Source organism: Equus caballus, chromosome 1 (assembly GCF_041296265.1).
Source record: "Equus caballus isolate H_3958 breed thoroughbred chromosome 1, TB-T2T, whole genome shotgun sequence".
Classification (NCBI taxonomy): domain Eukaryota; kingdom Metazoa; phylum Chordata; class Mammalia; order Perissodactyla; family Equidae; genus Equus; species Equus caballus.
The window spans coordinates 169150296-169222384 of record NC_091684.1 but is presented as its reverse complement, the minus strand read 5'-3'; the positions used below and the strand labels follow the sequence as shown (position 1 = coordinate 169222384).

General features: G+C 37.3%; 3 protein-coding genes and 5 pseudogenes across 3 annotated transcripts; 2 read left to right on the top strand and 6 right to left on the bottom strand.

Moving 5' to 3' along the window:
* Window positions 1-2502: 2502 nt before the first annotated feature.
* On the bottom strand, window positions 2503-3510 carry OR11G2 (olfactory receptor family 11 subfamily G member 2). The gene has a single exon (XM_005603373.4). It carries the CDS (start codon window positions 3436-3438, stop codon window positions 2503-2505), a length of 936 nt encoding a protein of 311 aa, XP_005603430.2. The 5' UTR covers window positions 3439-3510.
* OR11H33P (olfactory receptor family 11 subfamily H member 33, pseudogene) lies at window positions 11842-12745 on the bottom strand (annotated as a pseudogene).
* OR11H34P (olfactory receptor family 11 subfamily H member 34, pseudogene) lies at window positions 16975-17865 on the bottom strand (annotated as a pseudogene).
* On the bottom strand, window positions 26367-27319 carry OR11G2I (olfactory receptor family 11 subfamily G member 2I). Its single transcript, NM_001391598.1, is given in 2 exon segments — window positions 26367-26730; window positions 26733-27319. Coding segments are annotated over 2 exon segments (951 nt in total).
* Window positions 45860-46807, bottom strand: OR11G32P (olfactory receptor family 11 subfamily G member 32, pseudogene; annotated as a pseudogene).
* OR11H28P (olfactory receptor family 11 subfamily H member 28, pseudogene) lies at window positions 53577-54516 on the bottom strand (annotated as a pseudogene).
* Window positions 59400-60326, top strand: OR4N2FP (olfactory receptor family 4 subfamily N member 2F, pseudogene; annotated as a pseudogene).
* On the top strand, window positions 70830-71753 carry OR4N2E (olfactory receptor family 4 subfamily N member 2E). The gene has a single exon (NM_001391597.1). It carries the CDS (start codon window positions 70830-70832, stop codon window positions 71751-71753), a length of 924 nt encoding a protein of 307 aa, NP_001378526.1.
* The last annotated feature ends 336 nt before the right edge of the window (window positions 71754-72089 follow it).

Genomic DNA, 72089 nt, shown 5'->3' with positions numbered 1-72089 from the left:
CTCTGTTCATTCTCTTTGACTTCATCTCCAACTCTCTTTCCCTGAATCTCTCTCCTGCAGCCAAACAGAACTTGCTGTTCTTTGAGAACAATCCTGCCTTTGGATCTTATAGAGAACTTGCTTCCTTCTGCCTGGAATGCTCTTCCTTCAGCGATGGCTCATTCCCTCATCTCCATCAAGGTTTTGCTTAAAGAGTGCCTTCTTAGTGTGGCCTTCTCTGATTATCGTGTTTAAATTTTAACAATGAGATATCATTGCTAACAAAACTTTGAGTAACTTAAAAGATCAAATTGGCTTTTGATCACAAAAATTTGATCACAAATCACATCTAGCAAATAGAAAGCAGCTCTGTCATTCTACAGACAAAGAAAAGGTTTTAAAAGCAGAGAGGGTGAAGAAAAAAGGAAATTATTAGCAAATAATGCACTTCTTTATGCAAGGTCGCTCTCCTAAGGGGAACAGAAGAGGTCTGTTACTAAATTTCTTAGTGCTGACCAGAAAATTTCAGGTTGGCTGATTAAAGGTTACATTTCTGAGGGAGGTTGAAACTTTAATTAGGTTAGGTATTTACTCTTGGTTTTCTGCCATAATGCCTAACGCAAGTGATTTCATTTTGGGCCCACTGTCTCCTTTGTAACTCCATTGTAGGCTTATTCTGCCTTTTTCTTTTTATGAATGAATTAATGTTCTTTCTATATGTTTAGGAGTCTTTTCTGTATGTTATTTGCTTATATCTTTTTTTGCTTATTTTCCTGTTGGGATGTTGTTCTATTCTTTTACTGTTTACAGAGCTTTACACAATTAAGAAACAAAAATTGTTGAACTGGCAAATAATGAAGTCTTAAAGATAGAAACAAAGGATTAGTTAGTAACGAAAAAGTAACTTGGGCTAGTGAAAAGGGTGGTAGATAGCGAATTTTTTCTTTTTTACCATTAAAGTTACTATCCTCAGCAAATCACTCCTGATTCTCAATCCTCATTTTCTTCCCTTGCAGAATTGGTAGTTGAAATGGTAAATACAATTCAATAATAGGATTGCCTTTCATTAGGGCCTAGGAGGGAGTTCAAGGAGAACTAGCTCAAGGCCCTAATGCAAATCCCATGTAAATATTTTTAGACTGACAATTGTTGAATATCTCACATTTAAAAAAAGTAGGGCCTAAATCTGTTCTTAGAAGGCCTGGTTTTACCTCTTATTTTCCTGTATCCACCCCCACTCCCCTAATTCTCTTGCAAAGGTGGAATCCTTGGAAAACTAGAGCTCTTTGCAATGAAAAGAAAAGCAGGTCCTCATCCTAGACTTGTGTTTATACTAATCCCTTCCACTTCTCTCTGATATGTGGGTTTTTGCATGGTTATGCTATAAAATCATCTACTGAAAGTGAGAATGTGTGGAATTTAGATATAATAGAAAATAATTTTTGGTATAGTCATGCCTAAGCAGCTTGTATTAAACTAACCGTTCCATCAAAAGTAACTATAAAATCTAGACAAAATGCTTAAAACAACCATTTGAAGACACTGGACAGCATTCAACACAGGCAAGACGTTGAGGGCTACAATTCCAAGACGGTAGGGTCAAGGAGAGGACTTCCACATTCACCTTGGATGTTTTTCTCTGAGGACATTTGACAATTAACTGGGTTGGGGGAGTATGTGGATATGAAGGTGTGTGGGAAAGAAAGGGAAAGGCAGCATAAAGTCTCAGCAGAAAGCGGTAGTTTTACCAAACTGAGGAAATCAAGGATTTGGTGTTTGTTGCTGCCAAAGCAGCTGGGGTTTGAGAATCAAATCTTGAAGAGAAGAGGAAGATAGAAGAGTGAAGCTCAAAATATGATCAATATCCCTTCAAGGCTTTTTTTTTATTTCTAAGCTATTCATGTGTAAGATGAGATTTCAATAAATCTAGTAGAAAACGAAAACTGAGAGTCTGAAGAGCTGAGCAGAGGTTTCAGGATTCACGGGGTTCAAGGAGGACAGAAATAAGCAATTGGGGCCATTATGGTGAAAGGGACCTGAAACAATCCAGCCTAGAAGTTGACATCTCAGAAAGGCCATGTTCCTGGTATAAGGGTCACGTTACAGAAATAAGAACAAAACTGGTATAGACTATTCCTACAACATCTAAAAATAGTCCCTACAGGAGATCAAAATAATCTGCCTCTGCTCTATCTACTGCTAGAAGAAAAGTGAACTTTTGTTGAGTTAGTATACCTATTATCTTTACAATTTTTTAAATATAGTGAGTGTTCAGCTTTCAATTAAAAAGACAAGTCACTGTAAAAGAAAACTGGATAAATGATTACGAACAGAGAGAATAAACAAAACACACATGTTCACAGGTGATTGAGGTTTTAGTGAATACTAGAATGAACAATTATCTGAATAAAGCAAGTTTTTCTTAACCTGAAAATGTTTAATACAATTTTTATAAATTTGTCTAAGTAAGTTAAATACACTTTTGGGCTTTAATTGCCCAAGGGCATTTTTGATGAACATGTTTTATATTCTCAGAAATTTGTGCAGGGCCTTTTTCATGTCTTTGTTCCTAAGACTATAAATCAAAGGGTTAAGGAGTGGGGTCACAACAGAATAAAACAGAGTCACAATCTTCTGTGTTCCAGCTTTGTGCTCAGTTATTGAGCTCCCATACATGACCAGTACGGAGCCATAGAACAGTGAAACCACAGCCAGATGAGACCCACAGGTGGAGAAAGCCTTTCTTCTCCCAGCTGCTGAAGGGACTTTCAATACAGCTCGTAGGACCAGAGCATAGGACCCCATGATGTAGAGAAAGAGAATGACAATGGGCAGAGGACTTAAAGTGGAAAAGAGAAGCTCCATCATAGGGGCTTTTTTGCAAGCGAGTGCTAGAAGAGGGCCTGGGTCACACAGGAAGTGGTCGATAATCCTGGATCCACAGAAAATCATCTGGGAGACGCTGACGATGGGAATCAAGAACCAGAGGAAACCAAGTACCCAGCAGCTGACCACAAGATTAGTGCAGAGACGTCCTGTCATCAGAGTGGGATAATGTAGAGGCCGGCAGATGGCAAGGTATCGATCAAATGCCATAATAGCCAAGAAAAAGCATTCTGTAGAACCCAAGGAGAAGAAAAAGTAGAACTGGAGGAGGCATCCAGAGAAGGAGATGACCTTGGTGTCAGAGAGGAAGTTGGCCAACATGTTGGGGACAGTGGAGGTGACGTAGCAGATCTCCAGGAAGGAGAAGTTGGCGAGCAGGATGTACATGGGGGTGTGGAGTCTCTGATCCCAGCGCACAGCACAGATGATGGAACCATTGCCCATGAGGGTCAGGAGGTAGACAACAGAGAAGAGCAGAAAGAGGAGGATCTGCCCCTCCCTGGGGCAAGGGAAGCCCAGGAGGATGAAGCCAGTGATGGTGCTGGAATTATTGGGAGTGTTGGAGATTTTCATGTGTCTGTGGGATGTGAAAGAACAAGGAAATATCAAATGACTGTGTATAGACAGATGGGGACTCAGATTTATATTCAAACCATCTTTGAAAGAAAATAAAGACATATATCCATAGCTATTTTTTTTTTTAAAAATTTCTTGTCTTTTTTTTTTTTTTTTTTTTGAGGAAGATTAGTGCTGAGTTAACTGCTGTGAGTCCTCTTCTTTTTGCTGAGAAAGACTGGCCCTGAGCTAACATCTGTGCCCATCTTCCTCTACTTTATATGTGGGAAGCCTGCCACAGCATGGCTTGCCAAGCAGTGTCATGTCTGCACTTGGGATCTGACCCAGCAAATCCTGGGCCGCCGAATGTGCACACTTAACCACTGTGGCACCAGGATGGCCCCTATAGCTACTTTTGTTCTTAAAAATTGAAATATTGACCTGGGTTGCTTCTTTATTCTCGTTCATATTTTCACTATGTACTCAAGAAAACTTTTGGTCCGAATTGATAAGCTCTTGAAGAAGCATGTTGTAGAGATGTTTGAAGATTAATAGACTTTAAACTTAAGAATCTATCTATTTATCATCTATCTATGTACCTGACTATCCATTCTCACCAAAATGGAATTTTTTCCATTTTCAGATATGATGACATCATTGCAGTTGTGGCAGAAACTGTGTCAAACTATGTAACTATATAACAAGAGCTCATAGAACTTTTTAAATTCCTTCTTTTACATGACTTTTGAAACTGGCCTTATTTTAAACTAAATGATTAACGTGTCAGTTTAATTATATATACCAATTTCACGTGTAAAACAGATTGAATAGAGGAAATTAGCCTTAGTTTCTGTTGTGTTAAAGCAGCAATCCTAGCCATCCACAGTAGAACAAGGTGAAAGACTCATTAACAGACCATATTGAAACAGGTCTGTGCTTACCTGGAAAAGAGATATGAATCTGCCCAGTCTACAGTTATAGATATAATTCTATTCCAATAACGCACACTATGGGCACTATTGGTAACACAGAATTCTACATAGCCGTGGATTCTTAGGGGATGGAAAGCTAAAACTTTGTTCCATCACCCAGTAACTACTTGGAAGCATCTGAAGTCAGAGTAGCTTTTAAAGACAGAATATCTGCATGATGCCTTTGTTTTGTTCTAAATCAGAGTACCTTTGTTTAACAAATATGCACTCAAGCCTTGTAATCAATTAGAACCCTCTGTAAATAAATGTAAAATTAGCAACATAAAAAAAGTCTATGTTCTCCACCACTTCTTCTATGTTAAATCCATATTTTGAGTTTTTAAATTTGGCACAGGGACACAGGGAGTCTAATAATTTCTTACTAGGAATATTCGAGTTCTGAGAAACCTGTAGGACCAAGAGTAAAAGATGGCAACAGCAAGCTCACACCTCTTCTCAAGAATAGGTCATCTGTGTTGGAGGAGGAATACAATTTTGGTGGTTGGGGGAGGAGAAAGGAAGAGTAATTATAACACAGTAGATATTCTTTTAAAACCCTTTATGGGTCCTTGGGAACTCAGGATTCCCTGATGAGAGGGATGCCTGGGGCCAATAAATCTCCACATATCTGTCAGGCCCTATTTTAATGCATATGATCGGAATCTATTTAGTGGACTCTGCTGTTGGTGCGGGGAAAGTAGACTAAGTTCTGGTGCCTGCTTTATGAACTTCCATTTCCCATGAGTCTTTTCTGTTTAGTGCTTTTAAAGTCATTTGACTAGGGGCTCAATTAATTTCTGAGGCCACATCTTTATCTTTCATAAAAGGGAGTTGAAAACAGACAGCAGAAGAGTCTAATATTTTTTTAAAGTCCCTCTGCAGCAGCTTCACTCATGATCAAGGACATTAGGCATTGAGCCTTTTTTTTCAGCATATCCTGAGCTTTGTAGTATGTTTTCAAAATTATGTTGGAGTCACATGTGCCTATTGATTGCTAACATATAAAGAGGGACGCAAAAGAAGAATTCTGCTATGTGTAAAGGACCTAGGTGAATTCTAAAAATGGTTAAGTCTGTAAATCTAGTACCAATTCAAAAGAAGGAAATTTTATTATGATTAATTAAAAACAATTGACACTAGGGGGTTAGCCCAGTGGCATAGTGGTTAAGTCCACTCACTCTGCTTCCATGGCAGGGGGTTGGACGGTTCAGGCTCTGGCCACCAACCTACGCACAGCTCATGAAGGCATGCTGTGGCAGGCATCCTGCATTTAAAGTAGAGGAAGATGGGCATGGATATTAGCTCAGGTCCAATCTTCCTCAGCAAAAAGAGGAGGATTGGCAGCAGATGTTAGCTTAGGGCTAATCTTCCTCAAAAAAAATTTTTTTACTAATGATGATTAGGTATTTTTGACCAGGGCTGTTTTGCTGGTGATCTTGAAATTTCATTTTAGGAGTAAGCATCCACTTGACAGTCTAACAATGCACCCCTTTGATTAAATGTTAAGAATTTTTTTTTCATGGCAGAACTTATTTCAGTGTAGTGTTTCTTCCTTTCCTTAACCCTCACATCTAATTCATCAGCAATTTATGTTAGTCTCCAAAATAAGTCCATATCCACTCACTTCTGTCTAGTTCGTTCCATCATCTTTTCTCCCCTAGACTACTGTGATGCTGTCCTACCAACACCTGTTTCCTCCCGGGCCTCTCTACAACCTGTTGTCCATGCTACAGCCACACAGACTCTTTGAAAAAGAAAAATCAGATAAGTCCCTTTCCTTCAATTCAATTAGCTTCCCAATACACTCGGAATAGAATAAGATCTCCAAACTGATGTCTTTGATTTGACTCCTCTCAACATCCCCGAACTCATCTCATGATTCTATTAATCAAAGCCCCACACACCTTTATGTCTCACACATACACATGCACATACACACACAAATGTAAACTCTGTTGTGCAAAGGAGGCACATACACTCCACTAACATAAACACTGCAAAATATAAAACAGGATTTGACAAGTAATGTGTAGCAGGGAGTGCACTATCCACTGTTGTCTCCTGAGTCCACTGGGAGGTGTGTGTATTTGGACTATACTCACACTAGCCAGCATTTCAGTAGAGAGGGACATGCTTCTTTAATGCTCTACATCAGGGATCAGCATTCTTTTTCTTAAATATTTTAGGCTTGCAGGACATATAGTCTCTGTCATAGTTCCTCACCTTTTGTTGTTGTGTGAAAATAGACAAAGACAATCCTAAAAGAATGCACATAGCTATATTCCAATGAAATTTTATGTCCTCTGAAATTTGAATTTCATATAACTTTCAAGTGCCACAGAATGTGATTCTTATATTAACTTTTAAACTTAAATTAAATATGTAAAAATTCTTAGGTCACTCGCCATACGAAAACAGGCAGCAGGCCAGATTTTGCCCATTGGCTATAATTTGCTGAACTCTGCTCTACGCATTTATAGTGACGGGAAAGCAAGGACCATCTATTTGACTGTGGAACAATGGATACTTCTTGGTCAAGAAAGGGAGAGGACCTTGACAAGTCAGCAGTCAGAAATCAGTCTGTTCTGCTAAGCTAACTGATATGTTGGGCCAGTTTTGAACTATATTACAACAATGAGTTTCCAAAGCCAACAGGATTTGCCTCTGTCTCAACACATGCACACCCCCCCACACACACACACGCATGCACGCACATACTCACTCATACATGCACACCTTCCCTTTTCCACACAACAGTTCAGAAATATAACACTGGCCATCTTTTAGTTCTACAAACAGCCAAGTACTTTCCTGGTTCAGGGTCTGTGCTCTTGTTGTCCTTCATTTTCACTCTTTATCCCTAGTGCCCAGCAGAGTTTGAGGCAGATAGTAGGTATCTTGTAAATATTTGTCAAAGAAATGATTGTCTACACTGTTACAAGCAGAAGATATAATTGATACTAGATAGATGTTTACCAGTTACTTCACTTGAACTTCAAAAAACCTGTGAGATGAAACTTTAGGAAAGGAATTTATACAAGAGAGGCTCTAAATGACCTTAGGCTACCAGAGTGCTGGCCCAGACTTGAGAAGAATTCCATTCAAAGGAAGTAATGGGAGGTTGAATGTTCTGGGTGGTAAAACAAGTCCCACCCCAGATGGGTTCCTCTCTGACTACTCAAGATAACTATGGTCCCACAGCTCTGGATGTTGAAGTAGAAGAGAGAGAGGAATGGAAATTCTAGATTGAGCCTTGCAACAAACTTGCTTAGTGGCTCTAGTGGAGTCTTTTAACCTCTATAATCTTTGTTTTCTTTATATGAAAAGGGAGTAGGATTATATGATTTTTAACCACTTTTCATTGTAAAATGCTTATTCCTATTCCAATTATACCACAAGTACAAAAGATATCAATACTTTATATACCTAGAGGTGATATTTTAGCTACATTTATCTCTCAGATGAAAACACTAGTTGCGTAGTTTGTCACTTACACATGAAGGCAAAGGATCCAGGCCAACTCCCTCTCAGCACAATTCTCCAACTTTGAGATCTGACAAAGCTGCCCTAGAAAACGAGAAGGGTGTGAAAAAATGATTCTCTGTGTGCCATCACCGTTTCACGCTTGACCAAAGAAATTGACTGTGGGTGAGAAAAAAGATGATTCTAACAAGACTGTATTGTTTCGCACCTTTTATTACTTGGCTCCACTGTTCAGAGAGCTGCAGTAATGTTCACCTGGCGTAAGGCTAAGCTGGAGCTGCCCAAAATTGCTGGGAGATTCTCCTGAATCAGTTGCAGAAAGCACTGTGGCAGAGAGAGTGTGAATATGGATACAATAGTGTCAAGGCTGTGTTATGTTTACAGGATGCTCAGATTGAGTTAATTAACAAAGCCAAACAAAATAAACTACACCCTCATCTCCACGATGTCTTGGAAAGGTTGGGAGAGGCCCAATCTAGGTTAGCCAGGTCCTGAGCTATAATATATAAGATGAGAGAAAGACATTTCTTTGATATTTACTTTTCTCCCCAAGGTTAGTCCAAGGAGGCACAATGGTGTGGAATTATCATTGGCCTGCTCTCACAGTAAGACATCATCTGCTTCATTTAATCTGGACAGGAGGTTGCCACACCTGTCTCATTTCTGCAAAACCCTTCAAAATCAGAACAACTTTCCCATTTATGAGAAATGGTAGACAGCTAAGCCATAGTAGAAAAGCAAAGGATTTGGAGTAAGGAGCCTGAGATTTGAATTACAACTCATACCTTACCAATTGTGGAAACTTTGTCAAATCAATTGTATAAACTGTCTCACTTCAGTTCCTTCACCTGTAAAATGGGCACAGTGAAACTTTCACCAAGGGGTTGAGGACTCTGAATGAGATAACAAATGTGGAAGTGCTTGTCTAGGGCCTGACGTACAGTAATGCTTCGGAATTGTTAGCCTTATAATATACAGCTGAAGCAAAGACAAGGGAGGCTTATTCAGAGGAGAGAAGTTTTTCTAGCTCTTTAATGTTTATTTTCTGCTCTAAGCATTACATCATCTCCTTTCATGGACAAGAGGGGAATGCAAACCTGAAGTTTCTGTGACAGGATTTGTTCTTCCTGGAGAAGAGGTGTGGTCCCCTCTACAATAACCATCAAAGACTAGATATAGGGTGAATATTTCTGTGTGTTTCCTGGAGGATGGAGGGATTAAAGGCAGAGCCTCCAGGGAGTGAGTCCTGCTCCATGAGGAACAATTTACCACTTCTAGAAAGAGAACATTGTCAGGAGACTGTTGTGTGTTAGTTCTTCCCTTTCTCTTGGGCCTGCCTTCTCTGGAGACCCTGATGCCTACTGCGTTGATTTTCAGTAGAGTAGAAGAATACTACCTTTCCCAAGTTTCTCAAGGACAATATGAGATCTAATAAATCTTCAAGCCTACTCAGAGTGCCTACAAGGTGTCCAACGGAAAGCCTATTAAAGTAAAATCGGGTGTGGTGGTTGTGATGCAGAAAGCTATTCACTGGACCTCTTGTGAGTGGTGCCAATTATAAGTCTTGGGACAGAACCTTCTCTCATTTTCCAGAAGTATAGATGGGCCAGAGGTGCCATGAGACCTCAGGCATAGAGTGCTGTACAGTTACAACAGGACTCAATCTCCTTCCAGGACCATCTTGACTTTATTACAAACCTTATCCTTTCTTGTTTTTGGTGGCTCTGTGAGTCTCAAGCAGCTGCCTCTCAGGCCACACTTCCAGGTCCAAGAGGCCAGAGCAGAGCATTTCATCACTCCACTCCAGCAGCTGCATCTGGGAGTTGGGCTCTAAGCCTTCCTTATCCCCGATGGAGGTGACCGTCTTTAGCACAACTCATTCTCTCTCTGTCTATCCCCAAGTTTGGAGGGAGTTTCCTCTCAAAGATGTATCAGTTCATTTAACTTCCTTGTTTGAACACCTTTGATGTTTCCCTCTGTCCACAACATAAAATTCAAAACTGGCAAACAAGGACCCCTGCAATTCAACCTAATCCTATTATTATCTTTACTATTTTTGTTGTTATTTTACTTCTCCCCACCATTTCTTGCAGATGTCCCTGTGTCCCAGTTACATCATGGTACTTAGACACACAATAGAAGATCATATTTTTTTTTGCTTTGAATATTAGACAAGAACACTCTGCAATGATGACTGACAGTGGGAGAGTTAAGCTCTATTGAGTGAGGGACCTGGGAGATTAATTACTCATGAGGATGTAGAGAGCTCATTTAGGAATTGTCCTCTTTGTCTTCTGTTTCTTTCTTAGCCTCTCCTCTCATTGCTCCCCACAACACAGTTATTTTCACAGAAAATTCTTGGAGGTGGTGTTAGAATAACATAAAAGAGGTCATTGGTTTCCTGTCCATATCCCCTGTATGTCCTCCTTCTTTCCACTTCAGCACAACTGCCAACATCTGCATTTATTTCCCTGAGATGTTTTTCTGACTGAGAATCTGCTTTGCCTGCCTTTCCTTCATTCTTTCAGTCCAGAAGTGCTGGTAAATTAATGACTTTCACACTCCTCAGAAGCCCTCAACTTTCAATATCAATATTGCAGCCCCCTTGTCTCTATAGCAGGATAATTCTGGAATGTCTTCTTGATGACCTGGAGATTCTCCAGAGGAATTAGCTCCAGTTCCCACAGTGGTAGCTATCTTGACAAGGCACCCTTCGTTGGAAGACATCCTTTCCTTCTTTCCTTTTTCTCTGTCAATGTTCCCTTCATAACCCAAATGAGCTACTTGTACTGGAATCCTAGTCTCAGGATTTACTTCTAGGGAGACCAACAAAGATATAGCAGCAGGTACATTATGGCCTAAGCGCCATTTGTAACTGTTTAGATGGGCAAATTTGTTTCAAGTTTCAAACAAATCAGTTAATCCTTTTTTTTTTTTTTTTTAATAATTAAACCTCTTGACAACTTAAATATTAATTTTGTTTGGGGGCGCTATTTGTTATAATGGTTTCCTTAAGAATACTGTTCACTTTGTTTGGAAAGGTGAATTATTAAATTTTGTGAAACAAATTCACTTTTGGGTTTGTCTTACCTCTCTAAGTAATACTTTTGAGTGGGATCCCTTTCAAGATGTTCCAAGTTGGTTACCTTCCATGAGCTCTAACTAGGCCAAATGTGGGTATTCTAAATTTGCTCTCTTACTGGTGGGACTTCACTTGGCTCCTGTTATAGCCTGTTTCTTTGTTCTCTGCTCTCAGAGTCAGCTGTTCTATAATACTTAGATCTTTTTCCAGGTATGAATCAGGGACAGTGTAGGTGTCACTCAAACTCCAGGGAACAAAGTAAAGTTTTCTGAGTGGTTCTCTTGATATCATGATCATTTTTCTTATGAGGGTTGCATACTTACAATTGACCAAAGATATTCTTACTCATGGCTTCCATCTAACTTTCAGCCTCCTCTTGTACACTGTTGATGAGGATAATGAGCTAAGAATTTTTAAACTGGATTTATAATCTCTGAGTGTATCCAACATTGATGTGTGGGGTTTCTGCCAAAAATTCATGACAACAGGCATTTTATGTGTTATATGTCTTTAAACAAAGTTTTAGCCTGCTATGTGAGAAAATAACCAATTTTATTCACATCTCTTAGAGTTGTGTGGACAGAGGTTGCGCATTGAAAAAGTCAAAACCTTCCTGGAAGTAAATATTAAGATTTTTATGCATGATTTTTACCATGTGTTGGGTGGCAATCTCTTCCCAAGGAAACAGATTTATCAAACCAAAAGTACATCAAAATATGATCAAATTCATGATGAATTTTGCTTTGCACAAAAGGTCCATGAGGTTCTGAATAAAGCCAAGTCAGTCTAGGTTAGAAGAAGATTATTCTTCCACTTACAGGAAGAGTCAATGGGTTTCACAAAACCTGTTCATGAGGTTTGGATAATTCTCATTCTACAAGAGACCTAATGGAGGACAAATTTGAAGTCCCTTTGTGTAGGCTGTAGAAGAGTGGGTTTAGGACTGGTGTCACTATAGAGTATATCAGTGTAATGATCTTATGCATAGGAGCTGAGTTGCCGGAGGTAAGACCCCATACATCACCATTATGGTTCCATAGAATAGAGACACCACAACTAAGTGAGATCCGCAGGTAGAGAAAGCCTTTTGCCACCCAGCTGAGGAAGAAACCTGAAACACAGCTCTGAGCACCAGAGTGCAGGATCCAAGGATGTACATAATGGTGAGAATGATGATAAGAGAACTCACAGCATGGAATACATGTTCTATGATAGATTTCGAGGTACAGGACAATGCCATCAGTGAGTGCACATCACACAGAAAGTGTTCAGTGATGTTGGGCCCACAAAATCATAGCTGAGAAATGAAGAAAATAGGAATTAAATATCCAAGGAAACTAGTGAGCAGCAAAGAGACATCAGATCAGCACAAAGCAGCCTAGCCATGATGGATGGATAGTGCAGTAGACGGCAGATGGTCAGGTACCTATCATAAGCCATGACACAGAGGAAGAAGCATTACATTGTTCCTAGAGAAAAGAAGATGTAGCATTGAGTGAAGCAACCAGAGAAGGATATAGCCTTAGTTTTGGAAATAAAATTGACCAGCATGTCGTGGACTGTGCAGGTCACATGCCAGATCTCTAGGAAGGAGATGTTGGCCAGGAGCATGTACATAGGCGTACGGATTCAGTTGTTCCACCTCACTGCACAAATGATGGCCATACTCCCAGTCAATCAAGATATAGACAAACAAAATCATTGAGAAAACAAAGATCTGTATATACCAGGGACCACGAAAGCCCAAGAAGACTATCTCTTTCATAGTGGATAACCCTGACTTATTCATGGGCCCAAAACAGTGGAGAGAAATCAGATAACGACAAGCCGCTCTGCTGCTGAGGCATTGAAACTTAACTTAGAATAGGGAGTTTGATTCATGCAGGCAAATGTATTGAATATTCTAAAACAAGACTGAATAAATCCTGTCCTATTCTGAGTGAGCCCTTTGGCCCTGATTCATTGTAATTCTAGGAAGCTTGAACATTGTCAGTGGAAAATCAGTTAAATTTCATCTTCTTTTGATATAAAGAAATCTTGAAATAGAGACAAAAATTGTTTGTCTTATGTCTGTTTTTCAGTGAAAGCATTTCAGATATAGCAATTAGTGCTGTTTACTTCAAAATGTGAGGACACACATGCTATAATTTTATAATAGATTTGAATCTGACGGTTTGAATGGTTTGGTCTTTGACTTTATATCAGCTTTTCCCCCTTTATTTCTCTCTCTCTTGAGTTATTTCCACTAGGAGAATTTATTTTCTATCACTTATTTCTAGGATACCAGAAGAAAATCAACAAAGATATTCAGACAATAAATTCTTTATGTATCTTACTATTAAAGACATTTATATTGCACTCCAGCTCATTTACAATTTGATATTTAATCATTTGTTTTTAGCAATGAAAAGTCACTATTATTCACTCTCTGATGATTAATTTCACATGGAAATACATCATACTGCATATATATTTAAAACGAATGTCATTAAAGAGGAATATAACGTATGAGATACATGGAGAAGGAAATTAAAATCACCAAGAGGTTCTTTTCTAAAGTTTTCTTACTGATGCCACAAATTTCCCTTAAACTTCACTATGGGAGATTTTACTTTAATCTGTTTAAGAAATAGCTCCCAATTTTCAAATTAACAGAAAACAATGGAAAGATATTTCAAAATTAATTATTTACCCATATTTCAAAATTTGCCCTTATTCTCTTTAGAACACCATCACCAAAGTAGGTGTCTTTTGTGTATGTGTGTGTGAAATACGGGGAAGATTGGCCCTAAGCTAACATCTGTTGCCAATCCTCCTCTTTTTGCTTGAGGAGGATTGTTCCTGAGTTAACATCCACACCAATCTTCCTCTACTTTGTATATGGGATGCCGCCACAGAATGACCTGACAAGTGGTGTGTAGATCCACGTCTGGGATCCAAACCTGAAAACCCCCGGGCTGCTGAAGTGGAGGGCGCAAATGTAACCACTATACCACCGGGGTGGCCCCTAAAGTAGGTGCCTTTTTAAGAATCAAATACAACTCATAGAAAAGAGCACAATGATAGCTTTAAAATATTGTAATCCACATAAATTTTTTAACAAAATATTTTTAACTTTTTTTACTGATAAGAGGAGAATTTTCCTTAAAAATAATTTTGATAGAAATGGTGTATATAGAATATTTATAACAATCACTGAACATAATCAAGTAGAAAAAAACCCCTTATATTCAGTGAGGTCATATTAAATAAGATAAATATATTTCTAATGATGCAGCTGTTGCAGGTTCACTAAATTAATAATGCCTAAAGTGAAATATAAACCTATTCATCTAGAAGGAAACATAACCTTTCTATTGGGCTGGTTGTGTTAACGCAGGTTGACATCTTGTGGACACAAAAATAAGAAGATAAGGAAACTTAAAGATGAGGATAGATCCTTCATAATTTTTTAAACTAGGATGATTATGAAGAGCTAAACTAACCTGCACTGATGATCATTTTGGTTCCCCACTATGGAAACTCTGTGCTTTCCAAGCACCAGACTACTCTTCTCAATAAGACAAGAAAGCAGTGTTGCAGAGGGCAGCACTTACCTCTGGAACAGCAGCAACCGTGACTTGAACTCAGATTCACAGACTTTGACTCAAAATCAAAATGTGCAAGATTTAGCTCCATGTATTTGAGGCATAGACTACTGTTTCTGACATTAAAAGAGAAAAAAAGGTGTTGGCCCCATAGCGTAGTGGTTAAGTTCCATGCACTCTGTTTTGGCAGCCCAGGTTCACAAGTTTGGATCCTCAGCACAGAACTACACCACTCATCAGCCATGCTATGGTGGCAACCCACATACAAAATAGAGGAAGATTGGCACAGAGGTTAGCTCAGCGTGAATCTTTCTCAGGGAAAAAAAAAAAAAAGGAAAGAGAGAGAGAAAAGTCCTCACAGAAAAACTATTAGTCAGCTGTAGGGAAAGCATGGTAAATGAATTTCACAGATAATTTCCAACATAATTGTAAGAAGCAGTTCCCAGTATAGTCACCATTAAACTCTATGTGAATCTGTCCTTATACACACTGATTTTATTTTACACTTAAAAAGTTTTTAATGCTACTTCTCCTGAAGGAGTTAATTGAGCATGGTTTGGAGACAAGGTCAAAAATGACATTTGTAGGAAAAATTGTCACTTGAGGCTGAGTTATAGGTGATGTAGGATCTGTAAAAGCAGGATTGGAAATAAGCACCTGAAAGGCTTTTTGAAAGAGGTCTGGTATAGGCAGGGAAATGGTGGAGATGATTATTCAGACATCATATGAAAGGAAGTGATCTGGGATAAGAAGAGCACACTGGGTGAGAGCAGAGTGGAACTGAAGAGAAGGAGTTGGAGTAATAGATAGAAAAGCAGGCCAAAGAAAATCTAGGTCCTAGCCTGAGTGTTTCCACTTATTAGCCATAAAATCTTGGGGAGCTCATTTCTTTAAATAGAAGCTACATACTTCCCTTTCTAGTATACCCTATAGGGCCAATATGAGAATGAAATGAGATAATAGATATGAAAATATTCTGTAAATGTCTATATAATCATAATAAGATGAAATGTGGTTCAAGAGCCTCAGGAGTGGATTCCTAACTTTCCATTATCTCTTAAGATTGCCATGAAAATATCATTCCAGAATGAGAATTTATTTTCTTAGAGTCTAAGAGTCTAAATGAGCTCCCTGGCTTGTCTCCCTCCGCAAATATATATACACAATGACAGGTTAAGATAAAAATTCGTTTTAAAAGCAGCAATTTTTTTTATTTGACAACTAGAAATAAGACTTTTAAAATGCCCATGTCTCTTTCTAGTCTATTAACAACACAACAATGATGGGGATGACCCTTTTATATTGTAAATAGGACCATGTTATTCCTCTGCTCCAAACTTTCCAAAGTCTTTCCATCTCATGCAGAATTAAATGTCCTTACTATGGCTTAAAAGGCCCGGCAGAATTTGCCCTCTGTCCATTCTCTTTGAATTCATCTTCTATATTCTTCCCCTTAATCTCTCTATTCCAGCCAGACCAAAATTTCTCTTCCTTCAACACAGTCCTGCCTTAGGATCTTACAGAGAACTTGCTTCCCCCATCTGGAATGCTCTTCCTTCAGCTATCTACATGGCTCATTCTTTCATCCTCTTTAAGGTTTTGCTTAAACATTCCCTTCTCTGATCATGCTATTTAAAATTTCTGCCCTTTCTCCCACCCTTCCTGCCCTTATTCCCTTTTCTCCACAGTGCTTATCACTCTCTGGTATACTATGTGTTTTATCTATTTATTTTTTTACTGTCTATTCTCCACTAAAAAGTAAACTCCACATGGATAGTGGGTTTTGACCATTTTGGTCATAGTATATCTCTATTACATAGAAGAGTGCCCGGAACATAGTAAATGCTCAGTAAATCTTTGTTGAAAGAATTACTACTGTTTTATCTGATGTTAAGACATGTATCACTTATATAAGCATGAAACTGTCAGTCTATCCCTAATCTGGAAGATTCTCAAACATGAAGAGCCAAGGGGATAAGAAAGTTGCTGCTAAATCCGCATCCATTAGGCACTTTAATTAGATTCCTTATTCACTTTTAAAAATATTGAACTGTCTAAAGACATGCCAATGCCTTGAGTATACCAACAATGATTCACCTGGGATAATTCGTCTTGTTCTACATTCCACACCCATCCCCAATAATGAAAACTGAAACAGTATGAAATAGCACAGATATAATGCCCTCATATCACTATCTACTGGAGTTGTCCATTTTGAAAATATTGTTGTTACACTTGGAATGTAATATGTATCAGCTACATAGTAACTCTGCCCAGGTTAGTTGAAGAATAAAACATTGAGGGATCCCACTGAAAAGTATCTTCTTTAAAGCGTGCATTGGAGAATTAGCAGGAGTGAATCAAGTTTTTCTTGCTTATTCTTTTACGTCTGGACAATGATTTACTTGGTGTCTTGTAGATTTGTCTATGTTCATTTTATCCTCAGGACTTTCTTCAGTGCAGCCTTCATTTCTTTGTTTCCTAAACTGTAAATCAGAGGGTTTAAGAGAGTAGTTGCCATGTAATAGAACCAAGTCATGATCTTCTGCATTGCAGCTGAGTTATCAGCTGTGGGGCTCACAAACATTGCCAAAAGGGCCCCAAAGAATAAGCACACCACTGTCAGATGTGATCTACAGGTGGAAAAAGCTTTCTGCCAGCCAGCTGCTGAAGGGACTTTTAACATAGCTATTGGTAAAAGGGAATAGGAGCTAAGGATGTACAGAAGAGTGAGGATTATAATGAGGGAGCTTAGGACACAGAAAATGATCTCAGTGACAGGAGATGGGGCACAGGACAGAGCCATCAGTGTGTGCACATCACACACAAAGTGATCAATGGTACTGGGCCCAAAGAAAGGCAATTGAGAGAGCTGCACAGTTGAGACAGAGTAACTAAGGAATCCAAACACCCAGGAAAGCTACATCAAGATAGAGCAGTCTTGGGTCATGACTGTCAGGTAGTGCAATGGGCAGCAGATACCCAGGTACCTATCATATGCATGATGCAGAGGATATATTCTTCATTTGTACCAAGGAAAGCCAAAAAATATAACTGGAGGAAACAGTGAACGGAAGAGAGAGATTTTTGTCTCTGAGAGGAAGTTGACTAGCATACTGTGCACAGTGGAGGTAATGTACCAGATTTCAAGGAAAGCAAAGTTCCCTAAAAGAATATACATTGGAGTATGGAACTATGGACGTCACAGCATAGGCAATGGCCCCATTTCCCATCGTGGTAAATATATAGACGCCAAAGAACAGAGAAAAGAGGAATCTTCACACTCCTAACAACCAGGGCAGCCTAGGAGGACAAACTCAGTCCCAGTGCCTGTTGCTGAGTTGTTAATGAATCCTAGGACTGCAGAGAAGACAGAAAATATCATTATACAAGCTGTTTTGTTTCCTGAAAATCTTGTAGGAAACGTATGCGAGGTAAATATGGTGACAATTTGACAATTACTTTCGAATAACCCATCTATTCACTCTTAGCTCTTGTTTAAAAGCCACCAATCAAGAATCCTGGTGATTCTAAATTTCGATAAATTTGGGTTCATAACAATGGAATATTTACCTTATTTGGACTTTCTTTATCCATGGGTTAGGTTAAAAAACATCTTCTCCGGGCCGGCCTGGTGGTGTAGTGGTTAAGTTTGGGTGTTCCACTTCAGCGGCCTGGGGTTCTCTGGTTTGGATCAGACCCATGCACCGCTTATCCAGCCATGCTGTGGCAGGTGTCCCACATATAAAGTAGAGGAAAATGGGCATGGTGTTAGCTCAGGGCTAATTGTCCTCAAAAAAAAAGAAAAACGTCTTCTTTTTCCTTTGAAATTTTGGAAACTCAGGAGTACTACCATAGATGAAAGGCAGCAAAGTGGTTATCAGTTTGTATTTCTTTTTCCCACCCCTGGTGGAATTATTTCTAATAACATAGATTTTAGTCTGAGTTTACTTTTTAGCCAAGAACTAGGAGTAGAATAACTATTTTTTTGACATCTCTCCCGAAGGAGAAAGTACTTGACGTACTTCTCCGATACTCTAGAGCTGTGTGTGTCCATTATACACTCTGAGGTGTTCACATCAGAATATTTTCTCTCATCACATGTTAATGAATTATAGATCTCAACACTGAAAGCAAGAGGAGTGGTCATATTAATATTTTTCTGGAGAGTAGAGAGTTAATGTTTACCTCAGAATATTACTTGAATTGACTTTATGCTTTTATCTTAAGTCCCCTAATTTTTCAATTGAATATCCACTATCCTAAACAAATTAAGTGTTTTAAATCATTATGCCATAAGTCTCTCATCAAAATAAACAATTTGTTTCAAAATATATGGTCCAGCTACTTAAAAGATTTCACTCTTACTTTGTCTATGTTTAATGGGTGATGGATTTCAACATTCATGCCTGCAATCTCACCTACCCACCTGCAGGAAACTCAGAATATTAATAAGCTGGGAAAGATCAATTATCAAAAGTCAGATATAGGGGCCGGCCCCGTGGCCAAGTGGTTAAGTTTGCGTGCTCCGCTTCGGCGGCCCAGGGTTTCACTGGTTCAGGTTCTGGGCGGGACATGGCACCGCTCATCAGGCCATGTTGAGGCGGCATCCCACATGCCACAGCTAGAAGGGTGCACAATCAAAATATACAGCTAGGTACTGGGAGAATTTGGGGAGAAAAAGCAATAAAAAGAAAAAAGATTGGCAACAGTTGTTAGCTCAGGTACCAATCTTTAAAAAGTCAGATATAAAAACAAAAAAACAGATATTACATAGGTTTAAATGTTACAAAAGGTCAATTCTTGCTGGAAATAAATTATATATTTTTTTCTCTCACTTTGGGTATACATAAACCCCATGTAAAATGCATTTAATAAGCCTTCTCCAAATGCAAGGATATGTTTTAGCATTAGATTATTCAGTACAACATTTCAAATAATCTAAAATGCTTATATCTTATTACTTCAGTTTTCAATGCTGCAAATTCTGTATATGCTACATTTACCTTATCAAAATAAAGTGAACTTCCAAAATAAAAATGCCTTTTTTAAAAAAAATTAAGAACGTGAAAAATATAGGAACGGACAAAAAATACCACTTCTCATATTAAAGAAATTGTTACTCTTTGGTGAATTGCATTTCTCTCTTCTTTAATACTTGAAATAAGATTTTTCAAAATATGTTGTTTTATAACCTGTTTTTTAACAATGTATTTGAGTCTTTTTTCTGTGTCGAAAATGTAACTCTATGCTATCAATCCAGCGACTACATTGTCTTCCATAGATTTAATCAACTCCCTAGTGACAGATTTAGACTGCTACCAATGTTTTGTAATATAATAAGCACTGTATCAATATTCTTAAACAAACATCTTTATATACCTGACCCTTAAAGTGAGCTTATAATGATTTGAAAAGTTTGCAATTAGATGAATCAATGTACTATGTCTTAGTTTTTGATGAAGATTTTAGGTATCCTTTTGATACCTACCATTTACTAAAGTGATAATGTCAAACCCTATTGCATATAAAACAAATTCATGCTTAATATTTCCATAGCATGTTTTATATCTATCTACTAGAGCGTGTGCCATATTGACCTAATCATGTGCTTCCCTCCAGACTGAAAGCTTCTATACTTCATGAATTATGTTAAATTTAACTTTACATTCTCAGTTGACTGAGTTTCTGGTGCATAGTAGGCCCTGACTGAATGATTTAATGATTGAATGAATGTTCACACTTGCCAGTGCTGTAACTGAAAAGCTAATCTGCTGAGTTTATGAACATCATGATAACCATGCACCCAATCTGAACATCACTGGGCAGTTTTATGTGGCTCTTATGTAACCAAACTTGTAGCAAGGTCACATTTAAACCTGTGCCCCAATAATCTCTCCTTGCCTCATATCCCTGTCATGTTTGACTGTCCACTCTGTCAGCCTCCCTAGTCATTTACCCTCTTTTTTATTTTCACACCTATAATCAGCATTGTGCTCAATACTTCCTATTCCATCCTTTCCTTCATAAGAGTTGTCTCCTGCTTTTGTACTTCCTTCTTAGTGAATGGCTCCACTCTCCATTTTCCAATCCATTTAGCATCTGCTAAAGCCATAAACCTGAGAGTCATTCAAGACAATTCCTGATTCTGTTACCTCCTATATGCAACCAATCACCAAATCCTGCTGCTTTTCCCACTCCAAAATGTTTTTCAAATCTGTCCTGGACACATAGGAGATCAATGTAAATGCTTTCTTTGTTTGGATGGTCCAGTAGTGGAGGGGAGGAGAGGTACGCATATAACCTAGAAGGAAAAATGGGACTCTATAGGAAGGACTGAGAACCCAGTTTTAGGAGGAAAGCCTATGGCTTGGTGAGGGAGGAAGAAATCACCCACCCTGACAATCCATGTGGTGACATACCACAGCTGGATCAGGTTCACAAATGATTGACTCAATCCAGTAATACTTAACAACTCAGTAGTGCTGTTATATCACTGTATTTAAAAGAAAATAAATGATAATATCACATTGATTTGGTTTCAAATACCATATAATATACTAGTGCTCTTGGTTAAGGTAGCACCTATATTTCAGCTCTTGCAAAAATACTGTTGAATATATATGCCTAATTCAGTTCCTGGAATATACCAGTAGCTGAAAAATTTATAGCTGTTGTTGTTAATAACACTACTACATGAACAAATATGATTACCAAGTGACTAGGATATATTCTTTTTAGCCTTTTGTGTTTAAAAACCTAAATTAAAAACAATAAATTTAAGTGAACCTGAAAGATTAGATTAAAAAGTTACTCCGTTCCCATGTATCACACATAAAAACTATGGGCAGCTCTCTTTGGTTGCTGAGATTTATTTTACTGACTTTCTTATATATTCTGGCATCAAAAATATACCAGTTGGTCTGATAGTAAGGGAGAAGACATTCAATCATAGTACTGTTAATAATTCAAGATACAGAAAATAAATGAATAAAAGAAAGGCATTACATTACCTGTGATGTACCTAAGAGTTAACTGGGAGTAAGTTATATTTAACTGGGGGCATTGTAGAAGAAAAGTTATTGAGCACAACTCTAAACAATCTTCTAATACCAAATTATGTAATTTATCAAATTTCCGAATAATGGCGCATTCCTTTGTGAATCATTAGGCAAGGAAGTTTCAGGGGTTGTTAATCTCAGGAAGATCTGAGGAGCTGGACAGTGGAGTCAACAGTTAATATAACATAACTTATTATTAACTTTCTGGGGATACTGTGGATGAAGTCACATATCCAGAAATATAAAACCCACAAACGTTTGCAAAAACATATTAATTAAAATGGGATTCGACTGGAGCTAACAGCCATTTGTAGATGTCTTAGAAAAATTGCAGCGAGCCTAGACAAGGAGAAAATTTACTTACCTTTCATGATGGGGCTAAGTGTGGGCAAAGCTTGGGATAAACACTGAATCTGTATCTTCTCATCGATGTCTCTCTTTCCTTCACATGGAATCAAAACCCAGGGGTCTGCCTCAGAGAATTCTGGGATAGATACAGTTAACTGCTGAAACTCCATTATCTGCCTTCCTGAAATGCTCAACAAAACAAAACAATTACAGCAATATGGTACTTCTGTTGGCCAATAGGATAGGCAGTGAAAAGAAGCACAACCCTATCAGTCCTTGAGGTGTGAGCCTCAACTGACATTGATATTCTCATCAAGGGCAATATAAGAAACCTCAATCACCCCCTGGCACCCAGATCTTTCACTTGCTTTGCTAAGCAGAGGAAATTCAACAGGTGAAATTTATATATTGGTTACTTTTGCTGTAGAGTAGCTGAAAGAAGTGAGGTAAGAAAATCATGAGGCGATTTCCAAAAGGCAGTACAGATGAATGAAGGGGAAGGGAGTATTGTTGAGACTCCCGAGGGTGCAATTAAAGTTTCATCTTAGAGATTATTGTGATGTGTTCAGTCTCCCCTTGGGCTGGTTTATAACTCCCCCACGACTCCCTGGTTTTATGTCCTTTCGTTATCTATAGTTTTTTTTTTATAGTTTAGGTTAAATTGGCTCCCAGAGAGAAGGCAGGAATGATGTCTTAAAGGCAAAGGTGAGATGTCTGTGTTGATTTCCAGAGAATTTCTTTTTGTTTGCTGGAAAATCTTTTTCACTGTGAAATGTAGAGAATGTTCACAATGTACATTGTTTATCCTCTCTGGGACTGTGTTTTCTTCACACACTTGACATCTGTAAATTTTTGCTTTCAGTTCTTAATTACTGATAGATTATTTGTTTTCTATTTGTCCTATCTGTTCTTTGTTCATTTATTTTTTCTCTCATGTTTTCTCTTGGGTTATTCAAGTATTTTGATTGTTTCACTTTTCTCTATCATCTTTTTTTGATGATTTTAAAATATTTTATTGTGGTAAAATATACATAACATAAAAGTGACTGTTTTAACCATTTTTAAATGCATAGTTCTGTGGCATTAAGTGCATCTACATTGTTGTGCAACCATCGCCACAATCCATCTCCAGAAACTTCTCATTGTCCAAAGCGAAACTCTGTACCCATTAAACAATAACTTCCCATTTCACTCTTCCCCAGCCCCTGGAAAATACCATTCTACTTTCTACTTCTATGAATTCCCACCTTGTGTAGATGGAATCACACAAAATTTGGCCTTTAGTGACTAGCTTATTTCCCGTAGAATAATGTCTCCAAGGTTCATCCATGTTGTAGCATGTGCCAGAATTTCCTTTTTTGTAGGGCTGAATAATATTCCATTGTTTGTGTATACAGCATTCTGTTTATCTGTTCATCTGCTGAAGGACACTTGGGTTGCTATGAACATGGGTATACAAATGTCTGTTTGATTTCCTGCGTTCAGTCCTTTTACATATAAACCCAGAAATAGAATTGCTGGATCATATGGTAATTCTATGTTTAATTTTTTTGAGCAACTGCAATGCTATTTTTCACAGAAGCTGCACCATTTACCATTTGCACCAGCAATGCACAAGTACTCCAATCTCTCTACATCCTTCTTACCTTCTTTTTTATTTTTGATAATAACGATTCTAATGGGTGTGAAATGGTATGTCATTTTAGTTTTTATTTACATTTCCCTTATAATTAAGGATGTTGAGCATTTTTTTCATGTGCTTATTGCCCATTTGTATATGTTCTTTGGAGAAGTATTTTGCTTTATTCAAGACCTTTGGCCATCTTTAAATTCTTTTTCTTGTTGTTGCTGAATTACAGGATTTCTTTATACATTAAGGATATTAATCCCTTTTCAGATATGTGATTTGCAAATATTTTATAGCATTCCATGGGTTGCTTTCTCATTTCATTGATAGTGTCCTTTGATATACAGAAGTTTTTAATTCTGATGTGGTCCAATGTATCTAATTTTTTTTCTTGCCTGTGCTTTTTGTGTCATATCTAAGAAATCATTGCCAAATGCAACGTCATGAAGCTTTTCCCTTATGTTTCTTCTAAGAGTTTTATAGATTTTGGTCTTATGTTTAGGTCTTTGACTCATTTTGAATTAATTTTTCAATACAATAGCATAAGGATCAAATTTCATTACTTTGCATGTGCATATACAGCCTTCCCAGCATCATTTTTTGAAAAGACTGTCCATTCCCCATTGAATGGTGCTGGCACCCGTGTCCAAAGAATCTGACTGTAAATGTGAAGACTTATTTTTGGGCTCTCTCTTCTATACCATTGTTCTACATGTCTGTTTCTATGCCAGTAACATATTGTTTTGGTTACTGTTGCTTTGAAGTAAGTTTTGAAATCAAAACATGTGAGACCACCAACATTGTTCTTTTTCAAAATTGGTTTGAATTTTTGTGGTCCCTTGAGACTCCATATGAATTTTAGGATGTATTTTTCTATTTCTGCAAAAAATATCATTGGGATTAGAGATTGCCTCAAATCTGTAAATCACATTGCACCATTATGTGCATATTCTGCCTTTTTACTTTTTTGAATGTATTAGTGCTCTTTCCATGTGTTTGAGTATTTTCTGTATGTTATTTGTTTATATATTTTTGCTCTTTTTCCTTTTGGGATGTTGTTCTGTTGTCTTACTGTTTACAAAGCTTTATATATATTAAGGAAACAAACATTGTTTAACTGGCAGTTAATTGAGAAGTACTAAAGATGGAAGTATAGGATTAGTCTGTAATAAAAAGTAACTTGGGCTAGTGAAAAGGGTGGTAGATAGGGAATTTTTGTTTTTTATCATTAAAGTTAATATCTTCAGCAAATCACTCCTGATTCCCAATCCTCATTTTCTTTCCCTGTGGAATCCAGTAGTTGAAATGGTAAAGACACTTCAATAATAGGACGACCTTTCACTCAGGGAAAGTAGGGAGTTCAAGAACTAGACCATTACTAATACAAATCCTAAGGAAATATTTTTACAGATCTAAAATTGCTGAATGCCTCCAATTAAAAAATAAAATGGCCTAAATCTGATCTCTGTGGTCCTGGTTATAGCTCTTATTTTGCTGTGAGCCCCCTCAACCCCACCTCACTTGCAGTGGTGGAATCCTCGCGTATCTGGAGCTGTTTGCAATGAAAAGAAAAGCAGGTCTACATCCCAGACTTGTGTTTATAACAGTCCCTATATCCACTTGTCTCTGATTTATGGTTTTTCTGCATGGTTATGCTACAAGATCATCTTCTGAATGTGAGGGAAGAAGTGAGAACTTACGAATTTAGATATAATAGAAAAAATTCCAGTTATGGTCAGCTTGTATTAAACTAACCCATCCACCAAAAGTAACTATAAAATCTGGAGAAAATACATAAAATAACAATTTTAAAGCACTGGAGTGCAGTCAACATAGACAAAACTTCAAGGGCTATAATTCCAGGAAGGAAGGGTCAAGGAGATGAGGTCTACATTTACCTTGGGTGTTTTTCCCTGAGCAAATTTGGCAATTCACTCAGTTGGGAAAGTATGGGCATATGGAGGCATACAGGAAGGAATGTGGGTAGGCAGAATAAAGTTTCAGCAGAAAACCGTAGTTTCACTGAATTGAGGAAATAAAAGATTTGGTGTTTGCAGCTGCCAAAGCAGCTGGTGTTTGAGAAACAAGTCCTGAAGAGAGGAGGACCACAGAGAAGTGAGGCTCAAAAAATAATGCCATATCTATTCAAGGCATTTTTGGATTTCTAAGGCATTCATGTGCAAGATGAGATTTTAAGAAATCTAGAAGAAAGCAGAAACTGGGAGTCTGAAGAGCTGAGCAGAGGTTTCAGGATTCACGGGGTCCAAGGAATCCAGAAATAGAAGTCAGGCCCGTTAAGGTGGAGGGGTCCTGAAACAGTCAAGGCTTGCAGTTGAGATCTCAGAAAGTCAATATGCCTGGAGTAAGGGTCACATTCCAGAAATAAGAGCAAAACAGGAGTAGACTATTTTTACAATAACTAAAAATAGTCCTTATTTGAGATCAAAGTGATCTGCCTCTATGTATGGCAAAAAGAAAACTTAACTTTTGTTGAATTACTAAATCAATTTTCTTTACAATTTTTTAAGTATAATGTTCAGCATTTAATGAAAAAAAAATGAGGCATGGTAAGAAACAGGGAAAATGATCAAGAACCAAGAGAAGAAATAAGCAAAAAAGATGTTCACATGTGATTGAAGTTTTAGTGGAGACTAGTGTGAACACATATGAAACAAGTTATTTTTTAATTTCAAAATTGAGTGAAATACAATTTTTGCACAGGTTTGTAAGTAAGTTAAATACAATTTTTGGCTCTAAGAGCCCAAAAGCTTTTCTGATGAACACTTTTTATATTCTCAGAAATGTCTGCAGGGCCTTTTTCATATCTTTGTTCCGAAGACTATATATCACAGGGTTAATGAGTGGTGTCACAACAGAATAAAAAAGAGTCACAATCTTCTGTGTTCCAGCTTCTTGCTCAGTTACTGAGCTCCCATACATGACCAGCACTGAGCCATAGAACAGTGAAACCACAGCCAGATGAGACCCACAGGTGGAGAAAGCCTTTCTTCTCCCAGCTGCTGAAGGAACTTTCAATACAGCTCTTAGGACCAGAGCATAGGACCCCATGATGAGGAGAAAGAGAATGATGACGGGCACAGCATTCAAAGTGGAGAAGACAAGCTCTACCACAGGAGCTTTTTTGCAAGCGGTGCTAGAAGAGGACCTGGGTCACACAGGAAGTGGTTGATAATCCTGGATCCACAGAAAGACATCTGGGAGACGATGATGATGGGAATCAAGAACCAGAGGAAACCAAGTGCCCAGCAGCTGACCACAAGATTAGTGCAGAGACGTCCTGTCATCCAAGTAGGGTAATGTAGAGGCCGGCAGATGGCGAGATATCGATCAAATGCCATAATAGTCAAGAAAAAGCACTCTGTAGAACCCAAGGAGAAGAAAAAGTAGAACTGGAGAAAGCATCCAGAGAAGGAGATGACCTTGGTGTCAGAGAGGAAGTTGGCCAACATGTTGGGGACAGTGGAGGTGACGTAGCAGATCTCCAGGAAGGAGAAGTTGGCGAGCAGGATGTACATGGGGGTGTGGAGTCTCTGATCCCAGCGCACAGCACAGATGATGGAACCATTGCCCATGAGGGTCAGGAGGTAGACAACAGAGAAGAGCACAAAGAGGAGGATCTGCCCCTCCCTGGGGCAAGGGAAGCCCAGGAGGATGAAGCCAGTGATGGCGTTGGAGTTGTTGGGGATTTTCATGGGTCTATGAGCTGTGAAAAGACCCATAATTATTAAATACCCCTGGAAATCAGAGAGACTTTGTTTTCTTTGTGCTTGCAGGAAACTGAGATTTCTTTGTTTATTTATTATTAATTTAACATTTATAGAATGTTATTATTTGCTAGTTATTTTTTCTAGATACTGTGCATACAGTAGTGAACAAAATAGATGAAAATCCCTATATCATGTAGCTTACCCCATGTAGGAGAATGCAATGTAGACTGACATTACAATGTATAATTCTCCCTTTATCTCCTCTTAAACTAAATACACTGGGTTAGCTCTCTTCCTGGCAAATACCTTTGTAAAAGTAGGCCGAAGTTATTGCTATGTCAAACAACAGTGTCATCAAAGTGACTGGGGACACACATGATTCTTGCATTTAGAAAGGTTTCCATAATTTTTTTTAAAATGAATGGTTAAGTGCATTTTCTAAATACTCATGAGCAGTCTCCTAATGCAGCTGCTTGTAGGCAGGTGCCTTGTTGGCTCCTGTGATTCTGGAGCAGGAAAATACTGGGACTTTTGATGTCACTTAGAAATTACTTAATAGTTGGCTATATTTCAAGCTAACCTGTCAATTTATTCTCTCTAATGCCACTATCTATCAGTTCAAGAATAAAGCCATCAACGTTTTCTGGGGAAAACTACCTGGAACATAGCACATAAGGCCATCTGGATAGGTATCCTGAAAGACAACATTAACATCAGTAATCTGACCATCTTGAGATAGGTCTATTCTCTGGGATAAGGAGGCAGGGGTGTGCTAGAACCCTTTCTCTAGGTCAAGTTTGTTTATGACTACTTGATTCCATGTCAAGGGGCACTGATGTGTCCAATAAGAACTCCTGTGATTCTAACTGTCTCTGCCTTGATGTCTATCACCACAGGACTTTGCCGCCTCAGCTAGGGTGGGATGGTGAGGTGAAGGTAATTGCGTTAGGAGCTCTGTCTTCCATATGCTTTTGCTCAGCTTTTAAATTCATCTGTCTAGGGGATCAGATTAAGTTTCAAGTGATAATATATTTATTTCTTATGAAGGAGAGCTGAAAGCAGATATGAAAATATCTCATATTCGTGAAATGACTCTCTGCTATATTCATTTGGGAGTAAAACATTCAGGACTTTGCCTTTGTTGAAGAAGTTTACTTCCCCCCCCCACCCCCCCAATAATTTGCCTTATCTCTTTGTAGAATGTTTTAAAACTAATGTTGGGGTCATTTGGCACACTACTTACTCATATATGGCAGAAGGCAAGATTTGATGTAACTGATGAGCACAGGTAATTTTGATCTCAGAAGTTAAAACAAAACAAAATAAACATTTTATGAAGATTGTGAGTTTGTACTATTAACTTTGAGAAATGACACCTGGCTTTTATCAATTCAAAGTAGCTGTTGCTTAATGGTGGTTGTGTATTTTTTTTAACTGAACATTTTTTTTTTTATTTGTTCATAATAGCTTACATCATTGTGAAATTTCAGTTGTACATTATTTCTTGTCTGTCACCACATAAGTGCTCCCCTTCAACCCCTGTGCCCACCCCATCCCCCTTCCCCTGGTAACCACTGAACTGTTTTCTTTGTCCATATATTTGTTTATATTCCACAGATGAGTGAAATCATAGAGTGTTTGTCTTTCTCAGTCTTGCTTATTTCGCTTAACATAATACCCTCCAGGTCCATCTATGTTGTTGCAAAGAGTAGTTGTGTATTTTTGATTTGGATTATTTTGCTAGTTTTCCTCAAATCTCAATTTATGTGCAGTCATCTATTTGACCATCTTGTTCCTGGATATGTGGATAGTTGAGTAAATATTTGAGGACTTTCTTTTCTTCTCTTATGTTTTTACATCACATCTCCCTTTCTCTTAGCTTTCATGCAAAACACAGCAGCAATTCCTATTTGCTGTAATTCTGAAAGAGAACTTGATTCATCTGCTTCTCTCTCTTTCCCCTGCACTCCCCTTGTTCCAGCTATCAGTATTATTTCTCTGGATGACTACAAAGGCCTCCTGAACGACCTCTCTGCTTCCTGCCTTTGCTTCTCTACACAGCAGCCACACTGACATTTTCAGAAGGTAAATAAGATCATGGTTTTGTGTGTGTAAAACCCTTCAGTAACTTCCCTATCTAGAATAAAATCCAAGCTCCATTTTGGCGCTTGGGCTTCAGAAGGATCTGGCCTCCACCTACTTCATGAATTTCTTCCCTTCTCCTTCCCCCTTCCTGGTCTACCTTTCCTTCTTTCTCCTCCTTCCCTTACAGGCCTTCTTTCTATCCTAGAATAAGCAAGTCCTTCTCTAACCAGGTTCTTTGCTCTAGGCATTCTCTTTGCTTGGAAATCTCATCTGGAGCCCATTCTGCAGTGTCCAGCCTAAATATACTTTTCTTCTGAATATCCCAGGTAAATTCCCTTGTTATTCTTTTGTTCATAAATTTTTGTTTTCTCCATAGTCCTTATCAAAATCTAAAATTGTTTTACTTCTTTACTTATTTGTCTGCCTTTGTCAGTTGAATGAGGGCAGGGAACCTGTCTGCTGAATTCATGGCTTTGTTATAGTTGTGGCACATAATAGTTGTTTAATAAATTGTTGTGTAACTGCTTTATTTTTCCTCAAATATATTTTTCTAATTTTAAAATATGTTTATCATAGAAACATTGGAAAATACATGAATTGTAATGAAGATAAGTAAAGGTCCATTTAAAAATGTCTATATAGAAGACATTTTGAGAGAAATGTGTTCTAAGACTTAAAGCAATATTATTTAATGAAAATTATTTTTATACCAGGTCAACCTAAAAAATAATGTGAATAAGATTTGCAGGAATGTGTAATTTAAGAGCTTCTCTCTATTACTTGAAGTTACTAGAGTACAGATATAGATTCAGGGAATTCATTTGAAAGTTGGTTTTGAGAGATTGAATGTTCTTGGTAACAGATGCTGTTTGAGTCTAACTGATTATCCCTTCAACTGCCAACAGGTGTGCAGCAGAGTGGACAGACAAGGGCCTAAATTCTGTTAATTCTTTTTTAAACTAACTTGCTTTATGGAACGAACACACTTTTTTTTTTTTTTTTTAACATCTCTAAGTTTTAGTTTCTTAAATGTAAAATGGGAGTTGTACTACATTATTCTTAATCCCGTCCATTTCTGTGATGTTTATTGCTATTCTAGGAATGCCCAGACTACACAGGTCAGCTAGACTTGCAAATCTAGAAGTGATATATCATCTGGGAAAGAAAACCTATGCTGGATATTGTGTTAATTAGATGTGAAGGTACAGAATTCAGGACAGTTCCACTTCAGGATAGTTTGCCAAGTAGAAGCCTGACAAAACTGTCCTGGAAAATAGGAAATGTGTAAAAATATTTTATGCTAAACTTAATAAAATTGTGTGGATAAAGGTAGAGATATTTCCCCTAGCCTCTATTGTTTCTCATCGTATGTCAGTTAGCTCCTAAGCATAGAAAGCCGCTGCTGTGTTAACCTGTCAGTGTAAGTTGGCTTGGTCCCCCAGCATTGGCCGCAGTGGGTGCTGTGGCCAAAGTGATGAGAATATGAGCACAGGGGCCTCGAGGCTGTGTCTCTGCACTCAGGCTGGTTGGACAGAGGATTGACCAAACAAAGCAAACAAGCTTTACTCTCAAACTTGTGAAATTAGTCTCCAGAAGTCTGGATGCTACATGTGTATCCGAACTTCCAACTTTTGGATGCTAATTTAACAATCTGGATTTTTTTTTTTTTTTTGGGAAGATTAGCCCTGAGCTAACTACTGCCAATCCTCCTCCTTTTGCAGAGGAAGACTGGCCCTGAGCTAACATCCATGCCCATCTTCCTCTACTCCATATGCGGGACGCCTGCCACAGCATGGCTTTTGCTAAGTGGTGCCACGTCTGCACCTGGGATCCAAACCTGCGAACCCCAGGCCGCTGAGCAGCGGAAAGTGTGAACTTAACTGCTGCACCACCAGGCCGGCCCCTGGATATTTTTAACTGATATTTTCTTTTTCCCTAAAGCTGGTCCTAGAAACCCCAGTGGAGTGGAAGTCTTGGTGTGCTCACTAGTTAACTCTCTCAGCAGCAGTCCAGACAATTCCCCTGTGAACAAAGTGCTCTGCCTCCCTGGCCTGGAAAGGCTGTTCCGTGGAGGAGGACAGCTTCCAGAGCTTGACCATCCGGGTTTGAATCCTGCCTCCCCCACTTTCTAGCTGTGGATACTGGACAGGTTATTAACTTCTGTATACTTTTGTTTTCTTTCTGTGAGGTGGAGAGACAAAGAGTACTGACCACAGAGGTTGTTTTGAGGATTAAATAAGGAGTATTTGTAAAATGCCTGGCAACCAATTAGTGCTATCTAGCCCTCTATCTCTTTGTATAAACTTTACTGAAAGCCCTTGAACAACATAAGTACACTTATCCATTGCTGGTAAGTGGCAGGCAATGGTGCTATACTAGAGTAGTACTGGATTTGACTATGGGATCCCAGCATTTGAATTCCAGAATTTACATTGCATTGTTGTGGGAAATTCTGCAAGGGAATTATTTCTTGTCTCTTAGTTTCCTCAAATTTCATATGGAGATGACAACGCCTTCTGTGAATTGTAGTTATAAAGACTGTTGAATGAGATAATGAATTGACAAGCTGGAAGCCTTGCATCAGTATCTGACATATAATAATTTTAGACCTTTTGTGTAAAACTATAGCTGAGTTAGCAGGAGACTTTGTTTTCAGAGATGTAGATTCTCCAGCTATATTTGAATATTTTTTTCTCCTCTAAGCACTACATTACCTTCTTTCTTGAAAGCAGGAAAGGGAATCCCAACTGAAGCTTCTCGTCAGATTTTCTGAGAGTAGAAGTAGTTGTCTTTGTAGTAACTAGCTGGGAGAGAAGGTGTAATAGTATGTTGGGATGAAGACCAGTGAATGTATGTGCTCTAGGATCCAGGGATTATAAGCAGAGCATGTCTTTTGCTCCTTGAGGATTCATACACTGTCTCTGGAAGGAGAAAAGTACCAGGAGACAAGGCTGTGCCAGTTATTCCCTTGCTCACTCCCTGTCTTCTCTGGAGTCCCTTGTGCCTTTATTTCTGCCATAATTTTCCCCAGTGGTGAAGGAAGTAATATCTTCCACTGGATCTAAATCTCTTAGAGGTGGCCAGAGACGCAATCAGTAGACTCATCCATCACTCACCAAATCTGTTCTGAAAATCTGTCATCTGCTCAAGGAAAATTCTGTCAAACAAGACACAAGATAAGGTATCTGTATTGCAAGAGTTTCTTTTTTGGTCTTCTGATAAGTTGCTGTCAATTGTGGGTTCTGGGCACAGATACCTCTCTCTCTACCAGAAAGAGGAGACCCTTGGGGGAAGTAATGGACAGCCAAGGGGGCTGTGGAGCTGCTCTCTTCCCACAACCTGCCCTGGCCTCCTCAGTGATCTTTCCCTCTCTTTTCAGTTAGAGCTTCTGTGTCACGACAGTGCCCCTGAAGAACCCTGCCCCTCATGGGAGGGGCACTTACTGGGCCCGATGATACTCTTGGCCAAGGGGCCACAGAGCAGGGTCATTCTGCAGTGGCACCGTGCAGCTTCAACTGGGGATTGCACTTCAAGTTTCCTTCATCCCCAACAAAAGAGCAGGACTTCTAGCACAACTCCTCACTTGTCCTCTCACGCTTTTTGAAGGAGTTCTCGTCTTAATCATCTCACATCTTGTTTAAGCACTTTGATGTTTCCCATACCCACAGCATAAAACTCAAAGTTCGTATCCTGGTCAGAAAGGTCCCTGCAACACAGCCCTGCCCTATCTGTCAACTCTTGCCTCTCTGAGTTTCCTGTGCTTTTCTCCCTATGATCCAACTGTAGTTACCTATGCAGACACAAAACTCTAGCCATGTAGTTTTCCGTGAGTCATTTTGCCCTCTGAAAGTCATGAAAGAATGCTTTGACTCTGAAAGTAGGACCCCCCACCTCTGTGGAGTGATACACCAAAGAGCTGAATTCACACATTCAGGTGTAGGGGGTTTAGAAGTTAATTGCATGCAAGATTACCCATTTGTGGCTATGATTATTTTCTTTCCTTTTTATTTACCTTTCCTACCCCTCCTGGTACCTGTGATTAAATCTCAGAATACATTTATATTATGAGCGGATGTATTATGAGTTGAATAGGATATCACATGCTGACTTAAGCACCTAATCACAGTTTATAATGTTTAGACAGAAAAAAAAAACGTATTGCCAATTTAACGAGTCTTGATTTGAATTTACGTTTCCAGCAATGATTACTTAAAAGGTAAACACTTCATATGGGAAGCTTTTCACCAAAAAGGATACAAAACAAAAACATCAATGATAACTAAACCCTCAGAATGATTATGTTTCATTTACATCGTATTACATATTCTTCCTTTTCCTTCACATTGCCAGTCAACTACTTTTAAGGATGAAATTCAAGATATTTGCACATCATAGTATGCTGTTAGTAATAGCAGGCAAAGATCAGGCTGTAACTAAATTCTCTGTTTCTCTTTTTGTTAATTATGAGTTTATACAAGCCCAGCAGCTCAATTTAGTGCTTATACTGAGCTCAGATGAATACTGGAAATCATTTTTTTTTCTGTAGAAAACAATTCTTAAAAATCTTGTGTAGAATATAAGCATGTATAATTTAAGATTCAATGTTTCTTAATTTATTTGTGCTACAAAGTAGTTGATGTAATTTTCAGATACGAGAGTTTAACTCTGAAGAAAAAATTCCTTCCTTAAAATTCTATTGAAAGGATGATTTTGCTTTTAGAAATCTCCTTTAGGACCTTGAACTTTTCACAGATTTACTAGCACATGAAGGCTCACTTCATTTTAAAAATGCTCAATTTGTAAGCTTGATTGGATCCTGGGCTGGGAAAAGAAACTCTTTTCCTACCTCCCGCTATAAAAAATATAAATAGGATATTTGGGGAAATTCCAAAATAAGGTCTGTAAATTAGGTAATCATAGTATAGCAATGTAAATTATACTGCGGTTCTGTGAGAAACCATTCCTTATTTCTAGAAAATGTACACTGAAACATTGAGATGTAAAAGGGCAAGATGTCTACAACTTACTCTCAAAAGGTTATATGTAGAGAAAGACAGACTGACGGAAGGACAGAGAGAGAGATAAAAAGAGAAAGAATAATAAAGCAATTGTGGTAAAATTTTAACAATTTGGAATCTGGATAAAGGGCATATAAATTTCTATATTTTACTTCTCTTACAACTTTCCTGTAAAACTGAAATTATTTCAAAATAAAAAATACAATAGATCATCAGATCATTTGTATCTATCAGGTATGTGTCTTTTTTTGGGGGTAGGTTCTCAAGTTCATGTTTTGAAGCACATAGTCTTTTCAAACATTTGCACATAAAATTCAACTTTCCTCATAATTTTACTGGGTCTTAAATAAGACAACAGGAAGGAGAAAAAGCTTTAGGGAATTATTTCAGCTCTACCAACATGTAAGTAGGTAGGGGAAATTCTGCTCTCTGCTTCAGATCTTTTGTGGTTTATGGCTGACTGAGCATACAACTTCCAGAAATCCATAAATAGCTGGTTAATCAACATTCGATATGTGTCTACCACTCTTCTGGACTGTGAATGACTATGACAATTAGAAAAGTAGAGAAATGCAAAGAACTGAAAAGATTGTCTTCATGATTTTATTTATTTATTTATTTATTTATTTATTTATTTATTTATTTATTTATTTTCAGATGTACCTCATAATATATTTTGAATTCTGTGTAGACTACATCATGTTCACCACCCGAAAACTAATTATAGTCCATCCCCTCATATGTGAGCCTAATCACCCCTTTTGCCCTCCCCCCTCCCCCCTCACCCTTTCCCCTATGGTAACCACCAATCCTATCTCCAATGCTATGTGTTTGCTTGTCATTGTTTTTATCTTCTACTTATGAGTGAGATTATACGGAATTTGACTTTCTCCCTCTGACTTATTTCACTCAGTATAATACCCTCAAGGTCCATCCATGTTGTCACAAATGGCTGGATTTCATCATTTCTTATGGATGAGTAGTATTCCATTGCGTATACATACCACATCTTCTTCATCCATTTGTCCCTTGATGGGCACCTAGGTTGCTATAGTGAATAATGCTGCAATGAACATAGGGGTGCATGTATCTTTATGCATTTGTGTTTTCAAGTTCTTTGGATAAATACCCAGCAGTGGGATAGCTGGATCATATGGTAGATCTATTCTTAATTTTCTGAGGATACTCCATACTGCTTTCCATAATGGCTGCACCAGTTTGCACTCCCACCAGCAATGTATGAGGGTTCCCTTCTCTCCACATCCTCTCCAACACTTGTTGTTTCCTGTCTTCTTAATTATAGCCAATCTGATCTGGAATGAGGTGATATCTCGTAGTTTTTACTTGCATTTCCCCTATAGCTAATGATGTGGAACATCTTTTAATATGCCTGTTGGCCATCTATATATTTTATTTGGAGAAATCTTTGTTCAGATCTTTTGCCCATTTTTTAATTGAGTTGTTTGGCTTTTTTGTTGCTGAGACGTATGAGTTCTTTGTATATTTTACACAATTCTTGAATGGCTAATGTGGAAGTTAAACTTACATACACTGTGAGCTAGCTGGTGTAGGTTTCACGATTTTCTAAGTTCTTGTACAGTCTTCAACATACTGGATAATTTTCTTTCTAAAACCATGCTCTTTTCATATTCTGGTTGCTTCACTCTGCTCTACTTCTTTTCTCTTAGCACAACTGCATGATTCTTCTACTCTGTCATGGAAAATGGTCAGCTCCCTGTCATCTGCCACCCACGGCACTACCCCATCCTCATGACAAGATCTGTGGTAGGCTGATGGCTTTCTCTTGGCTCACTGATTTTCTCAAACACTCAATCCCTATTTTCTTTGTAAGTACATAGTGTTGTAGGTTGTGCTCCCTGGAAACAGAAGCTAAGATTTCATGCAGAAGATTTCTTGTAGAGTTCCTTTGGGAACAACAGCTGTACAAGAGTGAGGATAGTAGGCTGGAGCAGAAGGAGAAGTTGAACTGTAATAAAGTTGAAACAAAAGTCTCAGCTGATGCCATGTGGAACTGTGGAGCTACGATGACTGTTCAGAGTTGTGACTGATTGAGGAAAGAGTGTCAGGCTTTTGTATACCAGCATTGACCAGTCACTGAATATGTGCTGACCCTGGGTAGGAGAGATTATCAAGGAAAATCATAATCAAAGAATTATGAAGAAGTGTTTCCTTGGTTCTAATTTCACAGTGAAATAGTTTTTTTTAATTATTAATGTTAGCATTAAATGTTGCTTCAATGCAACATATGTATATAGAACAAAATTTTAAAAATACAAAAGCATATACAGTGAAAATGTTTCCTCTCCCTGTCTGCAGATACCAATTATCATTCTCAAAAGCAATCATTGTTACTAGTTCCATCTTTCTCCTTCAAGAAGGATACAATATATTTATAAATATAAATATCTACATAGCTATACAATATTTTTTCACGTGAAAAGATAAGATCTGTTTCATCTTGCTTTTCATGTCATGATATATTTTGAGGGTAGTTTTATATCAGGAGACATGTACAGATCTTCATTTTTAACAATTATATATTATATTCCATTCTATAGATATATAATAATTTATCTGATCAGTCATTAATGAATGGGAATTTAGGTTAGTCTGATGTTTTGCTACTAGAAATAGTAGTCATATTCTTGTACATATGCCATTTTTCTTACATGTAAGTATAATAGTCAAATAAATATCTAGGAGTGGAATTACCAATTCAAAGTGAAAGCCCTTTAAATTTTGATAGTTTTTGGCAAAATGTCCTCAAAAGATAGAGTACCAATTTATGCTCTAATAGCAAAGGATGGGTTGCTATTTTTCCCAACATCATTTTTGATCTTTGTCAATTTGGTGGAGGAATAAATATATTTATTAGATTTTTCTTCATATTTCCCTAATTCTGAATAACATAGAATGTCTTTTTGGATATGTAAAAGCTTTTGTTCCTTACTTTTTCCATGCATTTGGTGCCTTTTCTATTGTGCTGATGCTATTGTTACTAGTCTGAAAATATTTATCTACCTATCTCTCTCAGAGATATTAATCTTTTGTCTGTAATTGATGCTACCATGACAGATGTTCTAGAGGACAGAAATATAAGCTCAACTAGAAGAGTAAAGAAACTTGTTGTTGTTGAAAGAGTAACGGGAAACTTTAAGTTTTGCCCTAGGGTTATAGTCTTGTGTAATTTGTAAGGGCAAAGACAAATAAAAAGTAAGTGGCTTAATTATCCCTGTTGAAAATAAGGGAAGAGAGGTGCCCCTTTCCCTCTTTTTAGAGCACTTATTTTAGAAAACTTGTAATTATGTTTCTCTGTCTTTGAAATGTATGCAAATTCTTTTAAAAGGTAAATAACCTCTTGCCAGCTTTATGACTCAGGAATGTCTTTGTCAAGGACTGGGGAAGTCTTTTTGAAATGTAATCATCAAGGTAGAAAGTAGCCAATCTCCTAGTTTCTGTAGGAGGGTAGAAGCCTAATTTTGGTGGTCTTACTTTCAAGTTGCAAAACTACATCCTGTTTTATAGATATGTTTATTTTTCCTTTGGATGAAGTGAATTAGCAAAGACAGATGGCTGGCTATCCTAATTCCCAGAGGAATCTAGGATGAACTGTGTGTGACAAATGGTGCTGTCAAGTCTTTTTGAGGACTAGTTATTATTTATTTTTTTAATTGAGTTCATAATAGTTTACATCAATGAGAGATTTCAATTGTATATTATTTCTTGAATGTCAGCACATAAGTGCTCCCCTTTACCCTCTGTGCCCACCCCCCAGCCCCCTTCCCCTGGTAACCACTGAACTGTTTTCTTTGTCCATGTGTTTGTTTATATTCCACATAAAAGTGAAATCATCTGGTGTTTGTCTCTCTCAGTCTGGTTTATTTCACTTAGCGCAATTCCCTCCAGGTCCTTCCATGTTGTTTGTTTCAAATGGGATGATTTTATCTTTTTTTATGGCTGAGTATTATTCCATTGTATATGTATACCACATCTTCTTTGTCCAATCATCAGTCAATGGGCACTTGAATTATTTCCACATCTTGGCTATCATGAATAATGCTGCAACAACATAGGGGTGCATATGTTACCTTGAACTGTTGATTTCAAATTGTTTGGGTAGATACCCAATGGTGGGATGGCTGGGTTGTATGGTAGTTCTATTTTTAGTGTTTTTAGGAGTCTCCATACTGTTTTCCATAATGGCTGCACCAGTTTGCATTCCCACCAGCAGTATGAGTGTTCCCTTTTCTCCACACCCTCTCCAACATTTGTTATTTTTAGTCTTAGTGATTATAGCCATTTTAACAGGCATAAGGTGGTATCATAGTGTAGTTTTGATTTGCATTTCCCTGATGATTGGTGATGTTGAACATCTTTTCATGTGTTTATTGGCCATCTGTATATCTTTTTTGAAATATGTCTGTTCATATCCTCTCCCTATTTTTTGATTGGGCTGTTTGCTTTTTAATTTTTCAGTTGTGTGAGTTCCTTATACATTATGGAGATGAACCCATGTCAGATATATGATTTGCAAATATTTTCTCCCAATTTGTGGGTTGTCTCTTTGTTTCGATTCTAGTTTCTTTTGCCTTGCAGAAGCTCGTTAGTCTGATGAACTCCCACTTATTTATTTTTTCTTTTGTTTCCCTTGTCTGAGAAGACATGGTATTCGAAAAGATCCTTTTGAGTCTGATGTCAAAGAGTGTACTACCTATATTATCTTCCAGGAGTTTTATAGTTTCAGAACTTACTTTCAAGTCTTTGATCCATTTTGAGCTTATTTTTGTGTATGGCATGAGATGATGATCTACCTTCATTCTTTTCCATGTGGTTGTCCAGTTTTCCAAACACCTTTTATTAAAGAGACTATCTTTTCTCCATTGTATGTTCTTGGCATCTTTGTCAAAGATTAGCTGTCTGTAGATGTGCAGTTTTATTTCTGGGCTTTCAGTTCTGTTCCATTGATCTGTGTGCCTGTTTTTGTACCAGTACCATACTGTCTTGATCACTATGGCTTTGTAATACATTTTGAAGTCTGGAATTGTGATACCTCGAGCTCTGCTCTCTTCCTCAGGTTTGCCTTAGCAATTAGGGGTCATTGGCTGCCCCAAATGAGTTTTAGGATTCTTTGTTCTATTTCTATGAAGAATGTCATTGGGATTCTGATTGGGATTGTATTGAATCTGTAGATCGCTTTGGGTAGTATGGACATTTTAACTATGTTTATTCTTCCAATCCACGTGCATGGTCCAGCAATTTCCCTCAAGAATTATTATGGACTGAATTTTGTCCCCCTAAAATTTGTGTGTTGAAGCCCTAACCTCCAATGTAACTATATTCGGCAATAGGGCCTTTAAGGAGGTAATTAAGGTTAAACAAGGTCATAAGGATGGGACCTTAATTTGAGAAGACTGCTGTCCTTATAAGAAAGGGAAGAGATACCACAGTCCTCTCTCTCTGTGCACACACAGAGGAAAGACCATAGCAAGACACAGTGAGAAGGTGGCTGTCCTCAAGCCAAGAAGAGAGGCTTCAACAGACACCCACGCTGCTGGCACCTAGATCTTGGATTTCTAGCCTCCAGGACTGTGATAAAATAAATTTCTATTGTTTAATCCACTAAACCTATTGTATTTCATTATGCCAGCATTTGCAGACTAATACAAGTATACATACAGGAGAAATGAACATACATATTCACAGGAAAATGTGTACGTGAATGTTCATAGCATCATAGTTCATATTAGCCAAAAAGTGGAAACAACTTAAATGTTCATCAATTGATGAATGCATAACAAAATGTGATATATCCATACGATGGAATGTTATAAGAGAATAAAAAGGAATAAAAGATTCACACATGCTTCAAAATGGATGAGTTATTCATGGATGATTATGCTAGGTGAAAGAAGCCAGCCAAAAATGGCCACACATTAGCGTGATTCCATTCACATAAAACACCTGGAATAGATAAAATCCATAGGGACAGAAAGCAGGTTAGTTGTTGCCAAGAAAGGGAGAGGAGAGTAGGGAGTGACTGCTAATGGGTGTGGAATTTCTTTTTAGGGTGATACAAAATATTCTAAAACTTGTTGGTGGTGATGACTGAACAGCTATGTAAATAAACCAATGATCAGTAAATTGTCCACTTTTACAAGGGTGAATTTTATGGTATATAAACTATATTTCAATCAACTGTTACAAAGCAAAAGAGAGGTTAGAAAAGTTTAATTTTGTCCATATTTGCATAGATTGGTTTCTGGATTCTCTTTTTAATTCCATCTCTCTTTTTGTACCTATTACAGCAGTAGCACATTCTCTTAATTATCGTAGCTTTATGATAAGTCTTGATATCTAGTAAGGTAAATCTTCCCAATTTATTTCTCTTTAAACTTTCATTGCTACTCTTGGCCCATTGCATTTCCATATAAATTTAGAATCCATTTGTCAGTTTGCACAAAAATTATTGCTCGGATTTTGATTGGGATTGCTTTGCCTGGGGAGATTTATTGTCATCTACACAATAATTACTTTAACAATCGTTAGACTTGGCGTACCTCTCCATTAATTTGTCTCCTTGAATTTTCCTCAATAAAATTTTACAATTATCTGTATATTAGCCTTGCCAAATTTTTCTTTTTTCCACAGAGCCCCTTCCCTATTGCTTGTCAATGTTATAACATAGAAGGACAAGGAGGGCAGGTTGTAATAAGACATCCATAGCCAATTGTAATGACGTTTGTAAAGTTTGTGAACTGGCTTGTCGACCTCATTCCAAATTTGGCCAGTTTGAATAAATTTCTCTCCACCTCCTCCTTTATTCCAGTTGTGGATCCTTTTAATAGATGAAGCAGTAAAATCATAGCCGTGGAAAGGTGTAAGCTTCTTCCAAGCTGATCTCCATATCCTGTCCTCAGGGTTTCTGGGTCCCTTAACCCTCTCTTCTAGTTCCTCACTATCTGCCTGAGGTCCCCTCACTCCATTTGTTAATTTTTTTCCAATTTCATTGAGAAATAATTGACATACGTCACTGCATAAGTTTAAGGTGTACAGCGTGATGGTTTGATTTACATATATTATGAAATGATTACCACAATGGGTTTAGTTAACATCAATCTTCTCATACTGATACAATAACAAGAAAAAAATTTCTTCTGTGATGAGACTCTTAGGGATCTACTGTTTTGACAACTTCCCTATTTATCATGAAGCAATGGTAACTACAGTCATTATGTTGTATGTTACATCCCCAGCACTTATTCATGTCCTAATTGGAAGTTTGTGTTTTTGACCACCTTCCTCCAAATCCCCCTCCCCTACCTGCACCTCTGGTAATCACAAATTTTATTTCCTTTTCTATGAGTTTTTTTTTTTTTAGATTCCTCATATAAGTGAGATCGTACAGTATTTGGCTTTCTCTAACTTATTCCTCTTAGCATAATGCCTTCAAAGTCCATCCATGTTGTCACAAATGGTAGGATTCATTGTGTCTAAGATCTTAAGGACAGTCTCAGGTACATTGTGTTATGGGATGAAATTCAAGAGGAAAATCTGGAAAGATTCCTGGATTTATAGATAAACAGGCCTGGAAGGATATGGAGAAAGCCAAGGACACAACTATTTAGGAAATTAAGCTTGGTCAAATACACAAATCACATCACTTTCCCACACACGGTGCTATAGTTAGAGCTCTGAGAAGGAGATTGTCTCAGGGAGACCACTGCAAAGGCCTGAGACTCGCCAGCCTAAATCTCTCCTAAAATACCTCTTCTAGTGCACTCCCATCCAAGAAACACCACCATTAACATCATTTTCATCTGTATAAAGGTTTTAATCATTTTAAGTTCATAACACTGTAGGACATTTGCTGTTTGACTTGCCCTTAAGCATTTACACTGTGTCAGAAAATTACACACAATTTAAATGACTATTTTAGAAACTATAACTCAGAAAAATTAGCAAATGTTAAAAAAACAGAAAAATTACTAATGTCACCATTAGTACGTCTAAAATAAATTGGTATTAATACCTTGCTGCATCTTCCCAATTTTTTCCACTCCTAATCTATTTCTAGTCATACTAAAACAATTTTGAATCCTATTTTTATCACTTATAGCATATCTTAAGTCTTTACATATACTTTGAGACAATCTTTAAAACTATTTAATACTGGTCAAACGTTCTATCATGTACACCCACTACAATGATCTTAACATTTTACTTATTGGTAGATATATAGTTTATTTGCAACTTCAGATTTCTCTCCAGGGTTGATTTTCCATGACAAAGTTTGAAAAACTGAGATATATAAGAGGCAATGCAGATGATATAAAGGAGAACTGGTTTGAGGAGAGAGCATAAAAGCAAGAAGTAGGAACTGTCTCATTTGGTCTACTTATGTTATGAGTTTATACCACCTGTGCTATTTGGAGGACACTGACGAGGTCTCCAAATCAACACATGCTGCACTGACACAGAACCTTGCGTCCTAAATGAGGTCAGAGCAGCAAATAAATTTTCCAAGAATATTTATAGGAAACACAAGACATAACAAGCTTGTTTGTATATGTGTGTATTTCTTGTATGTGTTATCTTGTCCTTGAAGGATTAGGTATGAGTTCAGTATATTGATTCTGAATCAATTTTGTTTTAAGGGATAGGGTCCATCATCCAAATTCTTTCCAGATTTAGCTGCTGAATGTTCCTCAGTGGCTGCTACAGCCAGTAGCATGTGGACTCCAGACCAAAGCCCCACTATCTTGACTTGTCTTCAGTTGCTAAAGCAAGATTCCTCCATTTTACTCTGAGGGAAGAATTAGAATTAAAGAATAAGCCTTATTTAACACTGTCAGTTGGGATTTTTGAGTTTTTTTTTAGTTTGATAAGACAAAATAACAAGCTTTCAGAGTAAATTTGTAAAACACAAGAAGCAAGACAAAATCACCGATACTTTACTAAAAGATTGCAAATGTGAAATTTCTTGATGTATTTCCTCCCTGTATTTTCTTAACTACAAAATAGTTTAGAAAGAATAATGTAAGTGTTTTCTATTTTGGAAAAAGAGAAATTAAACTTAGCACCATATCGTTAGCATTTTCCTGATTCATCAAATGTATTTCAAAACATGATTTTTAATATCTGTATGATATTCTATAGTTTAGATGTATGATTTAATCTCCAACTATTGAATATTTGAATATGTATGATTTTGATATTATTGTTGACTTATTTTCATTAAATTATAAATTTATTTCAGACTACATGACAAATTTACATATACTCATTACATCCAGAAACATGGGAGCTATCTCCATTTAGTCATATCTTTTTTTTAATTGTTTCAGGAAATATTTGCAGTTTTCTTCATATAGATTTCACCGCTTTTTGGTGAATTTATTTAGAGATGCACTGAATTTTTGTTGTTATTATAGATTTCATTTTCCTTCCATCATATTTTGTTTTAATTATCACCTTCTGTATATTTACTTTGCATCTGGCCACCATTTTAAAGTTTTCTTTAATTTCAATAATCTTCTGAGATTATTTTTATGAAAATTCACTTCAAATATCTACTAGCCTTTGGTAAAGAAAAATAGGCAGGAAAGTAAGTACCTAGGTCAGAATGAATTTGAGTTTCAATTCAAGAGAAAAATTGATGAGCATTGATGTGCCAGGTTTAATCCCTGTCTTATTCTCCCTGTTTGTTTTAGGAGGCTTGGAAGGTTAAACACTTGCCTTCCCCTTTCCTTCAATACGTCCAGTGAGAGAATGTGAGGAAGGCTGCATGTGACTCCCTTTTCCCCTCCCTTACCAAGGGATATTGTATAAGGGAGCCTGTCCAAGACAGGGAGTGCTGACTGTCACCCAGCTTGTCCCCTGGGAACAGAAATGTGCACCCTGATGTGTGTGTGCCTTTGCTGAGGAAAGGGTGCATAAAAGCACTTCTGATCAAGACTTGTAGGTGAGGGGCTGCTGTGATTTTGTGATCTACTCAAAGGGTTTCATAGACTAGCCTCGGCCCTGCACCCAAACTTTAAAACTAAGTCATGCTGTCACCCACATAGAGCCTGGCTTTCATCTCCTTTGCATAGCTAAAATGAAGATAGATACATGAATCTGTTTTTTTGTACTCCGATGGAACTGGTCACAATTTCATTAGTAGATGACATTGTACCCTCTCAGAGTAAGATTTATTTATTAAGATACAATATGATAATCCCAGGCCACTTTGAAAATTAACTGGAAAGTAATGTACTTCATTTCAGACCTTAGCTATACTAGCTTATTTCTGTCCTTAGACTCACAGGTATTATCCTCTTTGCTTGGTTAATGTTCATTCTAATACACAGAGAGAAAGGCACTTTAAACATCATAAAGCTCTTCTAAGATGATTATTTCATCAAATTTTTTCCAGGTAATCTTATTTCCAGGTCTCACCTCTATTCTGTTTCAGTGCATTTATTCTTTTGCATTGAGTGCTCCTGGGTGGCACTAAGATAAAGACGGAATATACCAAGTTATGAGAACCTAAAACAGCCTAAAAAGTAACCAGTTGGAGAAAACTATTTTCACAAGATCCTATTCAAGAATTAGGTTTCCCGAGAAGAAATTTTATGACAAGCTCACTCAAGGAAGAATCTCAAACCCCAAAGGGCCTACACATGGACAAAATTATTCTGAATAAGAAAGGGAAAGATGTTCTGGCCACTCTCTTGGGTGGCGGGAAGAAGATGATGAAGGAAGAGAAAGAGGCAGCACCAGGTATAGTATAAGAGATTGATTGGGTGTTCAGCAGAGTAACTCTTCCTCTGACTCTAACCCCAGCCTGTAGTCGGGTTAACAAACCTACACTAAGCTGGAATGAGTTTGGTTTTAGATAAAATATTGAAGGGGATGAGTGTCACATCCAGATTGATGTGATCAAAACAAGACAGCAGGTGGATTCAGGAGTGGGAGGAGAGAAGCATGCAGGAACATGTTTGTATGGTGTGTGTGTGTGTGTTTGTGGCGTGTGTTTGTGTTTGTGGCATGTGTGTGTGTAAGGAGGTAGTGGTGGGACTCTAGACATCTAATCACTATGAAACTGGGTATCAGAGACAAATGTGCCTAAATCTGCAAAAGATAGAACCTGAACAGTTGACATCTGGGTTATATATGGTTGTTTCTTCAAAAATGCCTGAGAATGTCTGGCATTTTCCTGTTTACATGTACTACACACAGGAATATTAATATAATAAAGCTTAGTACAAATCATTTATGCAAGTTCCTGTAAGATCTTATTTGCCATTTGCTTATTGAAATGCATCCTTAAAAATGTTCTAGGGAATATAGGAAACATATTTGTCTCTTACATTTACTTAAGGCCATTAACCGCCTGTAATTTTATACCACTGTATGTTCTACATATCTATGGATTCTAGTTCTTCAGAGGCTGTCTTTGACCCAATCTTATAATTTTAAACAGTTTTCTCAAGGCTTCCTTCATCTCCTTATTCTGGAGGTTATATATCAAGGGATTGAAAAATGGAGTCATCACAGAATAAAATAAAGTTAGAATTTTCTGAACTCTTGCTGGATTGCCTGCTGGGGGGCTAACATACATCACCATTATGGAACCAAAGAACAGGGACACCATGGCCAGATGGGAGTCACATGTGGAGAAAGCCTTCTGCTGGCCTTCTGCTGAGGGGACTGTCAACACAGCTCTGGTCATCAGGGTATAGGAGCTGATAATTAAGATGAAAGTGGAGAAAATTACGAAAGAGTTAAAGATGACACAGATGATCTCAGTGGCAGAGGCTGGCACACAGGACAATTTCATAAGGAGTCCTGGGTCACATAAAAGGTGATCAATAGTATTGGGGCCATAAAAAGGAAGCTGAGAGATGAGATAAATTGAGAGGAGAAAACAGAAGAAGCCACACACCCATCAGCAGGATCCCATTTTGATGCAGTGTGGAGCTGTCATGACAGTGGGGTAGTGCAGGGGCCTGCAGATTGCAAGGTACCTGTCAAAGGCTGTGGCAGACAAGAATAAGGTGTCAGTGTTGCCCATGGAGAAGAAGAAGTAAAACTGGAGGAGGCAGCCAGAGAAGGAGGTGGTGCTGGTCTCAGAGAGAAAATTGGTTAGCATCTTGAGGACAATAGAAGTGACATACCAGATCTCCAAGAATGAAAAATTGGCCAGCAAGATGTACATGGGGTTGTGGAGATGGAGGTCCCACCACACTGCACAGATAACGCGCAGGTTTCCGATTAGTGCCAGGACATAGATCACAAAGAGCGAGAAGAGGAGCACCTGAATCTCCCAGGTACAAGGGAATCCGAGAAGAGTGAATTCGCTCACAGTGTCAGTGATTATTCCCTCCTGGTCTTTTCATTTTTTTCCTCCTAAAACTGCAATAGTAAGAGACTATCATGTTATAGGTGACTCTAGAGAAGTTTTCTCATTAAGTTGTTCTCTGAGTTTCTTTACAATTCAATTAACAGCCTAGTTTTAGATTACTTAAAGATTTTTTGACATCATCATTAAATGGCACCTCCATTTACTCAGTTGCTCAGGCCGCAAACTTTGGCCACAGCTCATCACCCCTCTCAGTACCTACATCCAAACCATCAACAAATCCTGTAGGCCTCATCTTCCAAACACTCAGAATCGAACAATTATTAGAATTCCCAACAGCTTTCACCATGGCCAATGCTTCCATGAAATTCTCACTTAAACTTTTACAGAAGCCTCTTAAATTGCCTGTTTCCATTTTTATATGTTAGAGACTATTACCCACATAGTAGTCAGGCTGACTGTTTTTTGAAAATCTGATCATGTCATCTACTTGCTCTCAATCTTTTATTTTAAAGATTTTTTTTTTTCCTTTTTCTCCCCAAAGCCCCCCGGTACATAGTTGTATATTCTTCATTGTGGGTCCTTCTAGTTGTGGCATATGGGATGCTGCCCCAGCGTGACTTGATGAGCAGTGCCATGTCCATGCCCAGGATTCAAACCAACGAAACACTGGGCCGCCTGCAGCGGAGCGTGCGAACTTAACCACTCCGCTATGGGGCCAGCCCCATGCTCTCAATCTTTTAAACACACTTAAACTCCAAATTCCTTACCACAACTTATATGGGCAATGAAGTCTTCCTCCATGGCCTACCACGCCTCCCTCTACTGATGCCATTCCAGCTGAGCTGATAAGGTAGCCCTGCTTTATCCATAATTTCACTTTTATGGTTTTGATTATCTGTGATCAATCACCATCTGAAAATATTAAATGGAAAATTCCAGAAATAAACAACTTTTAAGTTTTAAACTGCACACCATTGTGAGTAGCATGATGAAATCTTATCCCATCTTGTTCTGTCCTGCCTGGGACATGAGTCTTCTCTTTTCCAGCAAATCCATGCAGTTTATGCTACCTGCCTTTTAATCACTTAGCAGCCCTCTCAGTTATCAGATTGACTGTTGGGGTTTAGCATTGCATGTGTTCAATAACACTTTATTTTACTTAACAAGGGCCGCATAGTGCAAGAGGAGTGATGCTGGCAATTCAGATATGCTAAAGAGAAGTCATAAAGTGCTTCTATAGGTAAAGAGGTGAAAGTTCTCAACTTAATAAGGAAAGGAAAAAAAATGTATGCCGAAGTTGCTAAGATCTACAGTAACTTTTATTATAGTATATTGTTGTGTCCTATTTTATTATCAGTTATTGTTGTTAATTTCTTACTGTGACTAATTTATAAATTAAACTTTATCCTAGGTATATATGTATAGAAAATACCATATTATATACAGGGTTTGATATTATCTGTGGTTTCAAGGTTCTTGGAACATATCCCCCAAGGATAAGGGGGGAACACTGTACTAGATTATGCCAAGTGTGGCCCGTATCAAAACCTGGAATGTCCCTCTCTTTCCCTCACCAATATTCACATGCCTTAATTTGTCACTTCATTTGGATTTCTGCTAAAAATCAGAGACTCAGAAAGGACTTCCGTAATTTAGTCAATCCTTGCAACTCTATTTCCCAATTCTGCCTCAGTTTTCTTCAAAGCACATATCATTACCTGGCATTGTACTATAAACTTAGTACATATTTTCTGTCTCAACTTCCTGAATAAGAGAGGAGGATGTTATTTTGATCACTGATATGTTCCCAGAATCTAGGACAGTGTCCAGTGTGTTATAGGTGCTCTTTAAATATTTGTTGTTTCAATGAATATGCCCTAATTATAACCAAATAGGAAACAATTGCTTGTAGTCAGGGAAAAAGTGAAAAAAACCCAAAGACTAGAATCTCCAGTTTGATAAAAACAGAAGCAAGACAGCAATGACTTTTTTGTTATGTTCTGTGACTGACATTTTTTTTACTATGTGGTAGTCAATGTGTTTTAATAGAAAAATGTTCTTCTCTTACTACCTGTTATTTTCTTCTGCCTCATATTCTGGGTCAGAAAATTTGGTACATATGACTTGAATAAATAATAAGGTATAGAATAAAATTTTAATTTCACAATTTGTATGGCCCATGTGGTTTTGTGGTTCAGCTAACATCTCAGTTTAAGTAAAATATTGCAATTTTTACTAAACATATTTACTTACATATTTATAAATAAAATACTTGTAACAACATTTATTTAGAACAGTTCTGATGCTGGAAACTGTGTTATAGAGTCAAGAATCTAACCAATTTCCTCTATGAGGAAGTTGTTCTAATTTACATTTTCTTATGAAGAAAATACAATACAGGGTTAGAGAAGAGAAAAAGAAGTAAAAAGGACATTACAGAGAGTGGCCCAATGTTGTAGTGGTTAAGTTTGAACACTCCGCTTCAGCAGCCCAGGGTTCACGGGTTTGGATCCCAGGCGCAGACCTACACACTGCTCATCATGTCACACTGTGGCAGCATTCCACATACAAAAATAGAGGAAGATTGGCAATAGATGTTAGCTAGGGCCAATCGTCCTCAAACTCGACCCCAAATTTGAAAAAAGTCATTACAGAGAAATCAACACTGCACTTTACCTGAAGCTGTGGTGTGAGAATTACAGAATCTGGTAGAGGGCAGACGTCCAAATTTAGGTTTCTCTCTCCTGGAGTATTCAGTCAGCCTCAGCTCCTTGTTCTCTCATCCCAGCAGAAGAAAGTGTGCAGCAAACCAGACACAGTGGTATTTGCCTCCAAGTTTCTCACAAGGCCTCTAAAAGGAGGTGAACGTTGGAAGGTAATATTATCAAGTATAGCGGTTATTTGAAGCCCACATGATGGCCATATTGCCTAAACAGCCTGAAAGGTGGTTACATCCCATTGTACAGGATGCTGTGGTCTTTCCTGATTTTAGAAGGACCATTTACACCCCTGTCTCCAAAAAAGAGTATATAGCAAACACATTCTGAGCTGTGGCTATTCTGTCCTGGACAGCCCATCTTGGGGGATGGTGATCCAGAGCACTCTGTGTGTGCGCTCAGGCCTTACCACTGAGATACGGTCCCCTGTACACTTTTTAATAAATGTGCCAACGTTTGTTTCTGCCCCTCCTGGATTACCCAATTTTTCCCAGTGGCCTCATATAGGGATAACAATGAGAAAGGTTGGGTCAGATCTAAGAACATCTTTTTTAAATTAAGGTCTAAATTGACCCAACCTCTAGCGGAAAAGGGAAATATGATGAAATCTGGATCTAAACTGAAGAATAAGTTGGCCTTAAGCCTTAGAACAGAATATACCTCAGAGTATATTGTGAGTTCAGTTCCATACCACTGCAATAAATTGAACATGGCAATAAAGTGAGTCACACAATTTTTTGGTTTCCCAGTGCATATAAAAGTTATGTTTACACTACACTGTAGTCTATTAAGTATGCGATGCCATTACATATATATAAAACAATGTACATACCTTAATTAAAAATACTTTATTGTTAATAAATGCTAACCATTATCTGAGCTTTCAGTGAGTGGTACTTTTTTTGCTAGTAGAGGATCTTGTCTCCATGTTGATGGCTGCTGACTGATTAGGGTAGTGGTTGTTGAAGGTTGGGGTTACTGAGGCAATTTCCTAAAATAAGATAACAATGATGTATCCTGCATCTATTGACTCTTCCTTTTATGAATGATGTCTCTGTAGCATGATATGCTGTTTAATAGCATTTTACTCACAGTGGAATTTGTTTCAAAATTGGAGTCAGTCTTCTTAAACCTTGCTGATGCTTTCCCAACTAAGTTTATTCAATATTCGAAATCCTTTCTTGTCATTTCAACAATCTTCACAGCATCTTCACCAGGAGTAGATTCCATCTCAAGAAATCACTTTCTTTGCTCATCCGTAAGAAGTAACTCCTCTTCCATTGAAGTTTTATCATGAGATTGCAGCAATTCAGTCACATCTTCAGGCTCTGCTTTCATTCTAGTTCTCTTTCTATTTTCACCACATTGGCACTCATGTTCTCTGCTGAAGTCTTGAACCTGTCAAAGTCATCCACGTAAGTTGGAATCAACTTCTTCCAAATTCCTGATAATCTTGATACTTTGATCTCCTCCCGTGAATCACAAATCATTTTAATGGCATCTAGAATAGTGAATCCTTTCCAGAAGGTTTTCAAGTTACTTTGCCCAGATGCATCAGAGGGATCACTATCTATGGCAGTCATAGCTTTATGAAATGTATTTCTTAAATATTAATACTTGAAACCTAAAATTACTTCTCAATCCTTGGACTGCAGAATGGATGTTGTGTTAGCAGTCATGAAAACAACATTAATCTCATTGTACATCTTCATCAGATTTCTTGGGTGACCAGGGGCATTGTCAATGAGCAGTAATATTTTGAAAGGAACTTTTTTCTGAGCAATAGGTCTCAATAGTGGGCTTAAAATACTTAGTAAATCATGTTGTAAATAGATGTGCTGTGATCCAGGCTTTGCTATTTCATTTATAGAGCACAGGCAGAGTAGGTTTAACATAATTCTTAAGGGCTCTAGTATTTTTAAAATGGTAAATAAGCATTGGCTTCAACTTAAAGTCACCAGCTGCATTAGCCCCTAACAAGAGAGTCAGCCTATCCTTTGAAGCTTTGAAGTCAAGCATTGACTTCTGCTCTCTAGCTATGAAAGTCCTAGATAGCATCTTCATCCAATATAAGGTCTTCTTGTATGACCAGAATCATCTTTATATATTTTATAGTAATGCAGCTATGTTGTCTCACAAAAGAGATGATACTGAATTTAGGAATGAAAATGTAAGAGCAAAGTGTTCAATGAAGCCAAAAGATATAAAGACAGAGATTAGTTAGTGCAAATAATTTACAAAACACTTCCAAGGCTTACTCCGTCTGTTTGCTTCTTTCCACAATTCTACATATTTACTAGCCCCAACAACAACAAAAAATAAGACAACTCTATCAAAAAATAGGCAGAGGATGTAAACAAACATTTTTCAAAGGAAGATATACAGATGTCCAACAGGCACATGAAAAGATGCTCAACATCACTAATCATTAGGGAAATGCAAATCAAGGCTACCATGAGATATCACCTTACACCAGTCAGAATTACTGTAATTACCAAGACCAAAAATAACAAGTGTTGGAGGGGATGTGGAGAAAAAGGAATGCTCATACACTGCCGGTGGGAATGAAAACTGGTGCAGCCACTATGGAAAACAGTATGGAGATTCCTCAAAAAACTGAAAATAGAAATACCATATGACCCAGCTATCCCACTACTTGGCATCTACCCAACAACTTGAAATCAACAATCCAAAGTAACATATGTACCCCTATGTTCATTGCAGCAGTATTCACAATAGCCAATACATGGAAACAATCCAAGTGCCTATTGACCGATGATTGGATAAAGAAGATGTGGTATATATATACAATGGAATACTACTCAGCTATAAAAAAGACAAAATCATCCCATTTGAAACAACATGGAAGGACCTGGAGGGCATTACGTTAAGTGAAATAAGCCAGACTGAGAAAGACAAACACCAGATGATTTTACTTATATGCAGAATACAAACAAACACATGGACAAAGGAAACAGTTCAGTGGTTACGAGGGGAAGTGAGGTGGAGTGTGGGCACAGGGTGTGAAGTGAAGCACTTGTGTGGTGACAGACAAGAAATAATGTATAACTGAAATTTCACAATGATGTAAGCTATTATGAATCTCAATTTAAAAAAAAGAGAAAAAAAGGACAAATTAGGGCTATTATTAAAAAAACAAAAAAAGTAAAAAGCAATTATTCCTCCCTCAAATAAAATAATTGTGTTATAATGATTGAATTCTGGATGCATTTCTTCTTTAAAATTTTCCTTAATATTATTTTAACCTTGTTTCAGCGACAAATAACAATCATCTGTCATTTTTTTTGTATACTTAAGTAATTTATCCCTAAGTACATCATTTATTTCTGCAATTTTAGGAAGAGATGCTCAATTGTCTAAAGTGCAATTAATTGATTAAGTTTTGATGATACTTCATTTAGGTAAAAATACTAGTACTCAGAATACTATATTTCTAAATATTTTGATTGGTGTTTTTATATATGGAATTAAAATCTGCCTTTTAAGGGCTTAGAAAGGGGTAATATGTAAAAAAACAAACAACTTATGTCTGGATATCATTAAGCTAGCATATTATTATTGTCCCATAGAAATTTTGGATAATTATTTCTAAGGGTTTATTCACCAGGAGTGATCATATCACCAAAACAACAAAGTCAAATACGAAAAGAACAGCAATCAGAAAACAATGTATTTCCTTCTTTTATTTACAACCAACCTATTAAATGAACAAAATAACATAATTATAATTTTATTGATCCCAGGACTATTAATCTAAATTATCAAATAGAATACAGAAATTTTTATCACAGAAGAATCACATGAATTATCCAGAAAACCCCCAAATGTGTATATTCCTTGGTTAATATACAGTCTAAGTGCCAAAAAGGAGCCAAACAATTCCATTTATCTATATAATCTGGCTACTTTATGATTATAGGTGGCCCATAGATGCTTAATTTCATAGGCTGATATAGTCAGTATCATTAGACCCGTATTTGAAGATTTGGATAGCTATGTAATTCTGATTGTTGTTTGTTAGACTATAAGGACCTCGTAATGGAGGGATAATCTAGTATGTCTTAGATTATATTGAAACTCCCCAGAACTTTCCTTAAGGCTGCCTTTAGCTCCTTATTTCAGAGTTTATAGGTGAAGGGATTGAAGAGTAGGGTCACCATAGCATAGAACAAAGTTGTGAATTTCTGTATCCCAGCAGAATGTCAAAATCCTAGGCTCACATACATGACCATCAGAGAGCCATAGAACAGTGATACCACAGTGAAATGAAACCCACAGACAGAAGGCGTATGTCTCCCAGTGGCTAAAGGCATATGCAATGCAACTAACAGAAGGAGACTATAGGAGCCAAGGATGAAGAGGAAGTTACCAAAGATAGCTAGTGAGCTTAGAGTGTAGCAAAGCAGTTGGATTGTTGAAACAGAGGCACACACCAGTCCAGATAGTGGTCCTGGGTTACATACAGTATAGTCAATAGTGTTTGAACCACAGAAGGGCATCTGAGAGAACAATGGGGATCAGGAACCACAGAAATCCACATACCCAGCAGGTAATGACCAGTTTGGTACAGAGAGGCACAGTCATGCTGTTAGGATAGCGCAAGGAACAGCAGATAGCAAGGTGCCAATCAAAGGTAATGGCGACAAAAAAGAAGCAGTCAGATGTTCCCAAAGAGAAAAAGAAATAAACTTGGAGGAAACATCCAGCAAAAGAGATGATCTTTTTCTCTGAAAGGAAGTTGAGCAACATCTTGGGGACTGTAGAAGAGACATACCAGATCTCTAGAAAGGAGAAATTCCCTAGGAATATGTACATGGGGATATGGAATCATTAGTCACGCCATAGAGCACAAACAATGGCCCCATTCCCTGTTATGGTCAGAGCACATATTGTGGTGAAGAGTGAGAAGAGGAGGATCTGAATCTTCCACTCACAGGAAAATCCTAGGAGTAGAAATTCTTTTACAAAAGCAAAGCTGGAATCTGCTTCAGAGATATTCATTGGGTCAGCATGATTAGATATGAGAGAAAAGATCAAGAAGTGTCAATATTTAAGTTAATTGACTGAAATACGTCAGAAGGACATGTGGTTTCCCAATTAATATGAAACAAGTATTTGATTTCATTGATTAGTGTCCCTTGCATTTTTACCTGAGGCATTTGAGGTCTACATAGTATGACTAAAGCACCCAGTTTGGAATGAATGCTCTTACCTTATAGTGTAAAATGATTGAGGGCATCAGGAATCTATGCCCTAGCAACACTGGTCTATGGGCCACAGACTGCTTGAGGAATGCCTAAAATCAGACTCCTCACGTGAAAGACTAAGGAGGAAAAAGATTATTTAGACCTTTATTACCTCTTAATCGCACTCTTGCAGTCCTTAGAAAGTCCTAAAACATAACCTTGATCTTATTATTTGCCTGCTCATCAGCCATCAACGGTTTCATTATTCAAAAATTCGCAAGTTCTCCATAAATCAGTTTCAAATTACTTTTCCTGTCTTGTTTTTCCCTACTCCCTTTTACAGATAAATTGGACAACATATCATTCTCTGAATAGCTTTTTTCCCCCTGTATTTATTTCTTTATGTCATTTTCTGTATTTGGAGCCTCCTTGCCTCCATCTACACCTGCAAAACTCCATCTAGCCTTCAAGATATAGTTCAAATGACATTTTTCCATAATTCTTTCCCTTATTCCCCTAAGCAAAGCAATTTTTCCATCTCTGAATTTTTATTTAGCCTTCTTTGTATATTTCTTCTGATACTTATCTCAAGATGCTTTATGTTACACTTATTTGTGTACTTATCTTTTCTCCTCTCTCAGATTGTAAGGTCTGTAAAAGCAGAGAACAAATATTATTCAACTTTGATTTAGTGACGATGGTAAAGATATATTGCATTGATTAGTCTTTATTAAATGTTTGTTGAATAAATGACATTCTTCTTTCTTATTATATGAGTTTTGTTATTTGTAAAATCAACACGTGGTACTCAAAGGAAAAAAATACCACCCCAAGGTGCATGATAATATTATACTATATTTACAGATACTAAAGGAACTCAGAGGAAGGGAAGGATTTATGTAGGTTAAAACTCATTAAGAGAGACTTTTTTTAACGCTATTTGAAGAGCTGGCTTGAACTGTGATGTGGAATAGTGTTACTCAAACTGTGGTCAGTGGACCAAGGCAGTTCTCAAATTGTTGTTACCAGTCCGTGACAAACAGAGAAATTCAGAGCAAACATTTAAAAACATTTATAGAGGCTAGTTTTATGTTTGTTGAATATAATACTATTTTAAATATTTATGTTTTTATATTTAATTTTCCAGTTATGAATTTTTATTTTACAAAACTCTTAGCTGCAATAAATTGGAAAGGAAAAGAGCTAGTCCTTCACTTCAGTTAGTTTCAGAAGCACTGATTTAGAGAACAAGCAGAATTTATACTCAATGAGCAGGACAATCTCAGAGAAACTGTGTGTGGGGAACTTGGGTGGAAAGAGTGGTTAGGCTCTAATGTGCATCTTTGGGGCTGGTAGGAGAGGGGAGGAAGAGGACAGGAGTGGGTGGGAAGAAAACTTTAGGAAAAGGAAGCTACTTTGGTTGAACTAGAGAATGAAAGGTTCTTCACGTATTCTAGATGGTAAGCCCTTGTTAGATATATGATTTGCACATATTTTCTCCAGTTCTGTGGGTTGCATTTTCACTCTGTTGGTGGTGTCTTTTGATGTGCCAGTTTTTAATTTTGATAAAATCTGACCTATCGTTTCCTTCTTTCGTTGCCTGTGCTTTTGGTATCACACCCAAGAAATCATTGCCCAATCCAATGTCATGAAGATTTTCCCCTAAGTATTGTTCTGAGAGCTTTATAGTTTAGCTCTTATATTTAGATCTTTGATCTATTTTTAATTAATTTCTTTTATATGGTGTAAGGCAAGGGTCTTACTTCATTCTTCTGCATGTGGATATCCAGTTTTTCCACTACCATTAGTTGTAAAGACTGTCCTTTCCTCCATTTAGTAGTCTTGGCACCCTCGCTAGAAATCATTTGACCCTATACGTGAGGGTTTATTTCTGTGCTTTCTGGTCTAATTCATTGCTCTATATGTCTGACTTTATGCCAGTACCACACTGTTTTGATTACTGTAGCTTTCTAATACATTTTGAAATCAGGAAGTGTGAAGTCTCCAAATTTATCCTCTCTTTCCTAAGAAGGATTATGCAAAGAAGTCTTAGGGAGCATCATTTATTTCCTCTTTGTCTATCTCTTTGTCATCAGAAATATGTTTTATCTAATGTATTTGCCATTTCCTTTCTTCATATATTAATGATCTCCTGTCAGTTATACTACTTTTCTCTTTTTGAATTGCAGTGTAAAATACAAAATAACCTCCCTTCGCTTTCTACTCACTCAGACCTAATAAACATGCTTGCCATTTCATTATCTCTGACACTGATGGAATGTTGATTTTAAAACCCAGAAATGACACAGTTTCTCTTTAACTGATATACACTTGAGTATTTGTACCTAATAGATCTTTAGCTTAATTCTCTGATTATATGTTATTGGCATTCTAATAATTCCCATTGAAAGTGTTCTGTAGCTTTGTTAGCCTTCAAATTCCCAAAGTACATCATCCTCTTTGTATCACAAATTAGTTGTGTATTTCCAAATGTAAGAGTCTCCTCTGTGAGAAGAGGTATTTAAGAACAAAGGCAGGAATAGCCATAATTGTCCATTCCATGAGGAGTTGACGTCTGCTGTGCGAGAGTAGTGTTGGATTGCTAGAGAGGTGAAAGTGTTCGTCATTCTTCATATTTATAAGGAACTGCAAGAAAGCATAAATGGAAACATATTACAACTCTTCAGGTGGGACATCGGCTGTGTCAGAATGCAATGGTCAGAATTGTAGTAGAAATAGACTAATATTGGAGGACTACATGTGAGAATACAGCAGCACTTTTTATCTATTCTCAATAATATGGCTGTAGTGCCTCCTGATATTTAGAATTACTTATTGGGGATATATAAAACCTTTATTAAAATAGCAATTGTCTTGGGATGTTAATACTTGGTCTTAAATGTACACATCATATATTAACTGAAATAAGTGAGGGATGTTAGATAGTAAAGAATCCCATGTGCTAAAGAGTCCTTAGAAGACCAGAAGTACGAGATAGGAAATAAAACACAAGGCACAGTCGAAGAGCCTGCAACACTTAACCTTAGAGGCACAAAGCTTTCTTTTATGTCTAAGATGGCCTCAGTGTTTGAAAGAGTGTGAAATAACCAACCGTATGAGTCTGTAAGATGCACACTACTTAGGAATATGTAGAGAGGGATTCCTGACTGACTTTTCTAACAGCAGGTTTTATGCACAGAAGGAAGGATAAACATTGAAGCCAATGAATGCCTAAGTAAAGAAGGAAAGGAAGGAAGGAAGAAAGAGAAAGAAAGAAAGAAAAGATGAAGGGGACAGAAAAGCTAATTTGGATGGTGCCATTTGTTAATTATTACCCTTCAATTTTGCTTAGGAAATAATGTGTGTGTTTTTGGTATGTGTATGCATGCACACATTTGTACAAACATATGTTTGTGATATAAAGGACCTCTTTCATAATTCCTAATTTTGACTATACATGGAGACATCTGTTATTAATTAATCTGTTTGGGTTGAGATATACAAAAAGCAGACATTTTGATGTTTTGAATAGATGTTTCACTGTAAGTATTTCCTTTGGTTTCTTGATTTGGGACTTTATTGTTTTCCTCTTCCTTCTTTCTCTCTCTTCTCTTTTTTCTGTTTCCCCTTACAGTTAACCTTAGTGGGTCCTTCTTTCCCTCCTCTCTGCAGTCCATATTCCACAGCACTATTTAAAAAGAAATTTGCCATGTAGTTGAAAGCCTGCAAAATATAGTTTTATATCACACTGTAGTATTTTGCTCTAGTTCGACTCTTCAAGCTTTTTAAATTTTTCATCGGCAAATAAACCATTTTGAGCATGCACAAGAAACATATATTTTGTTTGTATATCTTATACTAAGTTATACCATGATTCTATAGAAACTATGAAACTTTCAAAAATAGAATTTCAAGGAATGGAATATAATAATATATGTGTAGGAATTGTACCAGTATTGTTTTCATACCAATAAATTATAATGTCCATTGAGTGAGCACATTCCCAATTTGGAGACCATTGTACCCATAAGCAGCAGATCTTAATTTCTCCAGAATGGCCAGGATTCTTTTTATTTATATCAGGTTGATGGGTTGATATTGTATAGAGAAAAAGGAAATATTTTAAGTAAACACAGCCTTTTTTTTTAACTTTTTAGGTCAGCATTTCTAAGGCATAATTTACATATAGTAAATGTACCAATTTCTATGCAGTTTAATGGTCCAATACATTTTGACAAATAAATGGACACTTGTAACCATTACATCCAAGATATGGAACATTTCTATCATCTTAAAGGGACCTGTCATTTCTCTTTGCTGTTAATCCCTACATCACCCCCTTTCAAATAAAAACCTGAAGAACTTGATAACTGTGGTTAAGTTTTTTCTGAATCAGAAAATTTTCATATGCCTCTTGCATATCATAAACAAATCCAGGGCAGGGACATTCCAGAGTGCCACATGAGAAAACAGTTAAGTAGAAGCACAGGACTGAGGCAGGAGAAGAGTGTGGCTCCAAGACCAGTGTTGACAGATAGGAAGGTAGAAGAATAAAGGGTAAAGATTTCTTAGACAGCGGGAAAGTGATGGCATAACATACATGTGGCAAACTCTGCTTTCAGTTTGAGAAGAACTATGATCTAGATGGAAGAGATGGAAACAAAATCTCTACTGCTTGATGTTTCATAGGCAGAGGAGATGGAGATAGAAAACAGCACAGTAGTGACAGAATTCATCCTTCTTGGTCTGGCCCAGTCTCAAAATATTCAATTCATGGTCTTTGTGCTGATCTTAATTTTCTACCTCATCATCCTCCCTGGAAATTTCCTCATCATCCTCACCATCAGATTAGACCCTGGCCTCACAGCCCCCCTCTACTTCTTTCTGGGCAACTTGGCCTTCCTGGATGCATCCTACTCCTTCATTGTGGCTCCCAGGATGCTGGTGGACTTCCTCTCTGAAAAGAAAGCAATCTCCTACAGAGGCTGCATCACTCAGCTCTTTTTCTTGCACTTCCTTGGAGGAGGAGAGGGATTACTCCTTGCTGTGATGGCCTTTGACCGCTACATGGCCATCTGTCGGCCTTTACACTATTCCACTGTCATGAACCCTAGAGCCTGCTATGCCTTGATATTGGCTCTGTGGCTTGGAGGCTTTGTCCACTCCATTATCCAGGTGGCCTTCATCCTCCGCTTGCCCTTCTGTGGCCCAAACCAACTGGATAATTTCTTCTGTGATGTGCCTCAGATCATCAAGCTGGCTTGCACAGACACTTTTGTGGTGGAGCTCCTGATGGTCTTCAACAGCGGCCTGCTAACACTCCTGTGCTTCCTGGGGCTTTTGTCCTCCTACGTGGTCATACTCTGCCATGTACGTGGGTCTGCTTCTGAAGGGAAGAACAAGGCCATGTCCACCTGTACCACTCATGTCATTATTATACTTCTCATGTTTGGACCTGCCATCTTCATCTACACTCGCCCCTTCCAGGCCTTACCAGCTGACAAGGTGGTTTCCTTTTTCCACACAGTGATCTTTCCGTTGATGAATCCTGTGATTTATACCCTTCGCAACCAAGAAGTGAAATCTTCCATGAGGAGGCTATTGAGTCAGCATGTGGTCTGCTGAATGGATTTTATAATATGTCAAGAAGGGGGAATTCCAGCTGTGAATCATTCATTTATTCAACACATATTGTTTTTCATTTAATGCTTCCCTCCCTTTTGTCAGGTACTATTGTAGGCAATGGGGGAGAGTTCTGAGTAACAAGAGAATAAACTTGGTATATTTAAAGAATATAAAAAGAAACAGCAGAGCTGTTCAAGTATAATGAGTAAGTGCGAAAGATCTAGGGGTTAAATTATATGTGACAGTAAGGGTCAAATTACTAGGTCTTTCATGCTGAGATAAGAAGTTTTATTCTATTCTAATTGAGGTAAGAATTCCTCTTAACATTTTAAGCCAGAGAGTAACTCATCCATAATTGTTTCTTCTATAGTTTAGAACAACATCATCAAGATTCTGGGCAGAGATCAATAAGGCAGTCACCGTTATTAAGAGTCAAATGTGATGCTGCAGACCTGTTTTGAAAGGTTGGCAGCAGATGTTAGCTCAGGGCGAATCTTTCCCAGTAAACAAACAAAAAAAAAGAGAGTGAAATCTTTGGTAGATTTCACCAGGCGAGCCATCTGCGTCTGATGTTTTCTTAGGGGGACGATTTTCAAGTACAAATTAAATTTCTTTAATAAATACACAGCTATTCAAGTTATCTAATTCTTCTTGAATTAGCTTTGGTAGCTAATAACTTTAGAATTTTGTAGATTCAATCTAGCTAATCAAATTTATTGGCATGAAATAGCTCATAAAATTCCCTTAATATTCTTTTAATTTCTGTAATATCTGTAATGATTGCCCCCACCCCAATTCCTGATGTTGACAATTTGTGTAATCTCTCTCTTTTTTTTCTTGACTAATTTGGCTAATGTTTTATGAATTTTATTGTTCTTTACAAAGAGTTAGCTTTTGGTTTCATTTATTTTTCTCTATTTTTTTTTAATTTCATGTATTTCTTCTCTTATCTATATTATTCATTCCTTCTTTGGATTTAATTTTCTGTTCTTTTTCTAAGGTGGAACATTAGATTATTAATTCAACCTCTTTCTTATAAACTCTTTAAATATATTCTGTTGATGGGACAAATTTCCTTCAAAGCACTGCTTTATCTACATCTCACATATTTTTATATGTTGCATTCTCATTTCAATTCAATTAAAATATATTCTGATTTCTACTGTGACTTTCTTACTCATGGGTTAATTAGAATGTGATTTCCTCCTGCATATTTGGGAATTAAAATATATTCTGATTTCTACTGTGACTTTCTTACTCATGGGTTAATTAGAATGTGATTTCCTCCTGCATATTTGGGAATTAGCCTCATACATTTCTAGTTTAATTCTCTTGTGGTCCAAGAACATATTTGATATGACCTCAAGTTTTTTGAAAAATGTGTTGAAATTTGTCTTATATCCCAGAGTAAAATCTAACATATTAGACTTGCCATGTTGAATGTCAAAATAAGTTTTAAATTTTAAGTGTAAGAGTATACTTTTGAAAAATGAAGCTAGTCTGATTATGTCCTGTAGATATATGTATAGGACATATCAGCAAGATGTTAAGAAGTTATAAATTTTATTGAGTTAGCTAGATATAGTCTTTACATATAGTATAAAACAGCAGTCTCATGGGTATTTCCTGAATTTCCTTTTGCTGAATTGTAACCTTAAATATGATCACTGTAAGGAATTACTCTGTTTTTCCTATCTTGTCTCTTACTATTTCTCCACGTCCATAGGCTTTGATTCTCTGATGCCTTTTTGCACATTCTGCTCTCTCCTTTCACCACTTTATATGAACATTTCAGTCATGACTCAGCCATAACACTCCTTCCTTCTTGAAATATTCCCCGTGCCCCAGTACAGGGTTCACTTCTCTTTGCTTTGGTGATGCTCTAAGCATAGTTCTTTTATAAAACATCTCACTGTTATTTTAATCATGTGTATCTGTATTGTTCACAATGTTCTGCCTTATTTGAAGTAGAATTTGTGTTATTAATTTTTGTATTTCATGTCTTAGCACAATGACTTGTTCTGGTTGATTCTCAATAATGTTTGGTAAGAAATGAATGAGTGAATGAATACATTATTCTTTCTGCCATAGAAAGCAGAATAGGAAAATTCGAAATGAGACAATATAGAGTTTTACCTAATGTGATTATGTGAATAACAATAATAATTTAAAAAACTGACTTTGTGGTAGAAAGGAATTAAGAAGTAACATACAGAATAGGAAAAAGGTCAGAGAATGTATATAGCATTTTGAAATGTAGTTTTCCACATTTTTCAACATGTGTAAAGTTTTTTGTTTGTTTAAATATAAGGCCTTATTATATATGCTTTTTTAACTAGCTCTTTTAAAAATATTCTAGAACATATATTATGTAAGTATACACACACATATATATATACTTAAGTATTTTATATATATAATATTTTTAATGCCTGCGAAGCATGGAGTTGTATGCTGTTAAAATTTATTGGAATAATCTAATTTTGGATGTTTATCACATTTGTTTATTAATACAAAGAAAAGAATGTATAATCATATTTGCTTATATATGCAAATATTTTGGGGAAGATACACAAAGAATAACATCTGTTTCTCATTGTGAAGTTTGTGTGGAAGAAATATAGATGAGGGACAGAGATGGGGAGGAATTTTCTATCTTTATAAATATTTTCATTCTCTTGGTACCTTGGCCTCTTTTCGGAACCTCAACACACCAGATTTTTCTTTTTGAGGGCTTCTTTGGAATGGCTTTTTTAGACATTCAGAACTCTCTTTAATGGAACCGTCTCAGAAATACTCTCCTGACCACCCCTTCTAAAACATCAATCTCTTTCTAGAGCTCTTTCCAATTCATACCCTGTTACGTTTCGTCTAACACTCATTACTGTTTTCTTTCCCGCTTATTTGTTTATTGTCTATCTCCCTGCATTAGAATGCAAAATTCCAAAGAACAGGGACATTGTTTCTCTTGTCCATACTGCATTGCTGATACAATACTGCCTGTGGTAGACACCCAATAAGTGACTGTTGAATTGAGTTCAAAATCTAAGAGAGTGCCAAAAACTCAGTAATAGAGATAAACAATATCTTAATACTTTAAACCATCAAAAATACCCCATGTACAGGTGAGAAAACAGTCTAAGAAACGTTGTCTTATTTTCCACAAGCCACAGAACATTTATAGATTAGAATCAGCACTGTATCCTTAGCTTTTCACTTTCTTTCTAGTAATCTTTCCACTGTAATAGTTCATTTTTGTGTATATACTTCTTGCTCAGTAAGTTGGCTATGTATTATCTTGGGTCAACCTGAGGATAGAACTCTTGAAAATTTTTGTTTGTTTGTTTTTTCTTATGTTCTAAATCTATTCAAGATGATAAAGCTTTCCAAGCTGGGTTAAAAAGCCTCTGTTATGAGAACAGTTTTGATCTTCAGATTAATTTTATTGTACCAATGGGATGAACATTAAAAAGTTAAGGAAGCCCCAGATTATGTTTATAATTATGGAAAAATATAACGTATTTAAGTCTCAGGACTCTAACCTACTCCAAGATGAGCTGTTATTCTACCTAGGTGTGTATCTAACTCCATATATTTTCCTTTTCTTTGTCCTTTTTCCTCTATATAGACCTGTTTATCACTCAGTTTCTTTGTGTAGCTACATGGATTTGTGGAATGTGTATGCCTGTGGGCCAGTTTCTATCTCTTCACTTTAAAAAATATAGAGAGAATTATATAATTTCCTTTCTATTTATGTTTCCACTAGTCTTTCTTTCCCGTTTTCTTGTTTTTTTTTTTTTCTTTTTGAGGAAGATTAGCCCTGAGCTAACTACTGCCAATCCTCCTCTTTTTGCTGGGACTGGCCCTGAGCTAACATCCATGCCCATCTTCCTCTACTTTATATGTGGGACGCCTACCACAGCATGGCTTTTGCCAAGTGGTACCATGTCCTCACCTGGGATTGGAAACAGGGAACCCCGAGCTGCCAAAGTGGAACGTGTGAACTTAACAGCTGTGCCACTGGGCCAGCCCCTCTGTTTTCTTGTTTTATATTTTGATCATTCTAACTTTCTCTGTACTTCTTTTCCCTCTCCTTTCTTCTTTCTTCTTGTTTTCTGCTTCTCACACTGTGTCTTTGTCTGAGATGAAAATATATTAGAACAAATGCATATTTGATTACGAATTGTATTTAGTTCACAAGAATGTATGTTCATTATTTCAGTTATAAAGCAACTCATCTCAGATTCCCATTTGAAGCAAAACAACAAAAACCACAACTAGATACAAAAACCAAAATTGTTACATTTAATTGCTCTTATCCTTAATTTTTCATTTTATTAACCTTTAATGGAAAAACAAAAATTCTTCATCTTTGTTTTAGCTAAGCAGAGTAAAAGTGAGCAAACAACAAATTCTGAGATCATGATACATCTTTTTGTTTCCTATTTGGGATGTCACTTTTCCTCAAGGAAATGGTCTATCCTACACCAAACAGTTCTTTTCTCTAAGAAGAATTATACCTTCAAAATTTTCACGAGCATTACGTATATTCTCTCTGCTTATGTCTTCATCAACAACAATATGCTGACTCCTACATACTCATCACTGACTTGGCCTCATTACTTGGTTTCAGGGCCAGTGGATGGTGAAGCTAGAAAGAGGTGAGTAAGGGACTTGTCTTGAGCCCAAAATTTAAGGGAGTGACAAAAAAAGTAATAGAGATAAAAAATATTTTAATCAATATTTAAAAAAAGAAATTAATTCAAAAAGCCCACGATGAGAAGATGAATACTGAATTTTAAATAAAGACAGAATCAGTCATAGTGTCATGCTGAGTCATATCAGAACCTGAGGCAAAAGGGAAAATCTGCAATGTTGATGTCTTTATTTAAAAAAATTGATATTCTGTTCATAATTTTCACATTTACTTTGATTTTCAAAGTGTTATTTATCTTGCTGACTGACATTTTTAGTCTCTTGGTAAATTTTGTGACTGAGGCAAGTACCTCAGTAGACTCCCCCTCATCCTTGCCTTGCTGGCTTTCTTTATATGTATATATATGCCAATAATCTTTTTTCACTTATTTATATTTTTTCTACTTTTGAATTTTATTATAAGATGTAAATTAACTTCTTTTCACCTTCTATTTACTTTTTTTTAAAAAATTGGCACCTGAGCTAACATCTGTTGCCAATCCTTTTTTTCTTCTTTTCTTTTTCCCCAAAGCCCCCCAAGTATGTAGTTGTTTATTCTAGTTGTACACCCTTCTGGTTGTGCTATGTGACATGCCACCTCAGCATGGCCTGATGAGCGGTGCCCTGTCTGCATCCAGGATCCAAACTGGTAAAACCCGGGGCTGCCCAAGCGGAACGCACAAACTTAACCACTGGACCATGGGGCCAGCTCCTGTATTTACTTTTGACCTAATAAATATGCTTCCAAATGGGATTCTATTATCTCATTCACTGATAGGATTTTAATGTTAGAATTCAGAATTAACCCAGTGTGGCATGATGTGACACATTTTAAAATATTTATTCCTTACAAAGTTCTGGTATTTACCCTTGCCTAATTTAGTTGGCATTCTAATAACTCCCTTTGGAAATATTCAGTAGGGTTGTAGTGATCTCAAATCTCCAAAGCACTTTCTTCATTGCATCATAAAGACTTAGAGGAGGTTTCAAAAGCTAACCTTCCCTATGTGAGAACAATTATTTATGAACAATGACAAGAAGGGTCAGTTAATGTTTATCAGGAGAATGGCTACTTTGTGAGAACTACATAAAACCCCTGGAGACTCCAATTTCCTGGGTGGGGGATGGGAGGTATTCATACTTACAAGAAACAAGAAAGAGAAGACAATAGAAAAAATATCGCAACTATTCTACTGGGTCTTCTGCTGCCTTGGAATACAATGGAATAAAGGTCAGTGTTTCAGTAGGAATAGCCAGAGGCTAAGATCTAAATTCAGCAGCGTGGCATTTTCTACCGTCTCCTTCAATAGATCTCCATCTGCTGGTGACTCTTAAAACTATTTTAATGGTGCACTAAAACTTTCATTCTAGTATTATAATTAAATGAAATTATCAGTAGACTTCAGAGAGTTGGCATCTAGTGTTAAAACCAAGGAGCATACAAATGACTGATACCTTTATGTTTTTGTTTTTTGGTGAGGAAGGTTGGCCCTGAGCTAACATCTGTTGCCAATCTTGCTCTTTTTGTTTGAGGAAGATTGTCCCTGAGCCAATCTTCCTTTATTTTTTGTATGTGGCATGCTGCTACAGCATGGCTTGAGGAGCAGTGTATAGGTCCGTGCTGGGGATGCGAACCTGTGAACCCCAGGCTGCCAAAGCAGAGTGCATGAGCTTAACCAATACTCCTCTGGGCTGGCCCCCTTATATGTTTTATTTTCCTTACAAAGTACAGATGAAAGGGGGGACGATGCAGAAAGTGTAAGCTAAGATCTCCAGAGAAAATTTTAACAGATTTTATGATTTTGCAGAAGATTAGCCCAGATTTCCTAATTTCCATACTCAACATATTTGAAAGTGTCCTCTGTTGCTTACGGTTTTGTTATTCATCAACATAGGACTTTGACAGAGAGAGAGTTGTGAAACTGAGAAAACTTTGATATACAAACAACTGACTGCATTGGCAATTTTGCGTGAGGTATTTACCGCGCCTCCACAATTTCTTCTCTCTATTAATCACTCAGATTTATGCAGCTCCATCACCCAGGGTTTACCCTCAAGCATTGACAAAGGATTTAGTGGCAATGTGAACACTCAATAGAGCTACCTCTTAACATCTAAATATGTTCATGGTTAGCTTTGGTTTAGACACACTTGAATGAGTTACTTATTATTACCATCATCACTTCATTTGATACTCATATCACCTCTGTCAAACAGAAAAAGTCAGCATATTAGTCTATTTTATAGATGAAAACTCAGCCTTCTGAAAGCTAAGTGACCTTCCCAGGGTCATACATTTATTGAATTGCTGAGGCAAGGCATTGGAGTCAGATAAAATGATTCCAAACCAAGGATATTTCTGCATTATGACATTGCCTAAAAACCTAGGATTTGAAGGGAATTCAGAAGTAATTTACCTGAAAAATCACATTTTATTGATGAGGGAATTTCCTGGTGGCAGACCTATACTTTCGTGTAGTGTGTTCTATATATCCATCATCAGCATCAGTATCAATTAAATATTTGATCGTGTTTTTCAACCTGATCAACATTTTTCAGAACATGAAAAACTTGTTAATTTATATTTAAATAATTTATAAGCTTCAATCAATATATTGAGAGATATTTCACTCAAATTTCTGGAAACTTTATTAAATATATTCATTTCCTTAGAATGATAATAGTGTGATCTACTTTTCTTAACAAAAGGTAAATTATCTCATTTTATCAGGTTCACTTACATGCAGAAAAAACATAAGAGGAAATGAGAAGTAATTAGTGAGTGGTTCAGATTTGTAAATTGCAAGAGAGATGCTATTCAAGAGAAAAAGGTACTGATGAGTAAATTATATATTTTTACTTTGTAGACCAAATGTTTAAAATGGAAGACAGTGGGAAGCATATACATTGCTCAATCTTGCTTGAAAGGAAACAACAGTGAGGTTTTTTTGTTTTTGTTTTTAGATATAATGGCAAAACAGGCATGGGATATAATGGAGCTGCTGTGAACATAAGACAAGTAGACAGTGAAAAAATATCAGAGTGGAAGAACACGAATAAATGAGAGGGAGAAAGATGAGAAAGAGATTTTAAAAAGAGCAAGATGCAAAGAAAGCAAAGTAAATAGGGAAAGAATATTAGGGGAAAATGAGAAAATAAATCAACAAGGGAAAAGAAACCACAGTCAAACTTAGAAAATAAATTAGAAAAATAAAGGCTTAGTGATGAATGAAAGGGGAGAGAAGGAGAAATGAGGGAAAATAAGGAAGGAATCATGAGGAAATGTTTCAAAGAGATGGGGAAATCAACCCCTTGGGTCTCTAATCACCTGGCACCAGGAGCTGATCTGACCACAGTTTCCACTCCAGGCTGCACAGTGTTCCCTCTAGATATTTGAGTCTCCACCCTTCTCCCTCACTTTCCCTACTCCTCTACTGTACCATCATTTCCAAAGTCAGGTGACTCTCTGAATTAGCTGAAGTGGCAAAGAAGATTAGAGACATAGTGATGAAGATTTAGATTTCTGTTTCAGCCTCTTCTGATAATACTTTCCTGCTAATGTTCCCACTAATTTGGCCAAAATAGAATATTTTGTCCTGAAGAGGTTGTAATTTGTAGATTTTTTTCCCCAGAAATTTATTTTATTTTATCGAGAGAAATGCTCATACATAGTCTCTGGATATAAGCCAACCACCATCTCAGAATCACAGGTACAGGAAATACACAGATGAGAATGGGACATGGGAAGAAAATGGATCAACTATGTCAGTTAGTGTGGAATCCCATCTGTTAGGCAATAGTGAGAAAACAGAGATGAAAGATAAGAAATAGCCAGGGGAGGAGCCTATAACCCTCAATCACAAAGACCTTCAGAAATCCTCTGATGTCTTAGAGATATTGTTACACACTAACACATCATGAAATAATCCACTCTGATTGAGCTTGTGGGACACAGAAAAGCTAAGAGTAAGTAGAAGGGGGATCTTGACTTATATCCCTGAGTGTGTTTTTATAGGCAGATGATGGAATGAATGCTGAGATAAATGGCTGCCTCAGTGGAGAAAAGTTAAGAAGTGAGAGAGAAGCTTATTTGGAGAGCCTACGAAGTATTTTTTTCTATTAAAAATTTGTGTAGTTTCCATTTTGCCTGTGTGTGTGTGTGTGTGTGTGTGTGGTGTTTGTATGCGTATATATATTGATATGTTTAAGAATGACTTTCATAAATTCCAACTGTGGCTGCTAGTAACACATGGGAACGCGTATATTCACCACTCTATTCAGCTCTAAAGATATTTAAAGCTGATATTTTTAATGTTTCCTAAAATTCCTAAAAGTATGTTTTAATGTTTCTTAATAATGAACAGTATGGGCTGTTTTTGTGTATATTTTTCTCTCTTTTAGTTCTCTTCTCTACTTTCTTTCCCTCACCTTTCTCTTTCCCTGACTTTCTTTTCTAAATACTGACTCACTAGCATTTTCTGTCAAAGATTTTCCCTTCTCTTTGTAGTCAAATAGTATGGTGAAAATTGGTATATATCACATTGTATTTTTCTATAGATTAGCAATTTTCAAACTTTACAAATGTTTCCTAGCCATAACAAAGCATTTTTGAGCAGCTAACTTAAATATATGCACATTTTAAGTGCATGTATACTATTCAACTAACACATATTATAAATATTAAAAAGCAGCATTTTTAGTTATTCAAGCACACAAAAAGGAGCATCCATTGATTAAAGCTGTGCTAATAATTTCTTTATGGGTTTAAATAGTATACAACTGCATTCTTCTACTACTGGTCAATCAGAACAAAAAGGAAACTCATTCTAAACTTAAGGAATATAACCACAGCAGCCTTAGTTTTCTTCTTTGAAAGGAATGAATTAGAGTATAAGATCTTTATTGTTACTTCCACCTCTTCTATGCTATGATTTCATGAGTTAATTGATTTTAAAAAATTTTATACAGGCAGATTTTTTATTGCAGCATATTGTTTCTTGAAAGACTCTCCCTTGGGTGTCAAAATAGGATCTGAGAAATATGAAGATTGAGAGTATATAATAAATAATTGAGATTCAGATAGTGTTGATTAAGCTGCATGAACAAGATATGGAATGGCTTCATAAGTGGTACTTAATCAAGGATACAGCTAAGAAAGACTACCTCTAAGTTAGGTGAAAAGTACAGTTATTGTTTGGATCCCAGTGACTAGTTTAGAGTCAGGGTGATACAAGGACACCAGACCAGAGGAGGGTAATCAGAGAATTAATAATAGAATACAGAGAGTAAGGCAGAGATATAGCAGGTAGGAACTGGGAATTCCAAAGAAACTGAAGAAAGGAAATACTTAGTAAAATTTTTGACTTGGTGGAGGAGGAGAAAAGGGGTGTATATCTAAGAAAAGAGCTAAACCTCAAGCACAGTACAACCACAATAAGGCAGAGATTTGATAATTGGAGTTAGATTGAATCTCAATCAGGAAAATTCTCCTATGACTCAAGAAGGTACGAATCCCAAGGTGTGGGATGCCAGACTCTTAAAGTGGAAAGTAGTCCTATAGGAGCACGTGGTTGAATGGGGGATATGAGTGTGGCTTTGAGAACAATATTTTTGTTTGTTTGCTTGTTTGCTTTAAATCTACAAGAGGGAAAGTTTTAGAGTTTACTTAGGATACTGGAAAGAGTTGAGATGTTGTTTTAGCTGAAGTGGTGGATATGTCAAACATTTTTAGCTGGAGAACAACTAGGGTCTAGGCGGAAGAAATAGTAATAATGATAAACTCTGCTTCTTCATGTGCTGCAGGCAGAGATGGAGAGTGAGAACAGTACAGTGGTGGCAGAATTCATCCTCCTTGGTCTGACCCAGTCTCGAGATATGCAGCTCCTGGTCTTTGTGCTCGTTTTAATTTTCTACCTCATCATCCTCCCTGGAAATTTCCTCATCATCCTCACCATCAGATTAGACCCTGGCCTCACAGCTCCCCTCTACTTCTTTCTGGGCAACTTGGCCTTCCTGGATGCATCCTACTCCTTCATTGTGGCTCCCAGGATGCTGGTGGACTTCCTCTCTGAAAAGAAAGTAATCTCCTACAGAGGCTGCATCACTCAGCTCTTTTTCTTGCACTTCCTTGGAGGGGGAGAGGAGTTACTCCTTGTTGTGATGGCCTTTGACCGCTACATGGCTATCTGTCGGCCTTTACGCTATTCCACTGTCATGAACCCTAGAGCCTGCTATGTCTTGATATTGGCTCAGTGGCTTGGAGGCTTTGTCCACTCCATTATCCAGGTGGCCCTCATCCTCCACTTGCCCTTCTGTGGCCCAAACCAACTGGATAATTTCTTCTGTGATGTGCCTCAGGTCATCAAGCTGGCCTGCACAGACACTTTTGTGGTGGAGCTCCTGATGGTCTTCAACAGTGGTCTGCTCACACTCCTGTGCTTCCTGGGGCTTCTGGCCTCCTATGCGGTCATCCTCTGTCATGTACATGGATCCTCCTCCAAGGGGAAGAGCAAGGCCATGTCCACATGCACTACTCATATCATCATTATATTTCTGATGTTTGGACCTGCCGTCTTCATCTACACTCGCCCCTTCAGGGCCTTCCCAGCTGACAAGGTGGTTTCTCTCTTTCACACAGTGATCTTTCCTTTGTTGAATCCTGTCATCTATACCCTTCGCAACCAGGAAGTGAAAGCTTCCGTGAGGAGGTTGTTTAATCAGCACATAACCTAACTGAAGGGAAACAAAAATAAGAAAATCAAGAGTCGAGAATTTCATCAGAAATTAACTTATTTGTTTCCAAATACTGCATTTATTGAGTATCTTCCACTAGTTAGAACTATTATAGACACCGGGAAAAAGAGTTATTAATAAAACAAGTAAAGTCACTGATCTTTTGGAATCTAGTGGGAATAGACAGCCATTATGATAGAAAATAAACAGCATGGTTTCAAGGAGAGATATTGTCCTGAAGATACCAAAAAGAAAAGCAAAATAGATAGATAGATGATAGAGAGTGTGGGGTGGAGGTAATCAGTTTACTTTCAATCTTCAAGCAGGGTCTTATTC

What these genes read in the sequence shown, in the direction of transcription:
- OR11G2 (XM_005603373.4), bottom strand. Translation starts at nt 3,438, where the DNA reads ATGAAAATCTCCAACACTCCCAATAATTCCAGCACCATCACTGGCTTC.
- OR4N2E (NM_001391597.1), top strand. Translation starts at nt 70,830, where the DNA reads ATGGAGAGTGAGAACAGTACAGTGGTGGCAGAATTCATCCTCCTTGGT.